General features: G+C 47.5%; 1 long non-coding RNA gene across 2 annotated transcripts; it reads right to left on the reverse strand.

Annotated features, from left to right (window-relative positions):
* Positions 1-34,860: 34,860 nt before the first annotated feature.
* On the reverse strand, positions 34,861-59,745 carry LOC141059807 (uncharacterized). Of its 2 annotated transcripts, XR_012222599.1 has the most exons (4): positions 59,527-59,745; positions 51,849-51,955; positions 36,067-36,155; positions 34,861-35,322 (listed from the first exon to the last, which is right to left on the reverse strand). It is a non-coding gene; the product is annotated as an uncharacterized lncRNA (long non-coding RNA). The 2 variants fall into 2 exon arrangements; XR_012222600.1 differs by lacking the exons at positions 51,849-51,955; positions 59,527-59,745 and adding an exon at positions 37,385-39,868 and having other exon boundaries at positions 34,862-35,322.
* Between the last annotated feature and the right edge of the window lie 12,344 nt (positions 59,746-72,089).

A 72,089-nucleotide genomic window follows, 5' to 3' on the forward strand; every position in this document is an offset into this window, starting at 1 on the left:
AGCCCACCATCTGTCTTATCACGAGACGTCAGGTCCGTCAGTTGCCCAGATGTACTTCTTCCTCTGGTCAGTTCTACCTCTGACCTGTCCATGTCAGGAGCCGTCACTGTTTCAGTGTCTGCTTGCCCCACAGTCGAAGCATCTCCACCGTCCGACCAAACGTCAAACAAAAGAAAGTCCCGGCCCCTCTCCCAGGCATAGACTAAGTCCCGTGGTATCCCACTACCTTGGCACTCACCACCTTTGGTCCCCTCAAACACTACTGTGTCTACTGCGTAGTTCACCGTGACCCCGTGTTTACAGCGAACCCTGACGTTTTTCTCGGCCAGAGAGAAAACGAGAGGCGTTCCTGTCAGAGTCACCTGACTCTCTGAGTCCAGCCGACCAAAGGCTCCTTCCCGGTGCAGCATCACTGTACACATCTGTGGCCTGTCATTACTACCCGGAAAGGATATTCCACATTCTGAAAAAGACCTGCACATACACTGCGGTACTCCAGACATATCTACTGAGTCACCCAGTGTTGTCACTTCTTCACACTTGGCCCCTTTCTGGACCACCACCCCACTTTGGGTTGCCACCCCAATTTGGGTCACCGCCCCCTTTTGGAACTCCACCCCTTTTTGGGTCACCACTCCAACTTGGGTCACCACCCCCTTTTGGGACTCCACCCCTTTTTGGGTTACCACTCCAATTTGGGTCACCGCCCCCTTTTGGGACTCCACCCCTTTTTGGGTCACCGCCCCCTTTTGGGTCACCGCCCCCTTTTGGGTCACCGCCTCCTTTTGGGTCACCGCCCCCTTTTGGGATTTCCCCATGTCCGTCCTGCAGAACCTCTTAGGCCACAGTTCACACAGTACAGTTTGTCTTTTAACGATACCACACAAGTCTTTGCTGGCACCACCACAGCTCCTGCTGTCACTGATCACCGGCACCTCCGGCTGCTGTTCACACACATACACAGCGGCTGGTGTCACTGCAGCTCCTGCTGCGCCATCTTCGTGGACCCGCCGATCCACCGGAAGCCGCTTGTCACCTTCGTAACCCCGCCGGGTTACTGGAAGCCGCTTGTCACCCTCAAAGATAAAAAAGCCACAAAAGTGCGCCCATAGGGCCTTACCAGTGCAGGTATAATGGGTTATGCAGCAATAATACAGAGTACTCAACCTTAATAGTTGTGTAAAGCCACAACTACTGTATCCGCTTAGTCACATGCCATAAAGCTGCAGCAGGATGGCGTAGACAGACAGCGTCTGCTACCAATGCTCCCAGGGCAGATCCCTTAAAGAAAACACCAGGTCCTTGTGCTGCGAGACCTTCGTGACCCCACTGAGCCACAGCAAGCACCTTCAGGTTTTGCAGAGAAAAAGAAAAAAAAAACACATGCACAGTCTCTCACATGTCCTGTTCGTGTGCCACTCAGGACGTACCGTCTCCACCTGAGACCGTCCAACACACAGGGCACACCGGGTGCTATTCAGGGAGCCGACCCTCCTCCCAGGGTCTCCCAACACACCAGCCTCACCAGGTCCAGGGGCTCAGCGGGTGCTCTTCAGGACATCCGTCTCCGCCTGAGACTGCCCAACACACGCCTCACCAGGTCCAAGGTCATATCACGTGTTCCAGGGATCCGATTCCTCTCCCAGAACCTCCCAACACTGACCCTCCAGGACCTTGCTCACTGACCCCTCCAGGAACACAGTCTTTACCACTGACCCAGGTCAGTGCAACACAGACTCCTGTCTGTTACCTGTGTCGGCCACACAGGTTCCTGGACGCCTCTTCTCCTCCAGAGGTATCCCACAAATTTTAATACAGTCACTTTCTCTGACCTCGGTCAGTATTACTCACGGTTGTCAGACCGTCTGCTCTCCTGGCTCAGAATCGCCAGCACTGCCACACGTGCTTCTGGGAGTCGCTGCCCGCAGTCTGTCACCGATTGTAGGGATGTGTCTCGCTCAGGTGCAGCGGGAGACAATCATGAGGCAGGTTCTTCCCAAAGTTCATGAGGTTTATTTGCTCCATAAACCATAAATCAGCGTATCACCAAAATAGCCTCTAGCTTAGGCACAAAAGAACATAAACGTCCGTGGCTTCAGACTCGGACCGAGAGTCTCAGCACATGCTGGGAGGTGTAGTCCTCCCCATATACAACTAATATACATAGGCCAGGGCAATGTCCAGAGCAGCGCTCTATCTGCAGCCGCAGACACAGGAAGGCTTCTCCTTCCTTAGCACACAGGCCCCTCTCTGTAGTGTCCCACCTGGACACAGGGAAGTCTGTCCACACTCTGACAGACTCCCTCCACACTCTCACATGTGCCAAACACCTCAATTACATAGCCCTGTAACCACACCCACAGGTGATCACATGGCTATGACATCACTAAAGGTTGTATAGACACACAGGCTTCCCTGACACAGTGTAACAGAAAGATCAGCAGTACCTCTGCTGATCAATACACCCTGGAGCCTGCATCCCAAGGCCACCCACCTTGAGACCCACAATGGTCATTTAGGACTCTGCTCCTGTTACCACACTGAATGTGCCTGTACACCCGTCCTGGGACACCCACACAGCGCCCCCTAGCCGACACAGTGGTAACTACACCACAATACATAATACATATATACTACATGCATGCAACATACATACAACATATATACTACATGCATGCAACATGCATACTATATATATATATATACTATATATACTACATGTAACATACATACTACATATATACTACATGCAACATGCATACTACATACATGCTACATACATGCTACATACATACTACATACATAATACATATATACTACATGCATGCAACATATATACAACATATATACTACATGCATGCAACATGCATACTACATATATACTATATATACTACATGTAACATACATACTACATATATACTACATGCTACATACATGCAACATACACACTACATGCTACATACATGCAACATACTACATACATACTACATACATGCTACATACATACATGCATACTACATATATACTACATGTAACATACATACTACATACATGCTACATACTACATGCATGCTACATACTACATACATACTACATACATAATACATATATATTACATGCATGCAACATACATACAACATATATACTACATGCATGCAACATGCATACTATATATACTACATGTAACATACATACTACATGCAACATGCATACTACATACATGCTACATACATACTACATACATAATACATATATACTACATGCATGCAACATACATACAACATATATACTACATGCATGTAACATGCATACTACATATATACTACATGTAACATACATACTACATATATACTACATACATGCTACATACATACTACATACATACACTACATGCATGCAACATACATACTACATATATACCACATGCATGCAACATGCATACTACATATATACTGCATATATACTACATGCATGCAACATACATATATACTACATACAATACATACATATAGACATACAGTACATATAACATAGAGTACATACTCACCGTCACTTGTCACTTTGATCCCCGAAGCCATTGTCGCCTGAGGAATAAATATCAAAATAAAAAAACACCAATATACTTACCCCGATCCGCAGAAGTCCACGAGGGTCCCACGTCCATCTTGCGTGGAGAACAGCAGCATCAGCTGATGCTACCGTTCTCTACCAGCTCCAGGAATACAATGACGGAAGGTAGGTATCCTTCCGCACTGTATTCCTCCACCACTTTAAAAAAAAAAAAGTCCCTAGTCTCACTTTATGCCATTGCTGCGTGGGAATCATGATGACGTCATTTCGGCAGCCAATCAGAGCCACAAAAGTGGCTCATTGCATTTTGGACTTCCGATTCCGGTATCCGATACGAAAAAAGTATCGGTACTCGGTATCGGAATTCCGATACGGCAAATATCGGCCGATACCCGATACTTGCGGTATCGGAAAGCTCAACACTACTTGGGACACAACAGCAACATGGATAGAGAGCCGGGATCCAGGAGGTCCCTGATCAGGCTACAGCTGTCTGTCATACAAGTAGAGTTGTTAGGAACATCTGACAGGAGGAACTTCAGAGAACCACGGTACTGGAGCTCTTCACACTAAAAGGCGCAATAGAAGAGTCATTCAGGAAAGGCACATGTTGGCGGAGTGTTGGAGAGGAGAGCCCTGACTTGCCCGGGAGGTTGATTGAGTCTCTACCCTGGAGGTCACGGCACGGAGGCCGGCACCAGTGGGTACCACGAACTGTGAGTAAAGCTTTGAAATTGCAAGCTCTGGTGTCCTCCATTCATTCGTCGCTAACACCTTCAGCACTGCTACATCTTGGCACCAGCATCTATACCCTTCTGCGCCTCTCCTCATCCATTGCACCTACACTGCCCTGGGGTTACAGCTTCACCTGTGGGGAGCTACACCATCTAAGCTGCAACACACCATCAGCCCCAGAGGATCTTCACGCAGCGTTGGCTAACACCTCAATTGCCAAACACCACAGGTGGCGTCACAAACTTTCCATATAAACTACATTACAAACATCATCCGCCATTGATACTGGGCGCCCGGGGCCACGGACCGGGTCACCGCTGCTGTGACACATTCCCCTGACACCGGCCCAGTACCGAGTACCCCACAGCCCTGGGTGAAGCGAGGGCGACTCAGTTTCATTATGAATAATCTGCCTGCAGGACTGGTATTGGGGATGCCCTGGTTGCAACGCCACAATCCTCTCATTGATTGGGTGAAGGGGGAGATCATCCGATGGGGATGTAGTGATAATGGTCTGTGTTGTAACCTGGTTCCTTTTGTCAATCCGATAAGATCTGTATCTGTGTCGTCTGTCGGTCTGGAGGGTATTCCGGAGTACCTGAGAGACTTTGAAGACGTGTTTTCCGAAAGCAAGGCTGAGGCGCTCCCACCACATAGACCATTTGATTGTGCTATCGATTTAGTACCTGGAGCTAAATTACCCAAGGCTCATTTGTTTAATTTGTCCGGGCCTGAGCGCCAGGCTGTGAAAGAGTACATCAAAGAAAGCCTTCACAAGGGGCATATTTGGCCCTCGGTCTCGCCCGTGGCAGCGGGTTTTTCTTTGTAAAGAAAAAAGATGGTGGGTTGCGACCGTGCCTCAACTTTCGGGAACTGAACAAAATTACTGTTAAGAACACATTCCCTCTCCCGTTGATTCCTGATCTATGCAACCAACTCACGGGGGCCAAATGGTTTTCTACGCTCGATCTACGAGGGGCTTATAACCTTATAAGGATCCGGGAGGGGGACGAATGGAAAACAGCGTTCCTGACAACTGAGGGGCTGTTTGAAAACCTGGTTATGCCCTTCAGCCTCACTAACCCTCCTGCTGTTTTTCAGAACTTCATTAATGTTGTTTTTTCTGACTTGATTGGGCGTTATGTAGTCATTTACCTGGATGACATCTTGATATACTCTGAGGACAGTCAGTCACACTTACACTATCTATGTACGGTTCTTATGAGACTCCGGGAGAACCATTTGTATGCTAAGCTGGAGAAGTGCTCATTTTTTACTGTCTTTTCTGGGTGTAATTGTATCCGGGGAGGGATTCCGCATGGTTCCAGGGAAGGTTCAAGCTATTACCGATTGGGTGCAGCCTCATGACCTGAAGGGGTTGCAGCGATTTCTGGGCTTCGCTAATTATTATAGGAAGTTCATTAAAGGGTTCTCGCAGGTGGTGAAACCCTTGATGGACCTCACTCTTAAAGGGGCAGATGTAAAAAATTGGTCCGTGGCCGCAAAAAATTCCTTCCTTTCATTAAAGAAGTGTTTTACCACAGCCCCTGTGTTGGTACAACCCGATTCGTCAAGACCTTTTATCGTCGAGGTCGACGCTTCGGAGGTGGGGGTGGGGGGCAATATTGTCACAGGGCCCCTCTACCCTGACTAATCTCAAACCCTGTGCCTTTTTCTCTAAGAAGTTCTCTTCGGCCGAGAGAAACTATGATGTCGGTAACAGGGAATTGTTAGCGGTTAAATTGGCCTTCGAAGAATGGAGGCATTTTTTGGAGGGGGCCGCTCATCCCATTACGGTCATCACTGATCATAAAAACCTGGCCTATATTGAGTCTGCTAAGAGATTGACCCCCAGACAGGCTCCGTGGGCACTTTTTTTTCTCGATTTCATTTTACCATCACGTTCCAACCAGGGTCTAAAAATGTAAAGGCGGATGCCTTATCCCAAAGTTTTGATTCTGTGTCCCCTCCAGAACCTCCTTCCTCCATTCTTCAATCGGGAGTGGTTGTAGCCGAAATCTCCTCTGAGTTACAGAGAGAGATTCTGGAACCACAAGCACAAGCTCCCAGGAATAAACCGCCAGGTAAATTGTTTGTACCCGAACAATTCCGTCTCACACTCCTTCAAGAATTTCATGATTCTGTGTTAAGTGCACAGTCACACCCTGGTATTGCAGCTACCCGGGGTGCAGTAGCTAGGGGTTTTTGGTGACCCTCTATGGGTACTGATATAAAAAGGTTTGTAAATACTTGTGGGGTGTGCGCGTGCTCTAAAAGCTCTCAGGTCCGGCCTGCTGGGGAATTGGTGCCTTTGCCAATTCCGGATAAACCATGGACACACCTGTCCATGGACTTTATCACTAATCTTCCATCTTCAAAGGGCAACTCAGCGGTATGGGTAGTGGTTGATAGATTTTTTAAGCAAGCCCACTTTGTGCCTTTACCTGCGTTACCATCTGCTGAAACCTTGGCCCGCTTATTTATACATTGTTCGGTTGCATGGAGTGCCTGTGAACGTGGTGTCGGACAGGGGTGTGCAATTTGTGGCCAGGTTTTGGAGAGCGTTTTGTATGAAGTTGGGGGTCACGTTGTCATTCTCCTCTGCCCATCACCCGGAATCCAACGGGCAGACTGAACGTACCAACCAGTCGTTGGAGCAGATTCTGAGATGCCTGGCCTCCTCCAGACAGGAAGACTGGTGTGAGGCATTACCAATGGCAGAATTTGCATTCAACTGTTGTATTAATCAGTCTACCAGAAAGTCTCCCTTTCAGGTCAATTATGGGTTTGTTCCGCAGTTTGGAGAATTTTCCCGTATGGATTCGGATTGCCCTGGTGCCGAGGGGATAGTACAACAGTTAAAAACCCTCTGGAGGGAGGTGCAGAGGAACATCTCCAAAGCTCAGAAGAAGTACAAACATTTTGCGGACAGGAGGAGGGGGTTGGGTCCTGCGTTAACAGTGGGGTAAAAAGTCTGGTTGTCCACCCGTAACATCAAACTTAAGATACCCTCTATGAAGTTGGGCCCCAAATTTATTGGCCCATATAAGATTGTAGAGGTGATCAACCCGGTGGCATACAGATTACAGTTGCCTACCTCCTTCAAAATATCTAACGTCTTTCACATGTCTCTATTAAAACCTAGGGGGACAGTTAGAGAAGATCCCTCATCCGTGGCTCCACCAGTATTGGTAGAGGGTCAACTGGAGTACGAGGTAGGGCGCATCATTGATTCACGGTGGCTGCGCCGGAGACTTCAGTACCTTATTCATTGGAAGGGATATTCCGTTGAGTATCGGTCATGGGTTTCGGCCAATTCGGTGCACGCTGATCGACTGGTGTGGGCTTTCATGCCAGATACCCTGAGAAACCTGGGGGTCCAGTGGCCCCCCATTAAGGGGGGGTACTGTCATGATTAGGACATGGTTAATGTCCTGCTTTCTCAGGGTTAATATTGCTGGCCTCCCTTTGGATCTGGGAGGGGTATTTACACTCACTTCAAACTAGGATTCCCTGTCAGCTATACTATTATTCTGGCTGTGTGTCTGACCCCTGGTGTGCTAGTATACTGCATTGCTTGTTTGATTCCCGTGTATGACCCAGTCTGTCCCCTCACTCTGTTCTCTGTCTCATGTTTTGGTACTATTGTCTTCTCCGGTTCTGACCTCCTGGCTTGGCTATCATTACTCCGTTACCGTTTGCCACTATTGTACCGTCTATTGCCCGTTCTGGTTTTCTGATCTATTGCTAAGTCCTGACTATTCGCTCTAACCCTTTAGTACTGTCGTGCTATGTTGTGCTTTGACACCGGCTTGATCTGGTTTACGTCCCTGTCTATGCCCCCTGGTAACTTGTCCCGTAGTTACCTTTCTAGGAGTTTTCCTCAGCTCCTAGCTCTGTGGAGCTTAGGCCACGCCCCCAGCAGTCACGTGCTTCAGGTCCTGTTAGTCTGAAGCATGCATCTTCACCGCTGCTGCCCCGCTCCACAGGTATCTTTGAGCACAGTTTTTGTACTCAGGATACGCGCACTGGCTCAGTGAGCAAGTGCAGTGCGGTGTTCCTGACATGGAGTTTTTCCAAGAGAGAGCGGTGGGACTGTGGACAGTTCGAGGGGTGGAGTCTCAAGGGGGCCCGAAAATTTTGCCAGTATGGGGCCCTGAAATTCCTAGTGGCAGCCCTGACTATATTACTGCTCCTATGTACAAGAATATAAGTACTCTAAGGCTATGTGCCCACGATGCGATTTTTAAGCGTTTTTGCCGCAATTTTCAGCGTGAAAACGCTGCGAAAACGTTTAAAAATCGTGTACAGAACGCACCCCATGCATTCCTATGGCATTCCGCACATGCTGTGCTAATGCTGCGCTTTTTTCCACGGCGGAAACGCATCGCGGAAAAAATCGCAGCATGGTCATTCTTTTGTGCGGAATCGCAAAGAATTGCCGCGATTCCGTACCCATAGGAATGCATGGGAACCGCTTACTTCCCACATGAGGCTATGCCCACCATGCGGGAAGTTAAGCGTCTCATGTGCGATGGGTACCCACGGTGTGGAGGAGAGGAGACTGTCCTCCAGGCCCTGGGTACCATACCCCTGTAAAAAAAAGAATAAAAAATAAAAAATCGGGGTATATTTACCTTTCGGCGTCCCGCGCTGCCTTCCCGGCCTAAGCGTTCCCAGTAATACCTTGCGGCAAGGTCCTGTGATGACGTAGTCTCGGGTGACTCTAGCGGTCTCGCTAGATCGCTATAGTAACGCAAGACCAACGTTATCACTGGTCTCGCAAGGCATTACTGGGAACGCTGTGGTCCGGGATGGCAGCGCGGGATGCCGGAAGGTAAATATACACCGATTTTTTATTTTTTTATCATTTTTAACATTCTATCTTTTACTATTGATGTCGCATAGGCAGCCTCAATAGTAAAAAGCTGCTCACACTTGTCAAACACTATGTTTGACGAGTGTGACCAACCTGTCAATCACTTTCCAAGCGATGCTTCAAATCTCTTGGAAAGTGCTTGAGAAAATGGCGGCAAAATCGCGAACAGAATTGCGGTAAAATCGCAGTGAAATCGCGTGGAAAAAACGCGCGATTTCTGGCAAGGAGTCCGGTTTTTAGTATGCGTTTTAACACGCAACGTGGACACATAGCCTTATACTTCCCCTTATGCACAAGAATATAACTACTATAATACTGCCCCTATGTGCAGGAATATAACTACTATAATACTGCTCATACGTACAAGAATATAACTACTATAATACTGCCCCTATGTAAAAGAATATAACTACTATAGTACAGCCCCTATGTACAAGAATATAACTACTATAATACTGCCCCTATGTACAAGAATATAACTACTATAATACAGCCCCTATATACAGTAAAAAACAAAAAGAATCGGACCAAGGAGCAATATAAAAAATGTATAAATTCTATTATTACAAATAAAGGATAAAATTGGTATGTAATACAGCAGTTGTAAATAAGGGAATTAGCGACACCTAGACACCACACAGAGACCAGGTCGGTATAAATGAATTAATGCAATACATATATATCATATATGACCATGACAATGATACAAAAATTAATAATGAGCCATATATGAAACACCCATACAAAAATAAAAATAACAGCCAGATAAAAAGTGCAATAAAATGTATATATATATATCTACACACATGCATATGAGTAATAAATGTGGTAAAAAAAACCTACATAAAATATACATATATATACATGTGAGTAAGCAAATGTCTCTCACATATAACAAATATAAAGTGCAGTAAGTGCAAAACAAGTGGACCAAATACCGGACCTACTTGAGAGTATATAAAGAGAAAAGTGCAAGCTAGCAGCAGGGTTTATAAATAAAATCTAGTGATTTAGTAATTCAAAAAATACTGGCGATAATAATAAATATGAAAAAAATGGTGCATATATCAAAAACCAACCTGGTTGATTTTTTTTTTAAATACAATACTCCCCTCTACTCCTTGTTCCCCCACTGCTCCGGTCTCTTCAGCAAGTGTTCGGAAGCGCCCGCACATCTCAGAGCAGCCGAGTGCCACATAGTGACATCATCACTCCAGCTGCGCTGGGATGTCAGACAGCCAGGAAGGACGAAGGGGAGGAAGGGGAGGAAGCGTCGGCTCCGCATGCCAATACAATTAAAAGTAGAGTAGCTCCAAGTGGGTCCATCAGACCATGGTGCCAGGGGGTGACCGCGCACCCTCTGCCCTCCCGGTAGCTACGCTACTGCCTCAGTGTCTATGATCACTACACAGGAGAGTGAGCATCCCAGGTAGGTGAAGTTGTCATCTGCTTTGAGGTTGTGCTCATTCACTGCAATGCGTGGCTACTGGTATGCTTTTCCTGCGACAGGTGTTGACCCATAACTTTGATCTTACTAGTATTGATAACAAGTAAGAACAAAGATGTCGCAAGCTTGTGAAAAATAGTCCATTTCATGCTGCATCTGCTGCTCTGTGCTGATGTTGAGCGCGCCGTCTTCAGTAAACAGTAAGTCATGGATAACAGTCTCCTGCACCTTTGTAACAGTCTTCATGGATTCTGTCTTCGCAGTTTCTAAAGTCATCTCTCAACTTAGTAGAAAATAGAGTACTGAACAGGGTCGGACCAAGTACACAGCCTTGTTTAACACCTTTTGTAACTGAGAAGGCCTCTAATTTGTCTCCATCAATCAGGACCTTCACCATCATACTAGCATTGCAAAATCTGTAGCATCGCTTGGAGAACTGATTGACAGGTTGGTCACACTCGTCAAACAGTGTTTGACAAGTGTGACCAACTTTTTACTACTGAGGCTGACTATGCAGCATCAGTAGTAAAAGATAAAATGTAAAAAATAATTAAAAAAAACATTTCATCACGTCGCGCGAATGACCACGAGACTTCGCGATCCCGTGAGAACGGATGCCATCGCGGGCATTTTCGCAAAGGATTACTGGGACCGGGAGCGTGGAGAGAGGCGGGAATGCTGCGCGGGATGTCGGAAGGTAAGAATAACACCATTTTTTATTTTAAATTCTATTTTTTACAGGGATATGGTACCCAAAGCCCGGAGGAGAGTCTCCTCTTCTCTGGACCGTGGTTACCATCCGCAATTGTTCTGCTTACTTTTCGCATGGTGTGCACAGCCACATGCGGAAAGTAAGTGGAACAATGCATTCCTATGGGTGCGGGATCGCCGCAATTTCGCAAAATTAATGAGCATGCTGCGTTTTTTACCCAGAAGCGATTCCGCCACGGTAAAAACCGCAGCATTAGCACAGCATTGCGGAATCCCATAGGAATGCATGGGATGCTTATTTTTCGCATTTTCGTGGCAAAATTGCGTGGTTAAAACTGCCGCGGAAACGCAAAAAAAACGCCACGTGTGAACTCAGTCTTAGAGTGTTACCAGGAGACCTGCGCGATGTATGCAAACTTTAGAAGCTAATAGCTGCGACAGGACAGGCTGCTGGGGGGAGGGAGAGGAAACATGCAGGGACACCGGCGTTACACATATCATCATGAAGCTGCTAGGCGATAGTGATGAACTTGCTGGTGAAGCCAAACTTTGCTATGATTTTCCACAGGCCGTCTCTGCTGTTTTGAAAGCCTTGGTCAAGTAGATAAAGGTCACGGAGGTTGCTGCATTAGGCTACTTTCACACATCAGGTTTTCGGCATCAGGCGCGTTCCGGCGTCGTGCCGGAGCACCGGATCCGGCAAATGTTTAGTAAAACCGGATGTGACGGATCCGGTTTTCTGCCGGATCCGTCTTGGGCTTGAGAGCCAAAACCGGATCCGTCTCATCCGGTTCATCCGGTTTTCGATCCGTTTTTCGACGGATTACGCCGGATCCGGTTTTAAAAATCGCCCCTTGTGGCCTTCCGAAAGGGATTGGCTACTGAAAAACTATATATAGCGTGTTCCTACAGCCCTTCTTTGACAGGTTGTAGAGGAGAAAGTGCAGGTTAGAGAGAAGAGCAAGTTACTGGCGAAGATGGATGTTGTGATTGGAAATATTTTGAAGAATTTGGCGGATTTTACAGCGGAGGCGAATTGTTTGAGGGTGATTGTTCTGGAGAAGGAGAGAGCGAGACAGCAGCGCATCAGGCATCGTAGACGACGTTTGTGGATCCACCCCATCACAGCCAAGAGAATGACGCGTGGGGTCTATTCTACACTCTGCATGGATCTTAGACGAAACCCGGATAAATTTTTTGGATATGTTCGGATGAAAATGGAGAATTTTGATTACTTGGTGGAGCGCATTGCACACCTCATAAGAAAAGCGGACACCTATTGCCGCTTCTCTGTTTCACCCGCAGAGCGTCTGATGGTGACTTTAAGGTAAGCCACATTTATTGGATGTGCTCGCATCAGAGCACACTTTCACTGCAATCTTGTTGGTGGTAGTTTGTATCTCCAAGTGTTATAGCTCAGTTTTGGTATGTAATGCTGTGATTTTAAACTAATTGATTGTTTTTTAATTCCCCACAGATTTCTTGCAACTGGAGAATCCCTTTCGTCACTGCATTTCCAGTACAGACTCGGGATTTCCACCATATCTGGAATAGTGAAGTACACATGCCGTGCACTGTGGGACTCCTTAGCAGAAGAGTTTTTACCAGAGCCCACAACAGAGAGGTGGATTGAAATTTCAGAAAAGTTTCAACAGATATGTCAGTTTCCGAACTGCTTGGGCGCTGTGGACGGGAAACATATCCGCATTGTAAAGCCAGCCGGATCGGGATCGGAATATTTCAATTACAAGAAATATTTTTCAATTGTCCTCATGGCCATCGCTGACGCGGAATACAAATTTATTGCTGTTGATATTGGGGCCTATGGCCGCTCCAATGACTCTCAAGTTTTCAAACTGTCTGCCATGGGGCGTAAACTGTATGGAAACACCTTCCAGTTCCCACCCCCTAGACCGCTGCCGCAAACATCTGGTCCATCTATGCCATTTGTCCGTGTAGGGGATGAAGCCTTCCAGCTGTCAGAACACCTTTTGAAACCGTACGGTAGCAGAGGATTGTCAAGAACAAAACGCATTTTTAATTACCGCCTCACAAGAGCAAGAAGAATGGTTGAATGTACCTTTGGTATTCTGACAGCCAAATGGCGGGTCCTATTGACTGCGATCAACCTCAAGACAGAAACTGTGGACGAGGTGATCAAAGCTTGCGTGGTACTCCACAATTTTGTTATCTGCAAGGAACCCATTTCCATTGAGGACACCTCTGTAGAAACCACCTTGCAAGATTACCATGACATTACCACTAGAAGTTCTGTGACGGTTTCAGTAATGAGGGACAATTTTGCACTATACTTTATGTCACCTCAAGGCAGAGTACACTGGCAGGATGACAGAGTGTGAAAGATTTGTGCCCTTAACCAAACTTGTGTACCTTCTGTACCAACAGTATATACCTTTGCCAACCAAAGTTGGCTATCTTGTCGTGGTCTTAATATTTTTACCTTTAGGACACAGGTGTGTACCTGGTTGTGTTTTATGCAAAGTATTTCACCTTTTAACAAAAGTTGTGTACATTGTTAGGAAATCACCAACAATAAACACAACTTTTTAGGTGAAATACTTTGCTTCAAACACAACCAGGAACACAACTGTGGCAAAAAGCTAAAATTTACCCACAGTTATATACCTGGTTTTGAATACCTTTTTACCTTTGAAATACCCTGTATTTAACCTTTTTTTAAACATAGTTCGCCGCAGAAAGAAATGACAGACAACCATTGTAAAACGATAATTTAACTTTTATTTAAATATTTTTTTTTTGTAAAATGTTTTTAAAGTGTAAAAAACTTTTTTAATAAATGTTTTAAACCAAATGACCATTTTTATTAAAAAACACATTATAAATCTGTGTAGTGTGGGGTGGAAATACTGCTGGAGGGGCTGCGGGACACTTCGACACTGGGAGTGTGGAGAAAGGACTGGGAGTGTGGAGAAAGGACTGGGATCGTGGTGGGGAAGGAACAGTTAGAGGTGAAGGTGTGGAAAAAGCTACAGAATGGATGGACATGTGGGAGGCAGAAGAGGTGGTGGGCGGTGGAGTGGAGGGTTGGGCAGGGACTGTAGGAGCAGATGATGTTGATGGCAAGTTGTATGGGGAAGGAGTTTGGTACAGGGAAGGAGTTTGGTACGGGGCAGGTTGCTGGAAATGGGGAGATGTCTGGTACTGGGGAGGTTGCTGGTACTGGGGAGGTTGCTGGTACTTGGGAGGTTGCTGGTACTGGGGAGGTGGCTGGTATGTAATAGGAGGGGGAGGATGGAAAGTGGCTGGAGGGGGTGCAGGTGGAGGAACTACTGGGGTGGGAAGAGGAGGTTGGGAGGTAACGTGCTGGAGAGCACCGTGGCATGAATGCATTACATGCATCTGCTGGGTAGGAGAGAGCGTTTCCATGGGCTCCACAACAGACCTGAAAAAGGTGTGGTTTGGCGAAGATCTTGCTTCTGAATGCATGGTTTGCAGAAGTGTCTTCACCTCCAGAATGCTGGAGTTGATCTGCTGAAAGCCTGCGGAGATTTGCTCTGACAAGACTTTGAGACAGTTCTGGAAAGATGCATTCAGATGCAAGAACTCTGGCGCATAACTCTTTTCCTGACCCCTCTACCGCTGCCGCCCAGTACCCGCAGGTGTACTAGAGGTGGCAGGGGCAGAAGGGTGGGGTAAAGGGAAAGCGATCTCCTCACCAGCAGCTTCATGTAATGTAGGCGGCCACGATGCTCCTGTGCTGGTGGATGGGACAGATGGGTCGAATGTGTGGGAAGGCTGGGAAGGTGCAGATGTACCGGGGCGGTCGAAGTGTCCCTCGGTGCCGGTCTCCTCAGGGATCGCCTCAGAAGGGTCCAATCGTGCAGGCTCCCGAGTGCTGCTCACCGTGCTGTGGAATAAAGAGAAAAAAAAGCAATTAAAATAGTGACATAGCATGGCCCTGGCTGAAAAAAAATTGTTACATCTAAACATTTTTTTTTCACATGTGGTGTGTAATATTTACCTTCTGGTGACCATTGTATCCCGGAGGAACGACAGGGCTCGTGCGTACTTGTACTTGCTCCTGCGTCCTCCAGATCCACTCGGGGCCCGCATCTCTTTATTGAACTCCTTCTTGAAACGATCCCTTATAGACCGCCACCGCTTCACAATTCTGTCCCCTGAAACGAGAAAGGAGTGGTTAGTATACAACATCAGTGTTTCCCAAACTCCAGTCCTCATGGTCCCCAGGGGTCATGTTTTCAGGATTTCCATAGTAAATAGAAATCCTGAACACATGATCCGTGGGGACCACGAGGACTGGAGTTCGGGAAACACTGGTTTACATCAAGCAACCGGTACTGTATATACTTACGCTCTTTAATCTGGGCCCGAGCATCGAGGTCCTCCCAGCAGGCCACAAGGAGCGAACAGATTTCCTCCCAGAGTCGTCGGGTAACGATCAGGTCAGCATGGCGGCGGTCAGCCATATTCCATAGCGGCTCCCTTTCTCTGACGAGATCGATGAGGTGGTCAACATCTATTCCTCCATCCTCATCGTCAGAGTCAGGAAAACGCTGTGAAGGCTGTCAAAGTAAAATAGAAAAATAGCAAAATTAGTCACCACACTTTAAGGGTATGTGCACACTTTGCGGTTTCTGCTGCGTTTCCGCAGCGTTTTTGGCTCTGCCGAAACGCAGCAGATTCTGCTGCGTTGTACAGTACCTTTATTTCCTATGGAAATAAAAAAAGCTGTGCACATGCTGCGTTTTTTTCCGCGCGGTTTTGCTGCGGTTTTCAAAACGCAGCATGTCAATTGTTTGGTGCAGAAACGCTGCAGTTTTACACCTCATCCATTATGAGGTGTAAACCGCAGGGCAAAACCGCAGAAAAAACGCAGATAAACCGCAGAAAAACCGCAGCACTTTGTCCTGCGGATTTCCTGCAGTTTTCTCTACAAAATCCGCAGAGACAAAAAACTATGTGTGCACATACCCTAAGACATGAAATAAAAAGTGTTCCAAAATTTAACTTAAATATTATACTTACACGCTGGTGACCGCCGCGTTGCTGTCGCCGACGACCCTGGGAGGCACTGCGAGGACCTCTTGGCCGAGCACCAGATTGGGAAGACTAGAGAAGAAAACAAAAAATGTTATGTCTTTGGATGTAGGCATTTGTTTGCTGTGTGTGGTCTGCAGAACATTGTTTTCTATGTGTTGTGTGTAGTGTGATGTTGTGTTTCTGCGTTTGATGCAAAAAACTTACCAATTGTGAGCCCACTCCAGGTGTCTGTCCACCCCTTCCTTCTTCTTCTGGGAGCTCCTCTTCATCTTGTGATTCCTGTTTTGAAATAAAAGGCAATGAATAGACATATATTACAGAGATGATGGATTTTGGAAATAAAAACTTACCGTCAAACACTGACGATGCGAGGGAGGGCTCCCAGAAGAAGATGTGCTGTCCTCTTGCTGGCCAGTCTCCATGTCTGTGGGTGGTGCTGTTGCTGCTGCCAGTGCTGCCAGTGCTGCCTCTGCTGCTGCTGCATCTCTTGGGCGGCTGTTGAATAAAGAGAAACAAAGGGCCAATGAATATCTTGATATTCCATGGCCCTAGTTTTGAGGAATGGGGGATTTGATAATTACCGTCTCTCATCTGCTGCTGGACTCCCCTCCCGTTGTTCAGCATGCTGCTCCATTTGGGGTGGTGGTGGTGCGGATGGTGCTGCAGTGGTCTCCTGCCTTCTCCTGCGCCTGGTTGCTGTCTTGGGTGGCATGTTGGGTGTGGCTGAGGGTCCCACTGTCATGCTTTTATATATGTGTCTTGTGGGCAGAGCTACTGAGCATGCTCAGCCCCAAAAAACCGGATCCGGCGCATTGCGGCGCTCATAGGCTTTCATTGTGTGAAGAAGCCGGACGCGCCGGATCCGGCGTGTCCGGCTTTTTCGCCGGAGACAAAAAACGTTACAGTAGCCGTTTTTTCCAGACACCGGATTGCGACACATTGCCGGATCCGGTGAAAACCGGATGAAACGCATGGCCATCCGGCGCGATCCGGCGCAAATGCAAGTCAATGGGGGGGAAACCGGATCCGGCATTGCATTTCGCCGGATCCGTTTTTTGTCAAAAGTGCCGGATCGCGCCTGACGGCGAAAGCCTGATGTGTGAAAGAGGCCTTACTCCTGGCTAGGAGCGTACATAGAAATCATGGGGCCCAATAGCAAAAAAAAAAAAAGTATATACAGTATATAATAAAATGGCTTGTATTAAGTGAGGCCACACCTATCTAGTCGGCTTGTGACATCATGTATGCAAATCACATAGTTGAAGTCACGTGCCCGCCCACTCCCAGAGGATCCCCCCAGCACGTGGTGCGTATAATGCGAGGATTCACAAGTCTGCACTCACATAGATCAACTGCAGACTTCTAGCTTAAGACCAGACGACCCTTTTAATTTCAGAGTGCTGTACATGTGAACAGGATTTGCAGACATATATAAAATACAGCAGTAGCTGGATGTATCGTTCCTCATTATCCCCACAGCTCGTACAGTAAATAGCTGGATGCAGATTTTACACATTATTGTCTCCTTAATAGTTAGGTACCCATTAGCGTTCTCCTGCCTTGTGAACGGCTGGATGCGCTTTTTGCACATTATCCCACATTATCCCCCTCCCACTATTTACAGAGGTGTGTGTGTGTAGGGGGGATAAATATCTGGATGCACAGTTTTCATATTACAAGGGGTAGGGGATAAATATCTGGATGCACAGTTTGTACATTACAGACATTACAGGGGGGAGGGGATAAATATCTGGATGCACAGTTTGTACATTACAGGGGGGAGGGGGATAAATATTTGGATGTACAGTTTGTACATTACAGGGGGGAGGGGGATAAATATTTGGATGTACAGTTTGCACATTACAGGGGGAGGGGGATAAATATCTGGATATACAGTTTGCCCGTTACAAGGTGGGAGGGAGGGTAATATGCACAACTTGCATCCCGAATATTTATCCCCTCCCCCTGTAATGTGCAAACTGTACATCCAGATATTAATCCCCCTCCCCCCTGTAATGTGCAAACTGTGCGTCCAGATATTTATCCCCCCCCTGTAATATGCAATCTGTGCATACAGAATATTTTTCCCCTCCCCCTGATATATGCAAATTGTGTATTCGGAATATTTATGCCCATCCTCTTTAATATGCAAATTGTGTATCCAGAATATTTATTCCCCCTCCCAAGTAGCTGGATCAGCATTTTTTTGGAAACCAAAAAAGTAAGGAGGTTGCAAGGGGACACATTGAAAAAAATCAAGTTTATTTTAGTACCAGTACCGGGCCCGGCTCACCGACTTGCATCTTCACAGGCAGTGCGCCTCGTTTATCACATGTGCAAACTGTAACTAATGGCTTCTGGCATCCGAGCCCTGTGTACAGCTCCCCACTGGCTGGAAAAATAGTCAGCCAGGAGGCGTGGTATGCTTATGCAAATCCAGCCAGAGAGTGGAGCCGGCGGAAGAGCAGCAGGGGTTCAGAGGACTAGGAGGAGCAAGGAGGTGGCTCTGACATTTAGGCTATGTGCACATGTGCGGAATTGCCGCTGAAATCTCTGCGGCAGTTCCGCAACTCCCTGCCGCGGGAAATCCACATGCGGAATTCCCGCTAAAAACTAGCGTTTTGCAAGCATAATTAGCTTACAGAATGCTAGCGTTTTCCAAGCGATCTGTAGCATCGCTTGGAAAACTGATTGACAGGTTGGTCACACTTGTCAAGCATAGTGTTTGACAAGTGTGAGCAACTTTTTACTATTTAGGCTGTGTAGGCGGCATCAGTAGTAAGAAGATCTAATATTAAAAATAATTAAAAAAATAAATAAAAAATCATGATATTCTCACCTTCCGGCGTCCCCTGCAGCGTTCCCAGGCCTCAGCGATGCTCCCGGCAAGTCCCGTTCCCAGCGATCCCTTGCGACAACTGCAGATGACGTAGCATCTGGCGAGACCGCTACATCATCACAGGTCATTGTCGCAATGCATCACTGGGAGCGGGAGTTGCCGTGAGTATCGCTGAGGCCTGGGGACGCTGCGGGGGCCACCGGATGATGAGAATATCACAATTTTTTATTATAATTCTTTTTTTAACAGGGATATGGTACCCAGGGTCTGGAGGAGAGTCCAGACCCTGGGTACCATCCGCACATTTTCCGCTTACTTTGCGCATGGTGGGCTTAGCCACATGCGGAAAGTAAGCGGAACAATGCAATCCTATGTGTGTTGAATCCCCGCGATTCCGCAAAAAAGAACGAGCATGCTGCGTATTTTTCCGCAATGCGATTCCGCCGTGGGAAAATACGCAGCATTAGCACAGCATGTGCGGAATGCCATTGACTACAATGGGTTGCGGATTTTTTGCATTTACGCTAAAAATCTGCAACGTGTGCACACAGCCTTAATCAAAAGCACACACATCACGCAGCCGCCAGACCACACCGGACCCCCTCACCCATTGGGCTTCATGGTAGCCGTGTGGCCTGCTGTTCCTGGCACTTTTCCTGGAGCTGACACGCCGTAAAAGACCATATCTGCCGTTCCACGTTCAGCATGGAAGCCGCACTGGCTTTCGGGTAGTAGACCTTGTTGAAGGTGCAGGGGAAGTAATTGAGCAAGAGGCGAGCAAGAATCTTCCCAGCAGTGGACAGAAGGGAGATGACTCGATGGCTGTCACAAGGTTGGCCGTTGCCTTTTCTCATGTAGATGTGGATCATGTTGGCATCCTTCAGCTGTTAAGGAACCTGTTCTGTTTTCCACATGGATTGGAATAGTTTCGTCATCAATTGCATCAAGACCGGGCAGCCTTCTTTGGATACCTAGTCATGTAAAGCATTGTTTCCATGAGCTTTGCCACAGAAGAGTTGTTTTTCTGACTTCATCTTCACTGGGAAGAACATTGAGGTCCTTGATGATTTCTACCTGGGCCTGTCTAGCAGCGGCATTTTCATTGATAGTGGAAGGGTGATTAAGGACACTGTTGAAAAGCTCAGCCCACCTCTCCAGAATCTGTTTCTTTTCTGTCAGCAGCTTATTTCCATCCGCGTTGAGGAGAAATAATGAGTTGGATGATTGAGGTCCATGTACAGCCTTTAGCACATCATAGAAGAACTTCAGGCTGTGGCTATCTGCACCTGGATTTTTTTCAGCCCTCTTGCTAAGCCGGTTGTCCTGCATCTCGAGTAGCTTTATCTATACCTTTCTTTTTGTGTTGATAAAGGCATCCTTCTTGGTTAGCGACATAGGATCATTAAGATGCGTTTTTGTACTGCTGATATGTCTTTTAGAAGTGCTTTTATTTTTTCATCGAACCAATCTTGGTAACTTCGGCTGCTGGTCCAATATGCTCCAGGGCAGTACTGTAAATAGCATCTTCAAGACTCGTCCACTGTTCTTAAATGCTGGTCTTGTCTGCCTGCGGTGTGTCTGACAGTAAGCCTTCATGGTCATTGGCAAATTCCCTTGCAACTTTTCTGCACTGCAGCTTGGAGACATTCAGCCTCTTTGTAGTCTTCTGCCCTTGGGGTCGCCTTGATGGCAGAATGCGAAGCCAGCACTTAAACACAGTGAGATGGTGGTCGGTCCAACAATCGCACCACACATGGGACTTGTTACTCTAAAGTCCATCCTATCCTGGACGTAATGAATGAGATGACAGTGCCTCGAGTGTGGCTGTATCCACAATGTCTTCTAGTGAGTAGGTAGACTGAACAGAGTGTTGGTGATAAGGTCATGTGCGGCACACGTCTTGAGTAGCATACATTAGTAGCTATTGCTGTTACACTTGCCAATACCGAGTCTCCCAACGACTCCTTCCCAGATTTGATAGTCTGTTCCCATTCTAGCATTAAATTCTCTCAGTATATTGAGCTTGTCTGACTATGGGATTACTGAGATAAGTGTCTCATGTTCATCATAGAACTTATCGGGCCCTTTTACATTTAGCGATGCACCAGCGATCCGACCAGCGATCCGACCCGGTCAGGATCGCTGGTGCATCGCTAAATGATCGCTAGTGAGCTTTCATACAGAAAGATCTCACAGCGATGCAGCAGCGACGCAGCGCACGATACTCACCTTTAACACACAGCGATCCTGAAGTCCTCCCGCCCGCATCCAGCGTCGCTCGTCGTCACAGCAGGAAGTCTCAGCAGGAAGCGCCCGACGAGAAATGGAGCCGGACATTCTCGCGCGATCAGCGATGGACAGCGGGGGAGGCGGTCGCTGGTAAGTATCACACATAGCGATATCGCTAGCAATATCGCTATAACGTCACAAAACCAGTGACGTTTTAGTGATATTGCTAGCGATATCGCTTAGTGTAAAACCCCCTTTATTGTCATTTGGATTGATCATGGTGGGAGCATAGGCACTTATCAGCATGGCAAGCTTCTGGTTTCTAAGTGGTGGGAGCTGAAGTGTCATCAGTCAGTTGTTGATTCCCATCCGGAAGCTGGGCAAGTTTATGAACAAGGTGAGATTTGATAGCAAATCCTAAACCTGCTCCTTGTGGTTCAGTACTGCCTCGACCACTCCAGAAAAATGTGTATGGTGTTCTCCCCAGTCTTTCTGGCTTCATATTGTCTAGCAGATTTATCACATTCCATATGCCAAGGTTGAATACCATCATTTTCTTCTTTGTGTGTCAACCTCTATGAGGGATACGCACCAGCTGCAGTAGGCTGGCCAGGTCAAGGTGAAGGGTGAAGCACACTATGTTTCAGGCACCTTTTCTAGCCCCACCCTCAACGGAGTGATCCTAAAGTAGACTGCTCAGGTTCCCAGGAGGCTGCCGAAGTCCACTGCTGCTTTGGTCCAGTGAGGAGAGAGCCTATGCCCTGGGCTGTTTGTGTGCTGGTTCTGGACTACAGCATCCAGTGATTCCACACCTGCTGCTTTTCCACTCCCCCATCGCGACAGGACTTTGAAGCACATTGATTAAAGTCATAACTTGTGCTTGACTTGGATTAAAGTTCAGAAGAGTTGCGCAGATCGTCAGCATCACTCTCTCGTCCGTGCCTGCCAAATGTCAGTGGTAAGAGCTAGTCTAGAAGACTGGAGATAGGTCAAGATGCAATGGATGGCCAGCAGTGTCCTATGTATGCCTTTCTGCGCCCACTCTCAGCCCTCCATAACGCTTTGCTGGGAATCGCTTTTCTGTCCGTTGAATCTTAGATGGTTTCTTCCACACAGTCCACTAAGTCCAGCCTATGTTCCTATGTATGTTCCTATGTACAAGACTATAACTACTATAATCCTGCCTCCTATGTACAAGAATATAACTACTATAATACTGCCCTCTATGTACAAGAAAATAACTACTATAATACTGCCCCTATGTACAAGAATATAACTACTATAATACTGCCCCTATGTACAAGAATATAACTACTATAATGCTGCTCCTATGTACAAGAAAATAACTACTCTAATACTACCCCTATGTGCAAGAATATAACTACTATAACACTGCTCATATGTACAAGAATATAACTACTATAATACTGCCCCCTATGTACAAGAATATAGCTACTATAATACTGCCCCCTATGTACAAGAATATAACTACTATAATACTGTTCCTATGTACAAGAATATAACTACTATAATACTGCCGCCTATGTAAAGGAATATAAAACTATAATACTGCCATTGATATACTTCCTTCTGAACCACGCATTTGCTTTGGGAACCTTGAAACCTCTTGTATGCATTGTGCTATAGGTGATTTACAATATGTACTGCCAAATTGGAGGTGATCTTGTGTGGCAGCAGTGACAGGGTTAGTTCTCTCTCGCCCTCTGGAAAGTACATTACAGATACGCCGGTCGTCATTAGGATTTGCCATTTTGGACACTGTCGTCTGAAAGCCGCTGAGAACAGTGACATGCGACTCGGTGGGATTGCTCCCCGCTGAGACCTCTCTACCCAGTGCTGCTTTCGGCACAAAGGTCTTTAAATTCTCATTTCCATCACTCCCCCAAGGAACGGTGGACAGAGCAGACAGCACTCCCACCAACGTACCCAGGATTATGTATTTTATTGCAATATCTATCAGTAACCCTTCTGTTCCTCTACGGATGGCGAGATGCGATGCCCTTTGGCTTCAGATGCACAATCACGGCGGACATCAATGGAGAGCTGTTCTGAAGCTCACAGCTGGAGCCATATTCATGTTAGATTTTATGGCCTGGCCCAGCGATTACAATGTTGGAATAATAGTATCTAAATGTGGTCATTGGGACGGAGTAGATGGGTGACAAAGTCCCCTCCTACTTTCGGGTCACAGTGTTGCGGTCATCGCCAATTTTGTAACATTGTAACAAAGTCTACTTTTTACATATGGCCGTTCGCCATACTTACCTGACCGCCATGAGAGAAGACGGCACACAGCGCTGTGCCCACCCTTCCCCCACATCATGATGGACCTGTCACCGAGACTTTGAAGAGCTGTCATTGTGTTACATTTATGTCTGATCCCAAACTGTAATTTTCCCTCAGATGCCTCTTTACAAGAGCAGTGGAGACAGCAACTAAAATATCTCTGCTGTTCTTTTACTGTACATTAAAATGTTGGAGAATTATGGTGACTTGCAGCAGCGCAACCGTCTACTGTACCACCACAGACAAACTAAGACCCCACGACTGGCCTTGTGTGTCATGTGACTATTACGGGATTTGTACAGAATCATCAGCGAAATTGCATCAAATCCATCAAGTCTGAGCGAGTCCAACAGCAGCACTTACACTCATGACCAAAATTTCACTGTTGCAGAAAACTAAGCATTTCTCCCATAAAATTATTGCAGTTAGACATGTTTTGTTATATACAGGTTTATTTTCTTTGTGTGTATTAGAAGAATACATAAAAAAGAAGAGGAATAAAGGCAAATTGGACATAATTTCACACAAAACCCCCAAAATGGGCCGGACAAAATTGTTGGCACCTTTCCAAAAACGTCTTAAACTTACCTGTGGCAAGTAACAGATGTGGGTAATATGAAGAAGAGAAGTTCACTCAATCTTTGTTTAGTGTGTCTGTGTGCCACGCTAAGCATGGAGAACAGAACGAGAAGAGAACTGTCTGAGGACTTGAGAACCAAAAGTGTTGAAAAATATCAACAATCTCAAGGTTACAAATCCATCTCCAGAGATATTGATGTTCCTTTGTTAATGGTGCGAACATAATCAAGAACTTTACAAGCCATGGCACCGAAGCTAATCTCACTGGATGTGGATGGCAGAGATAAATTGATGAAAGGTTGCAACGCAGGATAGTCCAGATGGTGGATAAGTAGCCCCAGTCAAGTCCTAAAAAAAACTCAAGCTGTCCTGCAGGCTCAGGGTGCATCAGTGTCAGCGTGAACTATCCGTCGACATTTGCATGACATGAAACACTACAGCAGGAGACCAAGTAGGATCCCATAGCTGACACAGAGACCTAAAAAAAGCTAGACTGCTGTTTGCCAAAATGTACGTAGTGTGCCTAAATCTTTCTGGGAAATTGTCTTGTGGACAGATGAGACCAAGATAGAGCTTTTTGGTAAAGTACATCATTTTACTGTTTACCAAACACAGAATGAGTCCTACAAAGAAAAGAGCACAGTACCTACAGTCAAATATGGTAGAAGTTCAAAGACGTTTTGAGTTTGTTTTACTGCCTCTGTCACTGGGTGCCTTGACTGTGTACAAGGCATTATGAAATCTGAAGATTACCAAAGGATATTGGGTTACAATGTAGTGTCCAGTGTCAGAAAGCTGGGTTTACATCCTAGGTCTTGAGTTTTCCAGCAGGACAATGACATCAAATCTACTTCAAGAAATGCCCAAAAATGGAAGGAAACAAAGCGCTGGAGAGTCCTGAAGTGGCCAGCAAGGAGTCCAGATCTAAATCCCATTGAACTGCTGTGGAGAGATCTTAAAATTGCTGTTGGGAGAAGGCACCTTCACATATGAGCGATCTGGAGCAGTTTACAAAAGAAGAGTGGTCCAAAATTCCAGATGGGAGGTGTAAGAAACTTGTTGATAATTATAGGAAGCGATTGATTGCAGTTATTTATTACAAATTGTGTGCAACTACTTATTAAGTTGCGGGTGCCAACAGATTCTTCAGACAATTTTTTGGTTATGTGTGAAATTATGTCCAAGTTACCTTTTTTTCTGTTATTTTGTGTTGTTCCAATACACAAAAGGAAATAAACATGGGTATAACAAAACGTGTAATTGGAATAATTTTCTGGGAGAAATACTTGATTTTCTGGAGCAATTTCAATACTTCCAGCCATGACTGTATATATACAGGGCCATGTAGCCATCAACATAGTAATACCATACAGTGCTGTTAGCCAGATATTAGCCACAGAGCAGTAGCTATATAATGCTGTTACCCACATAGTAGTGTCCAAACAATGCTGTTACCCACATAGTAGTGCCCATATAATGCTGTTGCTCACATAGTAGTGTCCATGTAATGCTGTTACCCACATAGTAGTGCCCATAAAATGCTGTTACCCATGTAGTAGTGCTTATACAACGCTGTTACCCACATAATAGTGCCCATACAATGTTGTTACCCACATAGTAGTGTCCAAACAATGCTGTTACCCACATAGTAGTGCCCATATAATGCTGTTGCTCACATAGTAGTGTCCATGTAATGCTGTTACCCACATAGTAGTGCCCATAAAATGCTGTTACCCATGTAGTAGTGCTTATACAACGCTGTTACCCACATAATAGTGCCCATACAATGTTGTTACCCACATAGTAGTGCCCATACAATACTGTTACCCACATAGTAGTGCCCATACAATGCTGTTATCCACATAGTAGTGCCCATACAATGCTGTTATCCACATAGTAGTGCCCATACAATACTGTTACCCACATAGTAGTGCCCATAAAATGCTGTTATCCACATAGTAGTGCCCATAAAATGCTGTTACCCACATAGTAGTGTCCATACAATACTGTTATCCACATAGTAGTGCCCACACAATACTGTTACCCACATAGTAGTGCCCACACAATACTGTTACCCACATAGTAGTGTCCATACAATACTGTTACCCACATAGTAGTGCCCACACAATACTGTTACCCACATAGTAGTGCCCATACAATGCTGTTACCCACATAGTAGGGCCCATACAATACTGTTACCCACGTAGTAGTGCCCGTACAATGCTGGTATCCACAGGATAGTGCCTCCATTGTAGTTCCTGGTAAAACTTTTTTTCATACATAACAGGACACAATTTCTCTCCTGTATGTAATTCTGTGTGTACCTAATTCCTTATGTAGAAGATTGCGGGTGAATTGGGCTGTAATTCAGAGATTAGGTCAGAATGTCGCCGGGGCTGTCGATGGGCAGCTGGTTATGGCAATGAATGGCCTATCTATCGTGTTAAACAGCGGACGTGTCTCTTCCAGAATCTAACGACCGCACTGACTGGCGAGTCCGCTGACGCTGCACGGATCGGGATCATCAACAATCCCGAGTCAGGGAACCTGCCACAGCCATGAGCTTCCAGCCAATTAACTAATATATGTGAGAGGAAAGCCGAGCAGACAGCACTAATTACCCTGCAGGATCCCCATCATCTGCAGGGCCGCCAGCAGCGCACAAATCAGCTGCAACAACACAGGGAGACGCATTGTGTCCGCCAAAGATGTCCCAACATGTCCTCCGAACACCGGGCCGCAGGGTCACATTTACTCATCTTGGCAAGCAAAAAAAAAATCTAAATTTTTGTGGTCATAAGACAGACAACACTGAGGGGGTTGCAAACCCCTCCATAAACACCTCCCATCACCATCCTCACTGAGATACATCTTGTATGTACTCCAGAGATGTAGGCACAAGTCTGCTAAAAATGATGGGAAACTGTCAGCCAGCTTGTTGGCAGGCATGAAGACTCTGAACAGGCAATGTATGCTGAGAGATTTCAGCTCTGAAGCATGAATAATTGCGAGTGCAGCTCTGGGGCTCTATGTAAAACAGTAGTGATGCGTCATAACATCTTACACTGAGCATATTCTTCTAAGGGTATGTGCACACGCTGCGGATTGGGGTGCGGATTTGGCCGCGCGGATTTTGTAAAATCCGCAGGTAAATCTGCAGGTCAAAAGACCTCCGGATTGCTCTGCGGTTTTGTCCTGCGGTTTTTCATCTCCACAATGGAGGAGATGGCAAACTGCAGCGGAATCCGCAGAAAGAATTGACATGTCAATTCTTTCTGCGGTTTAGAAACTGCAGGAAAACCGCGCAGAAAAATCTGCACCGTCTGCAGTGCGGTTTTTAATATCCATAGGATATTATGGTACTGTACACCACAGCAAAAACTGCTGCGGATACGCAGCGTCCAAATCCGCTGCGGAACCGCAGCAGAATCCGCAGCGCGTGCACACACCCTGAATGTAAATCAGGAAGCAGAGAATGCTGGGAGATTTCAGCTTTGAAGTTTCTGGAATTGAAAGTGCAGCTCTTGGAGCATTACATTGATCCCTAGCAATATGTGAACGCTTCTTATAATGCAAATGGCCTTGAAATCACCAGTGCAAGCCCTGTGCAGACACTGGACAGCTCTGAAGCATGCAGAATGAATTGTGAGTGTAGCTCTGAGGGAATTATGTTGAAAATTATTGATATGATGCCTGGGGGGGGTTCAAAATAATTTCTGCGACATAGGAAGACCCCTGTAGCATAAATGATATATGGTATGGCCCCTGGTACAAATTTTCACTGGGGTCCAGGAGCCTCTTGTGCACATACTGTATATATACTGTATGCTCGAGTCTTTTCTGCAGAGCTTTGTTTTGAGCCCCAGGATTAGAGTCTGGAAACAATGCTGGTTACATATTTCTCTAACCGCCGTAGAACCCACAGACTGACTGCGCTGCGTCATGCAAAATTCATGTCTGCGCTTTACAGGGTTTTATTGTGCTGCTAAATACCAAACCACGGAGCTCTGCACAGAGGAGGGACCACTGTGCAAAGCGATGACACCCCACACAGCCATCAGGATCTGTGGCATCATCAGGGTCTGTGGGGGAGGGGGACACTTTATTCAAGCTTACCGCCATATCTGTGACCGTAAAGTCTGGCAATGTCAGCCTCCATATCCCAGAATATGAGAAGTATTCACAACCCACACACTCATTAAATAACGTCCTTTGCATTTTGAGTGCATCAACCTAAAAAAAGCAAAAAACAAATCCCTACAAAGTTTTTTTTTTAATGTTTCTCACCTGTTCTGGCTGCAGCATTGGGCTCTGCATCTTCCTTCCCCGGCAGCATGCTCCCTCTGCTGCGGTGCATGTTGTCTTATCATCATATCCTGGCAGGCTGCTCTGATGTAATTTGTTAAGGTCTTATAGACCGGTTCAGGTGGCAGTGCACTGCCTGAGTATTCAGGTAGCGTGGCGTCCATACTGGCTAACACATTCTAGAATTCTGTGTACCGCTAGACTAACTTAGCTAATTGTTGAGCTCTGGTACATTTCCTCTAAAGTGTGACCAGACAAACTCATTTATGCTAGACCACACCCTTAATTCTGCTGTTCCAAGATAGCTGTTTGCATACTTGGCTTTACATGTTCCAAGTTGCCTCATGGCACTCTCAGCTCTATTGTTCCATGTCTATACACAAGGTGTTCAGCAGTGCCACCTTCAAAGTTCAATCTGTTGTACTGCGTATCCAGCTCCACTGACCCACCTGTCATCCGGCAAATTCAAACCTGCTGCCCCGCCTGTCATCTAGCAGTTCATATCTGTTTCCCTGCTTGTCATTGAGAAAATCCAGCTACACTGTTCCACTCGTTATCTAGCCGATCTAGCTCCATTGTTCCTCCTGTCGTTATGCGTATCCAGCTCCTCTGCTATGCCTGTCATCCGGGATCTCCAGCTCCGCTGACCCGCTCGTCATCCAGCAAATCCAAAACCCTCTGCCCCACTTGTCATCAGGCCAATCCAATTTCGCTGCCCTGCCTGTGACCGGCAGATGCAGCTCCACCTGTCAACCTATATATCAAGCTCCACTCTTCCAACTGTTGTCTAGCAGATCTAGCTCCATTGTTCCACCTGTCATCCAGGAGAGCCAGCTCCACTGTTCTACCAGTTGTCCAGCCGATCAAGCTGGTATGCCACATGTCGTCCAGCAAATCCAGCTCTACTGTTCCACGCCATCCAGCAAAGCAAGCTCCACTGTTCTATGTTCCACCTGTCATCCATCTGATCTAGTACATTTTTCCACCTGTCGCCCAGCAGATCCAGCTCTACTGTTTTACATGTTGATCAGCAGATCCAGCTCCATTGTTATACACCATTCCACTTAGTGTCTAGCTTATCCAACTCGGCTTTTATTGCACAAATGTTTCCCATCTGTGCTGCTCATGGAGGCCTATGGCTTAGAGCAGTGGTCTCCAACCTTTCTGACCTTGAGAGCCACATTCAGCTTAGAGACAAGGTCACGAGCCACATTCAGCATTGAGAGAGGGTCGCCAGCCACATCCAGCTCCCACCCCCTTCAAAGTAGTGTCAACCAAAGCCCCCATTACAGGTCTAACGATAACCAATGCTTTTCCACAGAAATCACTCCAAAGCAGTACACTGAGATCCAGGGGTTCCCACAATACTCTCATTCAGTATTCTCCCATCGAGGACTCCCAACACACTGTCACATCCAGCTTTGAGCACCTCCTCTAACAGGTAGTACCATCCTCCAGCGTACCATACCTAAAACATCTCTAAACCCCTAAGACCAGTAAATGTGCATCTACATCTGCTCTTCTGTGCAGGGCTACTCACAAAATTCACCATTGTGAGATTTGCTCTTCATGCCTTTTTGCTAAACCTGGACTTAATGCACCAAGCTGGCAGACAGTCGCGAGCCACAATTCCTGGGACTGCGAGCCACATGTGGCTCCCGAGCTACAGGTTGGGGACCCGTGGCTTAGAGAATCCACCTCATTAGATGAGTCATGAAGAGTTGTAAACTTATGCAACAAATCAAGAGAGAAATAGCAAGAACATATTGGTATTGGAAGCAAAATGTTTGTCCAAGTCTAGAAAAGTGTAATTTATAGATAGTGTGGAAAACTCTATACAAACCCTCTAAATTCCACACAAAAACAGCAATGCATAAAAATTCATGCTCTTGATAGTGCGATTTAAAAAACCATCTCTATGAGCTGTTCCCCGGGAATTATGATGGACCCTCAATGTATTACTGTGGCATCAGTGATACGCGATATTAAATCACTGACCATCCGTGAGAGAGAATTTATAATTGGCTGCACTAATGCCCCATGTGACCCCAGCCTAGACACCTTGATAGTAATTTCCAGCTGGCAGGGGTTAATCTCCGGCGCTTATTGTTTCTCTACCGTCCCGGCACGCACGGCACATGCTAATTGTATGAATAATGAGAGGAGCTTGCACGGAAAGATCTGAGACCTTTAAGCTTTTCTTCCGCTAAAAGCCCAGAATGTAAAAAAGTATTTTCTACTGGCAGTCGTGTAGCAGAGTGGGAGCGCAGAGAAGGCAAAATGCGTCGGATTTGTTTTATTTTTATCTGGCGGTTTTATTCTTTGTCACGTCTCCATCTGAATGTCGTCTGACGACCTAAACGCTCTAATCACCTCCTTCATGTAAGGGGAATGATTGAAAAGTTTGGAGACATCATATAGAAAGCGACAGGAAAGTGTGACACCGAGATATTATAGTGCACCAGGGAGTGCGCTCCCCCATCTCTGCCCCCTGATGCTGTGTGCAGTCGCTGTGCCAAAATCTGTATTGTCCAGTTTAATGTAAAAACATTGGTGAGGTGGAAACCAACGCGGCAACAAGGGGCTCAGGATTGACAGCACCCAAATGAGAGAAGTAAAATCGTGGGGCTGATGTGGAAGCTAATCAAGAGGCAGCAGCATAGAGATGGGAGGTCTTCTGTTTTGGTGATCCTTGGGGGCCTTCCCTTCTTGGTGCACACCCCTGCCTAGATCTGAGCTGCTTGTTCCTGTGTGTAGATTATTAACAGAGTATTTACAGTAAAACCTACAGCATCAGAAGAGGTCCAATACAGACAATGGACACTGAGAAAGGAGGGAAAGAGCGGAACACAGATGGGCGCTGTAACCAAGTCAAATTTAGTTAGGGCCAGAAATAATTGGACAGTAACTGAATCTCTGTGATTTCAGCTCTGCAGGCCACTATTTTTTATTTAGAATGAAACACCTGAGATATAATTGAAGTGGAGACTTTCAGGTTTAATGAAAGAGTTTGACTAAAAATATCCTGTGAAGCCTTGCTGCATTTGGTTGAATATGAGCAGAGTATCGCCCTGTACACACAGGATTCATCCGGCTGCTTCTGTCTTCAGTCACATCATCAATAAACACTAGTGACCCAGTGCTATTGGAAGCCATACATGCCAGCGCCATCACACTGCCTCCACCATTCTTATGGAACTAATTTATGGACTTCCATGCACTGCTTGACAAAATACAGGATTCCAATTATGATGGAAGATCAATCATTTATTTCCAACGCGTTTCGAAGTAAGAACTACTTCTTCCTCAGGGGATGACAAACATAAGCAGATAGCGTTATCTCAAGACTATATACATATCCAAATATGGAGTGTATATAGTCTTGAGACAACGCTATCTGCTTATGTTTGTCATCCCCTGAGGAAGAAGTAGTTCTTACTTCGAAACGCGTTGGGAATAAATGATTAATCTTCCACCATAATTGGAATCCTGTATTTTGTCAAGCAGCGCATGGAAGTCCATAAATTAGTTCCATAAGAATTTTTATATCAGCGGTCACTTGTTTGACTTTTGGACGTGCAGCAGCTGACTACTAATTGTACATGCCTGATCTGTCCTGCAATAGGTGAGTGAATTTCTTTTATATTTTTAATATCAACCCAGATAAGACCCTATTTGCACTTTTTTTGTTCCTATAGTGTACTATACTGCCTCCACCATGTGTTACAGAGGATGTGCTGTGCTTTGGATCATGAGCCGTTCCAAGCCTTCTCTATTCTTTCTTCTTCCCATCATTCTGGTGCAGGTTGATCTTAGTTTCATCTGTCCACAGAATGCTTTTCCAGAAACGGGAGGCTTGTTTAGATGTTTTTGGCAAAGTCTAATCTGTTTTTTCTATTTTTAAGGCTGATTAATGGTTTGCACCTTGTGGTGAACCCCCTGTATTTGCTCTCATGAAGTCTTCTCTTTATTGTAGACTTAGATGCTGAAATGCCTACTTACTGGAGAGTGTTCTTCACTTGGGTAGTTGCTGTGAAGGGGTTTTTCTTCATCATGGAAAGGATTCTGTGATCATTCACCACTGTAGTCTTCCATCGACGTTCAGACCTTTTTGAGTTCCAAAGCTCACCAGTGCGCTCTTTTTTTGTAGAATGTACCAACCTGATTTGTCAACTCCTAACATTTCTTATATCGCTATAAAGGGTTCCTTCCTAATTTTTTTTTTTCAGCATGATGATGGTCTGTTTCTCATTCACTGAGAGCTCCTTTGACTGCATGTTGTGGTTTCACAGCGGCAGCTTCCAAATACAAATGATGCACCTGGAATCAGCTCCAGACCTTTTACCTGCTAAATTAATTATGGACTAATGAGGGAAAAGCCCATGCAGCCCATAAAAGTTATTTTGATATAATTGCCCAATTAAGGCTAGCGTCACACTAGCTTTCAGCAGGGCTGCAGATGGCAGCCTACTTCATTCTTTCTGCCTCCATTACGCCCCGCCCACTGCCGCACCTCTTCCTACAGCTCCGCCTACGTCTGCATGCGTCCTGCATACCCTATCTTTAACATTGGGTACACAAGCCATGCGGATGAATGCTGAGGCAATTACATTCGTTGTTTTGACTGCCGACTGCAACAAAATGCAAATTGTTTAGTTCGGCGCGGCATCACAACGACGCTTTTGGATGTGTCAGCATACATCCGTATGGCCTGCTTACCCAATGTTAAACATAGGGTACACAGGATGCATGCAGACGTAGGCAGAGCTGAAGGAAGAGGTGCGGCAGTGGCTTAACGGAGGAAGGAAGTAGGCTGCCATATGCAGTGCTACACAACGCTATTGTGAAGCCAGCCTTAGTTTGGTTCCCTTTAAAAAGAGGCAGTTACATACTAAAGAGCTGTAATTCTTAAATACTTACTTCAGTTAGGATGTGAATACCCACAAATTAAAGCTGAGATTTAGCAATTTAAGCCCATATTGTTTATATAACTGTATCTTGAATATGTTTTGGTAAACAGATAAAATGCCAAAACTTGTGTCACTGTCCACAACTTTCTGAACTTAACTGTATGTGTGATATGATCTGCTGAGCAGGTATAACTCAGCCTATCAACTGTGATACTGTCTATTGAGCTGTGTAGCTAATCACATCATGTGTTATATTGTGTGCTATCATGTATGATACTGTCCAGGGCTGCCACCAGGAATTTCAGCGCCCCATACTGGTAAAATATTTGTGCCTTCTTGAGAATACACCCAGGCTCCACCTCCACCCTTCCATTGTCCCACTGCCCACTCTTGGAAAATCTCAACTTTTGCCTCACGTCCTCACTAATCACACAGTAACGCTTCCCATTGAACACCATAACACATTCATAGCCATCAGCTTTTGTTTTTGCCAAAACATTTTTTAAGCCACCACCACCACATTATTATTGTCACGTTGGCGGCGGTAGCCGCCGCCGCCCCAGCAGCGGCGGGGCCTGCCGCCGCCTATACTTACCGGCGCTCGCCTCCCCGCTCGGTGCCCGCCTCCTCCTCCTTCCCTGTCCGGCGCGTGCCTGCTTCCTGCGGGCGCCTTAGGCCACGGGCGCGCACTCTCCAGGTCTCTTAACCCTGGAGCGCCCACCCACAAGCCTAGGCGCCCAATCAGCCGTCAGCACAGGGTATATCAGGCGTCTCCAACGTGGTGGAGACGCCTGATTATCGTGTGGACTTCCCGTACGGTATCCTGGCCTGGGTGTTTAGGGGTTTCTCCCCTTCTCACTCCCTACACTCCTCTGCCCAGTCCTGTACTCCGTGCCTCCCTCCTGTACTCCGTGCCTCCGTCCTGTGCTCCAGTGCCCAGTCCTACACTCCTCTGCCCAGTCCTGTACTCCGTGCCTCCCTCCTGTACTCCGTGCCTCCGTCCTGTGCTCCAGTGCCCAGTCCTACACTCCACTGCCCAGTCCTGTGCTTCGTGTCTCCGTCCTGCACTCCATGTCTCCGTCCTGTACTCCAGTGCCCAGTCCTATACTCCAGTTCTCAGTCCGGCACCCTCCTCTCAGTCCTTCGAGCCGCCCCTCTTGGTTCTAGCAGTCGCGGCTTCTGTCTTCCTAGGGTCTGCCCCTAACGGCCCCTGTATGGGGGTCGGCACCACCTGGCACGCTCACCCCTGGGAGCGCCAGTGCCGCGATCCAGAGGGTCCACTCTCGGACGTGACCGATTTGTTATCACAGCACACGTCACAATTATTATCATCATTTATTTATATAGCACCATTGGTTCCATGGTGCTGCACATGAGAAGGGGTTACATATAAATTACAGATATCACTTACAGTAAACAAACTTACAATGACAGACTGATACAGAAGGGAAAGAGGACCCTGCCCTTGTGGACTTACATTCTACAGGATGATGGCGAAAGAGACAGTAGGTTGGGGGGTTGCAGCAGCTTTTGTGATGGTGAGGCGGAAGCTCTGGTAGTGGTGAGGAGGCAGCGGGGTCATTGTAGGCTGTAAGCTTTCCTGAAGAGGTGGGTTTTCAGGTTCCATCTGAAAGATCCGTATGTGGTTGATAGTCGGGCGTGTTGCAGTAAAGAATTCCAGAGGATGGGGGATATTCGGGAGACATCTTGGAGGCGGTTGGGTGAGGAGCGAATAAGTGTGGAGGAGAGAAGGAGGTCTTGGGAGGACTGGAGATTACGTGAGGGAAGATATCGGGAGATTAGTTCAGAGATATATGGAGGAAACAGGTTATAGATGGCCTTGTAGGTCATCAAGGTAGACTCTTTCGGCAGGGCCCTACTCTACTCTAACCTATTAAACGTTTCTTAAAATATCCAATACTCTTTTCAGGTATATTTATATTCATTGTTTAAGGAAATTAGTCACATATATTTTTTAAATAACCAATAATACTACATGCAAGAGAGAAATACGACCACACCATGACCAGACCACATATTACCACCACATAGTGACCCAATAATACCACATGCAAGGGACAAATACCGGCAAACCATGAATGGACAGCATATTACCACCACATAGTGACTGAATACTACAATACTGATCATTAACAAAAAAAAACCCTCAATATTAATATTACTATAAGTGACATTATACACAGGTGTTCCATACATAGTACACAGTGTGTAGTGTCAGTGTACAGGCAATAGTGACTCACCAGAGACATTATACACAGGAACTCTGTATATAGTGTCAGTGTATAGGCAATACAGGGATCATCAGTTACATACACAGGAGCTCTGCATATAGTGCAGAGGTAATACAGGGATCACCAGTGACATTATACACAGGAGCTCTGCATATAGTGTACAAGTGATACAGGGATCACCAGTGAGATTTTACACAGGAGCTCTGTATATAGTGTACAGTGTATAGTGTCAGTGAACAGGTAACACACACTGACTCACCAGGGATGTCTCTAGTTGAAGATATTCATCTTTGCATTTTTCTTCATCCAGCGCAGACCGCCATCATTTCTTCCAGCCAGGACTCGTCTCTGAAGAAAATAACACAGTTATCTAGAGCACATTCCCCAATTTTTCCCCAACTTCTACACTGCCCCACATGAAGAAAAAAAGAGACAGTGTCATCCTGTCCAGTAATAGGACCCCCTCCCCTCCCCCACAGTAATAATATCCCTTAATTAGACCCTACAGTAATAATGTTATACATCCTTGCCCACTTGTGGGGAATGGGCCCCCATCCTCCCCGGGCTCTATATGCCAGTAAGGGCAGTAATGCTCTGATTGTGGCCCTAATAGTGTCATATATGATGCTATCTGCTGAGCTGTGTATCTAATCCTTTTATGTATGATACAGTCTACTGAGCTGTGTATTTAAGCCCATCATATGTGATACTGTTTGCGGAGATCTTGTGTGATACTCTGCTAAGTCAGTGTATCTAATTCCATTGTGTGTGATAATGATTGCAAAGCCAGTATATCTCAGCCTGTGGATACAGCTTGTCTTCTCTTATCAGGGGTTCTTCCCATATTTGCTCTTTCCCGGTGGCTCGTGAATAATTCTGGCTGTCGTGGGGTTTGATGCAGCGACCTATGACCCCGTTAATGACATTAGATGCTTCTATTATCTGGCCATGTATATTTATAGCGCTTTGTCGCTGCCAGCAGTGTGGGCTGTGCTGCGGACGGCCTGTCTGTCTCTCTTTCATGCTCTGTCTTTGTCCCTGTGAATCTTTGCTTTAGTTCTCTTTGTTGTCTATAAATATGTGTGTCCTCCCCCTGTGCCCTCCTCTCCTGTGCCCCCGCCACAGTCGCTCTGGACGCCCTCGCCATTGACATCCATGTAATGCTCTTTCCACTGCTTGTTCAGGGTCTGCTGCCTGAGTCACTTTGCAGATACTACAAAATATTTCAAGTTCCTGCATGTGAGACCTCCAGTACTCTAATCACATCCAAAGCTGCATCCACAGGAACGCTCCTACCGTCAGACAGCCACCCGTCCGCCCAAACGTCTGCTCCTTCTACTGTTAGATGACAGCCTCCCCTCCTCCCTACAGACCAGGGTTCCCCAACTCCAGTCCTCAAGGCCCACCAAGAGATCATGTTTTCAGGATTTCCTTTGTATTGCTCAGATGATAATTGCTTCACCTGTGCAATACAAAGGAAATCCTGAAAACATGATCTGTTGGTGGGCCTTGAGGACTGGAGTTGGTGAACCCTGCTACAGACGACGGGTGCTCCTTCCAACAGCCGCTTCTCCTACCGTCAGACGACAGCCTCTCCTCCTCCCGACAGCAGCCCCCTTCTCCCGACAGATGAAGGGTGCTCCTCCCGACAAATGACAGCCGACCCTCCTACCATCAGATTAGAGCCACCCTCCCTTCCAACAGGCGCACTTCCTACTGTCCGACGACAGCCGCCCCTCCTCCTAACAGTCACTCCTACTACCGTCAGACGACAGCCGTCACTCTTCCTAACAGCTGCTCCTCCTACCATCGGACAATGGCCGCCCCTCCTCCCAATAACTTCTCCTCCTATCGTCTTATGACAGCCTCCCCTCCTCCCGACAGCCTCCCTCTAGTCCTGACCGATGAGTGCTCCTCCCGAAAAAAAACAGCCAATCCTCCTTCTGTCAGACGACAGCCTTCCCCTTCTCCCGACCAATGGGTGCTCCTCCCAAAAAACATAGCTGATCCTCCTACCGTCAGATGATAGCCACTCCTTCTGTAAGGGTATGCCCGGGTCAATCTATCCCCTTCATCCCTTGTTGATAAAAAAGGTACACTTTAGTTATAATGTGGATGACTCTGTAGAATGTTTATATATTTTGATACTGGTTTTATGTGATGACTCATGTTCAGTATGCATATGTGTATTATGATAAGAATAGGGAAAGTATTGGGAAGAGGAATTATTATATTAGCATAGGGTTCACAGATTAGGACATGATTGGGTATAGTGCAGTAGAGGGCATGTAAGGGGATGAGATAGAATTACCTCCTTGCTTCCCTTCTTCTCATTGTCTTTTATCTGTTGTATCTGTACACATTCTGATGTTGATAATGTCTATGATAGATGCTTGCGGTACTGCTACATAGAAATATGTATTACCGCTTACATTTTTGGTACTGCCACATTTATATATGTGTTACCATCCTTTGGAAAACTGTATTAAGTTGTGTTTCTCAGTGTTATACTGTAAATAATGCAATGTGACTGATGTTCATTTACAGTGTCGGGTAAGTAATGTGAATCCTTTTGGGGACATTAGAGGAGGGCACTTTAGTATTATAGTTTCTATACATAGGGTATGTGTAGTTCTGTTTTGGGCCACTAGATGGGGGCATACTAGTGGGCACTGTAGGTATAGGGTATAGGATGTTTATAGAGGGTTAAGTGTAGGAGGGGCTGCCGAGAAGTAAGACAGAAGTATCTAGGAAGTTAGGTCAGACAGGGCCAGGGTGCCCAAGTGTCCACATAGGCTATAGGCCTGAACAGCTCGGCAGCCACGTACCGTTAAAGCGCTGCAGCCCACCTTATCCACGGCCACTGTGCATCATTGCAGTGGGCCAGAACAGGGAAGGAAAGATGTGGCGACTCATCGCCTGGGCGGATGCCTTTAGGGTAGGAGTCGGTTGGAGTGAGGAGTTGAAGGAAGTTCGAGCTTCGACAAGCATGGTACAGATGGGCCGGATGCTTTACCAGAGGCAACCAAACCTGGTGACTGATGATTTTGAGTCTGGGGCGAAACAGGCAGAAGGAATTGTCATCATGGCGAGATCAGGCCAGGAAGGAACTAGGGAGCAGTCTAGGATGGTCCGGGCATGTACTGCACAGAAGCGACAGCCAAGCAGGGAAAGTTGAGGAAACAAGTGAATATCATGATGTGCCAACTGTGGATGTAACATGTGAAGTAATAAGTAAAGAGAATGTTCAAGTTAACCTGGACTGTGTCTTCATTACTGGGGGTTGCCTGAAGGAGGGACCGTCGTCGCCTGGGAAGTGCCTAGGGAAGGCTGGATTTGGAGATGCAGGTATGTTGAAAAGAAGAATACAGTTTTCTTTATGGGAAGGACTGGACATAGATGTTACAGTATCTCAGGTCACGACTACAGTCCTGTCCCTCCCTTACAGGCACACTACTAGTACAGTAAGTAAAATAAGTTTTGCAAAGAAACTGTTAAGGCATTAGGGATTTTCCCAGTTGGGAGGAGTAGAAATAGATATAATAGGGACACATCCTGGTTTTAGGGAGTCAGACAGGGATAGAATTGGAGATAAGACAAGTGACAGAGGAAAGTTAGATTAGGCCGGTGGGCCGAGTAGTACGTAAAAGCACAGGAGTTTTGGGGAGCAACAAGTGGATGGCCCTACTACTTTCAGAGATCTTTCCTGGGATATCTGGGGCCAATGGCCCCAACTAGGTATGGAAGCAGGTACCTTTTTATCTCCCAGAAAGAGGAGGTGGATGAGAATCTAGGACAGAGAAGTGGGCCAGGAAGAGCTCAGGCTCAAGGAGAGCTCAGGCTGAAAAGTGGACACATGCGGTACTGTAACTGCCATGGAACCTTTGAATTTGTTGAGTAAAGTTAATATGTTAAAAATGGACATGGAGTCTGTCGCCCAATGTGTGGTGGCACCTGAATCCGGGATAGTGGAACCAGTTGAGACATCCAACGCAAAAGTGAGTGCTATACATTTCACCCAAACAACATGATAGACATGACACTTTTTACTTGTGGGGTGCCAGTGTGTGGGAGAACAGCAGCCCTTGCCCATGACTACCGCCCTGAGCCCCTCACGCTTCCATCAGACGACATCCACCCCTCCTCCCTACAGCCATCCCCTTCTCTCAACAAATGACAGCTGCTCCTGCCAATAAACAGCTGCCCTTCCTACTGTTAGACGCCAGCTGCCCCTTCTCCCAACAGCTGCTCCTTATCCCAACAGCCGCTCCTCCTACCATCAGATGACAGCCGTCCCCCCTCCCGACAGCCACTCCTCCTGTCAGATAATAGCTGCCGCTTCTCCCCAGCCTCTCCTCCTACCGTCAGATGACAGCCGCCCCTTCTTCCAGCAGCCCTCCTTCTACTGTCAGATGACAGCCGCCCCTCCTCCCGACAGCTGCTCCTCTTACTGTCAGATGACAGTCACCCCTCCTCCCAACAGCCCTCCTCCTACCGTCAGACGCCCCTCCTCCCAACAGCCGCTCCTCCTACTGTCAGACGGCATCTGTTCCTTCTGCTGTCACTACAAAATATGGATGGGCAGCAAAGACTGGTCCTAATTATGTGTTAGACTTAAGTGGGTTTTACACATAGCGATATCGCTAGCGATATCGCTATAACGTCACCGATTTTGTGACATTATAGCGATATCGCTAGCGATATCGCTATGTGTGATACTTACCTCCGACCGGCTCCCCCGCTGTCCATCGCTGATCGCGCGAGAATGTCCGGCTCCATTTCTCGTCGGGCGCTTCCTGCTGGGCTTCCTGCTGGCGCCGACGAGCGACGCGTGGAGGCGGGCGGGAGGACGTCAGGATCGCTGTGTGTGAAAGGTGAGTATCGTGCGCTGCGTCGCTGCTGCAGCGCTGTGAGGTCTGCCTGTGTGACAGCTCACTAGCGATCATTTAGCGATGCACCAGCAATCCTGACCGGGTCGGATCGCTGGTCGGATCGCTGGTGCATCGCTAAATGTAAAGGGGCCTTTAAATACAGCAGCTCAGCAGACAGTATCACACATGATAAGATTTGATTCATGACCCAGTAGACATACAATATATCACACAGGATAGGATTAGATACACAGCTCAGCAGAGAGTATCACACAGGATAAGAAAACAGTATCACACTATAGGATTAGATACGGTGGACTGTTTTGCTTCTGTGTATTTCTGTACTGTGAGTTTCCATTGTTTCCCCCGATCATGTATCTAAGCTGTGATACGCTGCTGTGCTGCGTCAGCCTCTGGCACTTCTCGGCGTCTACCTTCCTCTCTCTTCTCTCACTGTCTCAGCTGAATATTGATCTCGCTGACTTGTATACCTTTGTTACTATGGAAATAAAACCTGATGTTTCTCCTGGGATCTTCTTCGTCCTCTTCATCATCCAGGCGGCGGGGAAATCACACAAAACCCATCATCCGGAGAACAAACCGAGGTGCCAGGTGCCCAGGAGATCACTCCTCGCCTGCAGAGCTCACAATCATATCACCTGCAACCAGGTCTGGACTGGCCGTTGGCAAATGTCAGATGGGCAGTCCAGCCATGAGCCGCATCAATTGCAGCTCTTAATGGTATAGACGTCCTCAGGACGCCAATACTGTTATTAGCTGTGGCAGAGTATGAAGCCTCTACTCCGTCAAATACTCCGGCAGGCCACAGGACACTTTCAGCACGCGGACTGCTGGAGGCTGGTGCGACACAGGTGACGGCAGCTGTGGTGGACGCGGAGGCTGGATCAGATGAGTATAAAGGGTTTTTTTGTGAGCTGTGGCGCCCATAATATTGTGAGCAGCTGTCACGATCCCACCTGGTACCACCAATATGTCATGGACCAGGGGATGTGACCTTTGGCCGCACACGGCTATCACAGGCACAGGGGGCTTATTTTAATTATCCCACCGCTGGCACCATGTGATAAAAGACAGCAAGCTAGCGGGGTTTATTTTAGGTATCCCACCACTGCCACAATATGTTACAAGCTGTCGGGATTTATGTATATCCCACTTTCCAGTTCCACTTTGGAACTTGCAGCTCTCCGGCGCCTCCCTTACCCTCAGGTCAGTCAGGGAACTACACCTGGGATAATTGGTCACTGGATGGGCCGCTCACTGTGGACTGGCTGTTAGGAGTGCTGCAGAGAGGGAATTATAAATGCTCTGGCCGCAGCCACACAAAAGCTTATAAAACCCCTTCCGTCGCTGCCAGCTTCACCCACCCAACCGGGACCACATTTCACTGCCACCAGCTAACGATTCCCTTAATCAATAATTTAATTAAGAGGGTCTGTAGCAAACCCCAAATTAGTAGTGTAATTACTTCAGGCACATGTACATTCGTCACAGAGCAAGGAGGCGGAACTAATAAATGTTATAGTTTATTCCCAAAAGATGGGCAGTGTTTACAGATGATAAAAAGGCTATACGAAATGAGACAATTAAAATATGTACAATACGACTGCAAATAAAAGGGATTTAAAAGCAGAGAGATACACTTACATATTGCTTAGATCATTTCAGGCAGAACCATGCGGGGGTGGAGCAAGACATCATAGTTCATGAATGAAGTCTTGTGGCACAGCTCGCAAGCAGCAACTGACCGGGGGGGGCTCAGTTGCAGACTTATAAATCTGGGCTTGTGACATCACCAAAGGGGCTGGCTGTTGACGGTCCTCCCCTCTTTCAAAGTACAGATTTGGGTTCTGAAAACTTATAATCATCATATCTGGGCTTGAGAACCTAGCAGAATATTGGCAGAACCATCAGTCATCTTAATTAGCTTTGTAATGACATCAAACACTAGCTGCTTATTCACCTCTGTTCAGGAAAACTCAGTTTCTCTGGTTCTATTGATGCTAGAATTTAGCAAGAACCACTGTAGTGAAGCCCGATCGACGCACGTCCCAATATGTAATTTTCATATTTCTGTCACGGACGGGGTCCGAGGTACGGCTTCTTTAATATTTCCCACACTTATATACACTCACATGTTGAGGACAAAGGGAAATCCTTTCCTGGCTAATTAATATTCCTTGCAGTGAGGAGGGGGGGAGACAGGAAAGAGCTGGTGTCGTGTTACAGCTGTGAATGCAGATGCAAGCAGAGGCTGCAATGTGTGACAAGCTAAGGAAAGGAAGGGGGGGGGATCAAGCCCCCCACACTGCCATAGCATAGTTCAGAGTGTAAATAGAAGATTCTGCAATTTGATAAATCCAGGGAGTCTTACATCATATTTTACATTACCATTACAGCAGCCATCATACAGTATTGGGGCTGCAAAGGGGACCATCATACTGTATGGGAGCTGTAAAGGGGTTAATCATACTATATGTGGGCTGTAGGGCACCATTATACTTTATTGTGGCTGTGAGGGGGACCATCATACTGTAATGAGGCTGTGAGGGGGGACCTTCATACTATATGGGAGGCTGTGGGAGACCATCATACTGTATTGGGGCTGTGAGGGGGACCTTCATACTATATGGGGGCTGTGGGAGACCATCATACTGTATTGAGGCTGTGAGGGAGACCTTCATACTATATGGGGGCTATGAGTGACCATCATACTATATTGGGGCTTTTAGAGGAACCCTCATACTATATGGGGGCTGTGGGTGACCATCATACTATGTGAGGGCTGTGTAGATCATCATACTGTGTGGCATCCTGAGGTGGGACCATCATCCTGCGTGGAGGAACCATCATACTGTATGGAGGGTTGTGGATCCTATCTTGCTATGTGGGGAAATCACCAAACTTTGGAGGGCTGTGGAGGCCATCATGCTGTATGGGGGACATTAGTGACTATCAATGTGTGTTACTGTATTGGGGTTGTGGAAACCATCTTACTGGGCGGTGGGGGACAATTATACTACAGTATATTGGGGCTCCATCATACTTTGTGGGGCGGGAATCATACTGTGTGGGGGTCTGTGGAGTAACCTTTATACCATGTGTAGTACTGTGTGAGAACCATCATACTGTGTGGAGCCTGTGGATACCATTCTACAGTGGAGGGACCATCACTGTGCAGGGCACAGTGGTAGCAATCATGCTGTGTAGGTGAAATAATGTGGGAACATCATTCTGTATGTGGGCGTTTGGGACCTCATTCTCTTTGGAGGCCATGGAATAATAATAAAATTAATTTTATTTTTATAGCGCCAACATTTGCCGCAGCGCTTTACATTTCAGTGGGGAATTCTACAGACAATAGATACATTACTGAGTAACACATAATTTAACAGATACCAGGAGGACTGTGGTCCCTACTCGCAAGCTTACATACTATGAGGAAATAGGGGAGACACGAATGGTAAAATGTGCTTGTATTGTACGGTCCAGCCATCACTATAATATATAGAGTATTCACATCATGTGGAATGAATTGGTGACCAGACAGTGTGTGTACAGTACAGATACAGAGGGCTATTAATAACATGGAGGCTGTGTAAACAGATGCTACGAGGGTCATGATTTTGTAGAAAATTTTAATGGTTTATCCAGTAGGGGCGGTGTATATAGAGAAGAGGAGGGGGCTTAGGACTGAACCTTGAGGAACACCGATAGTAAGTGGGAGAGGAAGAAGACCCAGCAAAAGGTACAGTGAAGGAGCGGTCAGAGAGGTAGGAGGAGAACCATGAAAGAACGGTGTCCTTGAGGCCGATGGAGCAGAGCATAGTGAGGAGGAGCTGGTGATGCACTGTGTCCAATGCCCTGAGGAAGTGGCTGATTTGCCACGAAACGCGTCGGTACAATAAAACTTCCAAGAATATTTCTGTCCTTGTGTGGTCAGCGCAGATACATTGAAATACCCAGTCTTTTTCCTCCTCCTTTGTGACATATTTCAATATTATATTATTATTATATCTTATATAGCGGTGTTATTGGGAATATAGGTGATAGTAAATCCTGATTTCCTGCAGGCAAGGGTAGTTTTTTAGTAGAGACCCCAATCTGGGGAAGGGGATGGAGCCCGCTTGGGCCTGTGAACTTGCAAATGCCAAAGTATCTGTGAGACCATTACAGAATGGTAGCGGAACACCGGTCATACAGGGTTACTCTCCCTCTCTGCAGGACAAAGAGATCACCAGCTTTATAAATGACTTTCTTTCAGTTCCTCATCATTTATGAGCCCTCTGCTTGCTGTCAGTGGATAAGCCTGTCCTGCTCTCTCAGCTAATGGTTTGTTACACCGTATACCTGGCAGTGACCTGAGTGCCAATTTTGTCATCTACAGTGTCTAAATATGTGATTGCACAAGTCTCGGCGCCCTTATTTCACATCCCATTTAAAAGTTATGGGGAGAGATAAAGTGAAGACTAAGTGACTGTGGGGGAGTCACAAATGTCGCCGTAGATTGCACTAAGTGCTGACATTTTCCTTCCTGCAAATCGAATCGTGGCTTTGCTTTTGGAGTTCAAGTAAGATTAGGATTTACACTGCAGTCACATCCAAAGCTGCACCCACCTTGTACATGGCACAGACACTACTATTCTCACCATTCAATACAGCTGAGCATGCTCTGTGCAGATATTGAACCATCGGGGGTGACACTGAGACGTGAGCTCAGAGGAACAGGAAATAGGTCAAATTCTAGATACAGCTTTGGGTGAGACTTAAAGGGAATCTGTCACCCCTTTTTTCGAATATGAGCTGCAGGCACCGACATCAGGGGCTTATCTACAGCATTCTGTAATGCTGTAGATAAGCCCCCGATGTAACCTGAAAGATAAGAAAAAAGAGGGGGGGGGGTCTGGTGCCTCCCATCTTCATACGATGCCGTCCTCTTCTTTCCTTCCTGTCGTGGCTCCTGCGCAGGCGCACTGCTCTGCCCTGTTGAGGGCAGAGCAGAGTTCTGCAGTGAGCAGATGATGGGAGAGGTCCGGCGCCTGCGTACTGCAGTATTCTGCTCTGCCCTCAACAGGGCTGAGCAGTGCGCCTGCGCCAGAGCCACGGCAGGCAGCAAAGAAGAGGACGTCACCGTTAGAAGAAGGGAGGCGCCAGACCGCAAAACCCATCGGACCAAGACCAGGCCACCTCCCGGTGAGTATAATCTAACGTGTTTTTCTTATCTTTCAGGTTACATTGGGGGCTTATCTACAGCATTACAGAATGCTGTAGATAAGCCCCTGATGTCGGTGCCGGCAGTTCATATTCGAAAAAAGGGGTGACAGATTCCTTTTAAGTACAACTTAGGCCACGTTTATACCTTCAGTATTTGGCCAGTATTTTACATCAGTATTTATAAGACTAAACCAGGAGTGGGTGATAATACAGAAGTGGTGACGGTTTCTATTCTACTTTTCCTCTCCTTGTTTTGGCTTACAAATACTGGTGTAAAATACTGAACAAATACTGATGTAAAATACTGGCCAAACATTGATAGTGTGAACATAACCTTACAATTTAACTCAATAGGGTTAAAGGGATTTTACAGTTTTATGCTAATAAAAAGCTTGTGTTCTGTTTTTACACCATTTTCAGCATCTCTGCTTGCTGTCATTCGATGCACACATTCTTATTAGACAGACAAGCTGAAAACTCATTCACAAATCTTTGCAGCTCAGGGTTTATTACACTTCTTTCCAGTCCAGACAATCCTGACACATTAAACTGAAAAAAAAAATTGAACTGGAGTATAAGTTGGTATGCATGCAAAATAGGAGCATGTTCATACTGGCCAAAAAGCAGACAAAACCCATAAGTAAATAAGTAAAAGGAATCATATTGCGTACTTAGTAAACACCGTTACTGATTAACCCCTTAACCACTGATACGCCTTTTAACGGCAGCAGTTAAGGGTACATATTCCTCAGCCCCACCTTTTAACAGCGCTGAGAAATTAGGTTATAGCAACCCCCAGCGTAGAAAAATCTCCGGGGTCTCAGCTTCCCCCCCCCCCCCCGGTTTTTACCGACCCTAGTGATTCGATCGCCGTTATTCATAGAATAACGGCAACCGCAAAAAGAAGTCTGATTTCCTATTTATTTCTCTGTCCTCTGATATGATCTAGCACATCGGAGGAGAGAGAAATGGGGTCCCCCGAGGCCCCCCAGTCCCTCCAGCAGTGTCACCCGGCCTTTGGCATCTTCTTCCGGGAAGAAAACAGTAAGTGTATGCGCAATGCGCCCGCCGAGATCTGCCGGCCAGCACCCGGCAACAATAGGAGATTTTTCCTGTTAGTTCATTTTGATCATTGTGATCAAAATAAAAAAAAAATAGTAAATCAAACCCCCATTTATCAACCCATTAGTTACGTAAAATTAATAAAATAAAAAAAGTATTTATTTCAATTTTTCCATTAGGGATAGGGTTGGGGCTCGGGTTAGGGTTATGGTTGGGCTTATAGCTAGAGTTAGGGTTGGGATTAGGGTTGGGGTTGGGGCTAAGGTTAGAGCTATTGTTAGGTTTGGGCTAGGGTTAGGGTCGGGGCTAGTGTTAGGGTCGGGACTAGGGTTGCGTCTAGGATTGTGTTGGGGTCAGGATTATGTTGGGGTTCGGGTTGTGGTGTTGGGGTTAGGGTGGTGTTGGGGTTATGGTTAGGATTGGGATTAGGGTTAGGGGTGTGTTGGGATTAGGCCACCATTGATTCCAGCAAATTTTGTGTTAAAAACATCAAACGGTGCTCCCTCCCTTCTTTGCCCTGCCATGCTCCCAAACAATGGCTTTCCCACACATACGGGGTATTGGCGTACTCAGCAGAAACTGCACAACAAATTTTGTGGTCCATTTTCTCCTGATACCCTTGTGAAAATTAAAAGGTTGGTTCCAAAGTAAATTTTTTGTGAAAAAAGTAAAATGTTCATTTTTTCCTTCCACATTGCTTTAGTTCTCATAAAGCACATGAAGGGTTCATAAACTTCTTGAATGTGATTTTGAGCACCTTGAGGGGTGCAGTTTTTGAATAGTGTCACTTTTGGGTATTTTCTATCATATAGACCCCTCAAAGTGACTTCAAATGTGATGTGGTCCCTAAAAAAATGGTTTTGTAAATTTTGTTGAAAAAAAGACAAATCGCTGGTCAACTTTTAACCCTTATTACGTCCTAACAAAAAAAATATGTTTCCAAAATTGTGCTGATGTAAAGTAGACATGTGGGAAATGTTATTTAGTAACTATTTTGTGTGACACCACTCTCTGATTTAAGGGCACAAAAACTAAATTTTGAAAAATTGCAAAATTTTCACAATTTTTGCCAAATTTTCGTTTCCCCCCATAAATAAACGCAAGTTATATTAAAGAAATGTTACCACTAACATTAAGTACAATATGTCACAAAAAACAATCTCAGAATCAGGGGGATCCGTTGAAGCATTCCAGAGCTATAACTTCATAAATTGACAGTGGTCAGAATTGTAAAAATTAGCTTGGTCATTAAGTACCAAATTGTCTTTGTTACTAAGGGATTAAAAAAGGGTAAAAGCCATCCTACCAACGTCAAGGTGTACCCAAATTCGGGATGGTCCTAACCTCTAACATTAAAACCTTACCAAGCCTTATAGTGACATTTACGTACATTTAACAAGCTCCCCACTAGCTGTGTGTCCATGTTTGGGACCTGGTTCTGATGCATGGTAAGGTTTTAATATTAGAGGTTAGGACCATCCCAGTTGTGGTTCACCTTGATGTTGGAGGGTTGGTTTTAATGCTTTTTTTTTTTATATCAAAAACAGTGTTTACCAAGAACCTTACCTTATTTATGTGCACTATTGCTTTTACTTAGCTGCTTACAGCATGGTATATGTTCATTTTGTTTCTGTCTTGGGTAATCCTGATACATTGTAACCAACTATCAACACAGGGGAGAGATCAGTAACACTAATGTGTGTTTCGCTCACAAAGGATTGTCTGGGCTGGATACAACTGTAACAAACCCTTAGCTGCGAGAAGTATCAGATCATGATGGGTTTGCCCAAAACAGCAATGAGGCCACATTCACTGAATGCAAGCAGATATATTGAAAATGAAGAGTAAATGCAACACAAAGTCTGTTAGAAAGCTGATGAGTTTTCAGGACTCAGTATTTTTAGGTGTCCTGTCATATCGATTAATAACAGGGGACCTGATGCCAGTTTTGTTGGGGACTCGTTAATGTCTGTCTTATTCCCAGCTTGTCCCTATGAGATAATTCTACCCCTGGGGGGATGGGGGTCAGTATTGCAGTCATATTGCCTCCAGACTGAATCCTGGTGTCAAATCCCAATGTGCCACCATTTGTAAAAGCAGACAAGGGGCTGCAATGAAATCTGCCGCAGAGCTTAATATTTCCAAAATACAGGCACTAAGGTAGCACACAGTTCTCTGGAGACCCCCGAACAGTCCCAGTCACTGTCAGCGTCCTTGGAAATAAATACAGATATTTTCTGTCAGATAAATGGCGACTGAAAGCGAATTGTGCAGCGTAATCTGTGTATAATTGTATCATCCCCGGGGTACTTATATTCCTGGAGATATTACTCTGGACCGGCGCTGGCGGGATAACTGGATATACGGAGGAGGGGACGCTGCCCGCAATCTAATTACCCCACGGAATTTGAAACAGTCAGCAAGGCGATGGGGGGGGATGGAGACATGATTACCCAGAATCCTCCTGGGAGGCTCCAGTATGGCCGCAGGTCCCACCCAGCTTTCCTACAGTCGGGATAAGATTTCCAGCTTTCCCGGTAGCGGATGGTAACACGGGTTGTCATGCTGCGTCCGTTCACATCAGCCAATTATCCTGCAAAGTATTATAATAATTACTCATAAAAAAGTTATAATAATCTGTCTCTCCGGGGGGACGCCAGTCTGGCGGTGGGGGGGGGGAGGGGGGACGGATTTACTCTCGTATTTTCCTGGAGTAATTATGTGCCGCGTACGCAGAACATTGTTGGAGATGAAAATAGCAATTTGCGACGTCTTTTAAAGCTGAACGCGGCCGATCTGTAACCAGCGGCTCCAGAGACATGTAATCGTCCAATGGGAGGTATTCTAATTAGCATGCAGAACAAAGACCCTGCCAGTTAATTACTGACTAGCGCAAATTTAATTTCATTATGCCGGAGCAGATCAAGTCGTAACGGAGTGGGCGATTTATCAGCGACGATTCAGATTGTGGGCCGGGAAACAACGCTGGATGTTCACCTGGGAAAGAACATCAGGTAACGGTGCCGAAATCTGCAGAGTATGGGGGGGGGGGGAATCAAATCTTCTACTCTGGTCACATCCAAAGCTGCATCCACAATCCTGCTTCTATCCTGTTACCAGACGAGAATGACCCAATCAGAACAGAGCTCCTAAGTCACATGTGTAGCAGAGGGGTGGCGCTCCTGGCAGAATGTGGAATGCAGCATTGGATGTGAACAGAGAAAAAACAGAAATAATTCAAATTGTACAGAAATATCGATGAAGGATCACACCCGGGTCAGAGCTCCAGAGTTCTGCTCTGTTACTTTTCATTTAGAAGTTACTTTGTTACCTTTTTTAACCCTATGCTGGCTGTTAATTATTATACATGATCAAACCCAACTTCTCCTACCTGTCTCAGCCGCAGCTTTGAAGGCGACGTCGATCGCTGCCTCATTAGGGAGAGCTTGAAGATGACAGAAAAGCTGCAGGCCTCCGCCACTGCCGCGTGCAGCCAAAATTGTTCAAGGTCCATTGATACTTTCAATTTATTTAATGTGGAAGCGGCACATTCGTTTCTATTTAGAAATATGTTTCCTGCCTCCTCATTTGCATAACGGGCCAACGGCATTGAGAAACTGTGGATGTGGCGGCTGATTGCAACGCAACCTATATTGGAATGAAATATATATATATATATATTCATATAGAAAATAAAAAATATCAATGAAAAAACCCTAAAAACAGAAAAGATCTAATGAGAAGTAACAAATGAGAAAAACACAAAATAAAAAGTAAGAATTTAAAAAATAACAAAAGTGTAAGGCAATAAACAATAAAACTATGATATTATAGAAGCAAAAGTAACCAATAAGAAAAAGAATGAAAGCCAAAAAACTAAAGCAAACAATAATAAAATGTAATATCAGTAATAATAATAATACAACCAATATTATAAAAAAAAAGTTTTTAAAAAGAGTAAAAAATAAACTGAAAACATGATACACAAAAAAGGCTAAAGGAAAAAAAAATAAACATTCCAAAAAGTAAACGTGCATATCCCTGGAAGTTGCAGAAAACGCATTCAATTTTGCAAATTTGCAAATGACACAGCATTCTGCCAATGCAAGTTGTGCACCACGTTGGCTTCAGTCATTTTTTGCCATGTGCCCCAAGGGGGACCTTTTTTCTTTTTTAATTTAGAGTGGGTGCAGATAAGAAGATTTCCAAATTGTGCCAAATTTTGCAAAAGGGTGCAAAGGGTTGGTTCTTTTGCTGATAGTAATGGGGTATTATAAGGAGTCCAGAGCCGGGATAAGCTGGAGAACAGTGTCTACATTGTAGCACGTTGCATTGGTTTTGGGATGTTTGATGCTAAAATGTCGCCATGTTGGTCCATGTTTATTCTCGCTGAGGTCGGCACCTGCGCCCCCTGTAAATTGTGCATGTGCAGCTGTAAACCCTGTGCCTTGTTGTGTTTGGCTGGCAGCCGCTCAAAGTGCGAACATACATATATATCCAGAGAGTTATTTATTTCCCACGTTCTCGCCACACACCATTACCCTCGTAGGATTTAATGCCACCATACACCTGGCAGGAGGTGTTAGTGCAACAGGAAAAAAAATCCTAAAGATTGATATCTCCCCATTACAACCGCATGGAGCATTAATCCTTTCAGAGCCGAAAGTGACGGCGAAGTCTAGGGGTGGGGGCGATTCTGAGACGTCATGGACAGATTTAATTGCTGCAGGCCCCAGGAAAGGGTTAAGGTTATAATATAGGCAGGTGGGGAGGGAGGGAGCGACTGTAGCGCAGGATGTAGGGAGATGAGCGGCAGTGGCTGGATATTAAAGGTGCTGTCCCTAGTTGTCTCGGTTTTATTAAATGCCCTCCTCACCTAATGTTTTCTGATAAAATGGACGTAATCCTCCGCGTCGTCGCAGACGTCTTATGGAAATTTCACCACACGCTTCATATCAGCTCTGCAGGCAGCGGCACATATACCTACCAAAATATAAGACAGACTTAAAGGGACGACAAATCTGTAGCTTATAAAAGTGCCGGAGCATAATAAGAGGAGAATACATTGTAATTTGAGAAGTGTAATAATAGATTTTAGTCTCCTGTCCTACAGTCTCCTCTCCCCAGTAATGGCTGATAACAGGGAGTAATAGATTGTACTCACCTGTCCTACAGTCTCCTCTCCCCAGTAATGGCTGATAACAGGGAGTAATAGATTGTAGTCACCTGTCCTACAGTCTCCTCTCCCCAGTAATGGCTGATAACAGGGAGTAATAGATTGTACTCACCTGTCCTACAGTCTCCTCTCCCCAGTAATGGCTGATAACAGGGAGTAATAGATTGTAGGTCTTTTTTATTATTATAAAATCCTTCACGACGTTACAAAATAGAACACAACAGAACAAACATAGAACAAAAACTCCAATCAGAAACAATATGACAAAATCAGACACAAACACAAAGAAATAAACCAGAAATGGAAACAATAAGGGAAATTCTCGACCTACAAAACGGGAAAAGAAAAATTAAATTAAAGAAACAAGAAATTAAAAACTAAAAAAAAAAAAAAACACGAAAAAGGAACAAAATTACAATAATTACACCAGCACCCCCTTAAAATAATAAATAAATAAAATCATGTAAAACCCCCGACCCAGCTCCATTCACACTATTATATACACCCCATGAACTACATTTACACCGTCCTATATACAATACTATATACACTATATACAATATAAACATATGACACCAGTCCGAATATTGTACAAGACACACCTAATACCCTCTGGTCCCACTGCCTTACCTCACAGCCTCCCCCTTACACCGCCACATTCACACTTACGACAAACCTAATTACAAACATAGTATAGAAAATTAACAATATTTATATATTTTTCCTTTTATTTATTTTTTTTTATTTTTTTCCTTTTTTTTTTTTTTTTTTTTTTTAACACTATATATAAAACACACATCTACTCTATCTATCCCACCACCCCTGATCCAGCTCTGGCCACAAAGTTCAGGATTTCTCCGAGCTAGGATCAGGCCCCAAAGTTTTTCCCCAGGCGGGGCCTGGACCAGGCCAGATCAGTCTCTTATCACCGCTGTTGAAAACCCCCCATCCCCCCACCCAACCTAACTAAGACCCTCTATTATACACAATATATACAATACATACTTTACGCTATATACAATATATACATAAACCAACATTACAGAACATAACCTACGTACTCACCACTTAAGGCTCAGGTTCGATGCTTGCAAACCTTCTATTCAGGAGACTGAAATTCAAAACAAAACTCTAGAGTGAAAAGGCATCAGCCCACCACCAGGATATAGGAGTACTAACGGACTAAGGCACCCCGAAGGAGAAACCCCTCCAGAGATGGGCCGCCCTCCGGGCACCCAGTCTTTCATACTCCAGAGAATGGACCTTCACCAGGGCACCTAGGATGCTGCTATAAACTTCGTCTACACGGAGGATTTTACTCTGCGTCGAAACTAAAACTCGTGCGTTCCACGTGAAGTACCTGACCACTGCGCTGACTATAAATAAAGTGACTCTGTCCCTTCTCCCGAGGTCTCCGAACGCTCCATAGGCCCACTCGGGATAGGACAGAGTAGCCAGCCGCGGCCAACCAATGGAAGCTCCCACCCTGTTGTACACCTCTGTATTAAAGGGACAATGAAGCAGGAAGTGCTCCATGCTTTCCAGCATGTTAGCACAAGCCTCACGGGGGCAATTCCTGTCCTCGGAGCTCCTGTACTTCAGATTGTCCCTCACATACAACTTACCTTGGAAGCAGCGCCAAGTCAAGTCCCAGTACTTCTTGGGGATCCTATTAGAATTTAACAAACTCAACCCAACCTCTAGATCCCGACTTGGGCAGTCCTTGAGGACCAATGGACTCTGAAAATGCGAAAGCAAGACCCGCATGTCGAGGAGTTTCCTCGGTAGGGACCTCACCTCCCACATTCCCAGACCCCACCGGCGCATCATCTTCAGAACCGGGGTAACATAAGCCGGGAGATGCCCATGCGGTGTGCGAAGATCCTTCAATCTTCCCCCTGTCTCCCATTCCTGGAAGAAAGGCTGAAACCATCCCTTGCAGGAGAATACCCACGGAGGAGCCCTCTCTTTCCAGAGGTTTGCCACGTTGACCTTCAAAAAGGTGTTCACTAGGAACACCACGGGGTTCACCATATTCAACCCCCCTAGTCTCCTCGTGCGGTAAGTGACCTCCCGCTTGACTAGGTTCAGTCTATTCCCCCATAACATCTGAAAGAACAGACTGTAGACCCGAGTCCAGAGAGGCTCTGGCAAGACACAGACGCTGCCCAGGTAGATTAGTAAGGGGAGCAGGAAAGCTTTGCACAGGCCAACCCTTTCCCTCAGGGTCAAAGACCAACCCTTCCATTGGTCCACTTTTTGAGCGACACCTTTGATTCTGCCTTCCCAGTTTTTCGTGGGGTAATCACCCTGACCAAATTCGATGCCTAGGACTTTGGCGTGTTCTTGGGGTTCGGGGAGGGTGTCCGGAAGATCAAACCCGGGATCCCCGCCTCCCAGCCAGAGACTCTCACACTTGCCCTGGTTGACCTTGGACCCGGAAGCCTCCGAGTAGCTCTCCACTTCTGACATCACCACCATCGCCTCCTCTCGCGAAGAAACAAAAACGGTGACATCGTCCGCGTAGGCCACTACCCTCAGGATAGCCTCCGGCGCCACCCCGCCCATCCCCACCCCCGCCAACGGTCCACACTCGATCCTTCTGAGGAAGGGATCGATCGCAAACGCGTACAGCAATGGGCTAAGAGGGCAGCCCTGACGGACACCAGATCCTACCCCGAAAGGTTGTCCAATCCACCCATTTACCAGAGGGAAAGTCTCAGCCCCAGCGTATAAGGTCTTAAGCCAGTCCACAAACCCCCCAGGCAGACCGTACCTCAAAAGAGTGGACCAGAGGTACTCGTGGTCAACCCGGTCAAAAGCCTTTGCCTGATCCAGGGTCAGCAGGAACCCCTTCCAAAGGCCCGCCCTGCCTTGCTCCACGGCCTCTCGGACACCCAGAACAGCACTGAAAGTGCTACGGCCAGGAACGCAACAGTTCTGAGCCTCTGAAAGCAGCCGCGGCGCAAACTTCACCAGCCTGTTGAAAAGTATCTTAGCCAAAACCTTCCTGTCCACATTGAGAAGTGCTATGGGACGCCAATTCTCAATGCGTGACGGATCCTTACCCTTTGAAAAAATGATCAAAGCTGACCTCCTTAATGATCTCGGCAGGGTGCCCGAGGAGAGACACTCATTAAACACCTGAGTCAAGAGGGGAACCAAGGAGTCCCTAAAGGTCCTAAAGAACTCGGATGTTAAGCCATCCGGACCTGGTGATTTTTTGGGCCTGAGCCCATCGATCGCCAGTCTCACTTCCTCTTCTTTGATCGCTTCTGCCAAAACGTCCAGCGAGAGGTCAGCCCCTGGCTCCGGAACAGCTTCAGCCAGGAAAGCCGACATCCTGTCACGATCCAGTTCCCTCCTTCCCAAGAGGTGTGAGTAGTATGAACTGACGACCTCCAAGATCCCTGATCTGGACCTCTTCAAGGATCCCGTACTGTCCATCAGCCCCGTCACTATCTTACTATTCACTGACATCTTGCAGCTTCTGTAAGGGTCGGGCGAGTAGTACTTCCCGTAGTCCCTCTCAAAAACCAAAGATGCGTGCCTATCGTACTGACACCTCTTCAGCAAGGACTTCACACCGGAGATCTCCTCGCGGCTACCTCCAGTCGAGACAAGATGCTCGAGTCTCCTCCTCAGGCTCTGATACAGGCGATCCCTGTTCAGGCTTCTGAGGTTCGAGAGTTGCCGGAAGAATTTCGCCACCCGATGTTTGAACATCTCCCACCACTCTGACTTAGTGTTACTTAGGCCCAGCAGCGGTACCTGGCTCTGAAGAAAATCCTCAAAAGACCGTCTTACAGCTTCTTCCTCAAGGAGTGATGAATTCAGCTTCCAATAACCTCTTCCCATCCTAGGAGTCTCTGTAACGTTCAGAGAAAACATAATCAAACAGTGGTCGGAGAACTCCACCTCCACAACCGACAACGGCGAGGAGACGGCTTCCTCCTTCAAATAAAACCTATCTATCCTAGACCTGCACTGACTACCTCTAAAAAAGGTGAATCCCGTGCTGCCTGTGTTGTGCCGGATGTGGACATCCACTAGGCGTGCCTCACTTACTATCCTGTTTAGCGCGACGCAATCATAAGTCAGCCGGTCCCCAGAACCTCCTCTATCACAGGGTCTCGTGACGTTGTTGAAATCCCCTCCAAAGACCACCTGCCGACTTGAAAATAAGAAAGGTTTGATCTTCAAGAAGAGACATTTGCGGTCCCACTTGGATTGGGGACCGTAGATGTTAATGAGCCGAAGCTCCTGTCCCCCCATGGAGACATCTAGGATCAAGCATCTCCCCATTTCTAATTCAATTAATCGTCTGCATTCAACCGCTGCGGTCTTAAAAAGGACCGCCACCCCGCTATACGGCTCGGCCGCAAGAGACCAGTAGGAGGGCCCATGCCTCCACTCCCTCCTTGCTTTATGCATGGTTGATAGGTCAGCCAACCTGGTCTCCTGCAAAAACAAAATGTCGGCATCAAGTTGGCCGAGAAAATGAAAGGCCGTGTACCTTGCCGCTTCTGACTTTATGCTGGCAACATTAATGGTTGCCAGCGTCAACGGTGTGGGTGCCGCCATCATGATTGATTGGATTAGATAGCCTTTTTCTTCCCACCCCCAACAGCTTCACCCTCTTCCTCAGACAATGATGAGCTTTTAGTGCGCTTAAGACACACAGACTCATCCATTCTCTCCTTACATACACTCTGGCCCTTGTCTGGTGGTCCCGAGGTAGTCCCCCCCCCAGAGGGCCCTTTAATTGCTCCCTGAGAAGAAGACTCAGCGACCCCCTGAGCCCCAACATCCCCGTCCGCTACCTCCGGCTCCGGGCCCCTGTCCTCCCCCTCTGCAGGGGAGTCCTGGAGGGCCCCGAACCGGTTGGAGAGATCCACCAGAGGGGGGGCGGCTGGACCTTCCAATGGCACCTGGATCAGGGCCAGAGAATCAGAGGGGTCGCACTCCAGAGCGGAGGCTCGAGACCCGGACCCACTCCTGCCCTTGGTTGTTTTCCGGTTACTCTTTTTCCTTTGTTGTGACCATTCCCCCTCTCCCTCATCCAGACTGTCACCGGATGAGGGTTCCTGGGAGGACATGGCGTCTGCCTGCTCCTCCCTTTCAAGTCTCCTGACTTCCTCACTCAATTCGCTGTCTTTAGGATCCTCAGCTGCAAGTGAAGTACCTGGGTCAGGGTTTAGGGTCATTACTCCCTGCCCCCTGTTCCCATGGCGTTGCTCCTGCCGCCTGATGTTGGATGGCGGCAGCTTGCTCCTCACCGGTTCCCTGCCTCCTCCGCCCCTACTGGTCCCTTCACCGGCAAGATTAGTCCCGGCTTTCGCCTGTCCCGCACTCGCCGCTTTCAGGACTGCATTGGCAAAGGAACGCGGACAGCGACTGAATGGATGACCGAGGTCACCACACAAGTTACACCTAATCCTGCCACAGGTAGCAGCGAGATGGCCAAGGTCCCCACACAGTGCGCACTTCTGGGTGGTACACTGCGCACTGAAGTGTGTGGGGCTGCCGCACCTGTGACAGACCTTAGGCTGCCCCTGGTAGAAAATCAGGATCCTGTCCCTCCCCAAAAATGTAGAGGAAGGTATATGGGTAACAGTGTTTCCTGAAACCTTCAATTTCACCATGAAGGTCCAGGCCCCTGACCAGATACCATGGTCGTCGCGGGTCTTCTCAGGAATGCCGACGATGTCGCCATATCGACCAATCCAGGTGGAGATGTCCATGCAGGAAAGTGACTCATTACTGGTCAAAACGGTCACCTTCCTGACCGAGTTCTGGCGGGATATTGCGACAGGGACGAAACCTTGCCATTCGGGGCGACCCCGAGCCAGCTCATGGCGAGACCAAAAAAGCTCAAGGCCCTCCGGTCTCACGAAGCTGACATCGAAGTAGGAGGTCCCATAGGGATGGATCAAGGCAAAGATGTCGTATGCCGCGAAGCCCATCCCCAGCAGGAGCTCAACAACCTTTGACCGATCAGGACAGGCATCCTTGCTTACCCACTGGAGACGGGCCACGTTCCTACGGTTACTCCTCTGCCCCGGTGTCGGCAGAGACCAGACAGTCTCTGCCCCTCTATCTCGGAAGGCGGAAAGACCGTGTCTCTCTATCCAGAAAGACAGATCAACCTCCCTCCCCTCTACATTGATGGAACTCTCCCCTTTCTTCAGGGCGTCCAGGAAGCGCTGCTGCAAGTCACCGTCCTCGGGGCCACCAGACAAGGGCGCACTACTACCCCCAGCAGTGACAGCCCCCGAATAGCTAGGGGCTGAAGCCCTCGCCACCGCTGGGGGGGCAGTGGGACCACTACCTACTTCCCCTCCACCAACACCAGTGCTGCTCTCCTCATTCACTCCACCAATACTCCCATCATTTGCGGCACCACAACTCCCATCATTCACTCCACCACTATTCCCACCATTCACTCCAGCAATACTCCCATCATTTGCGGCACCACAACTCCCATCATTCACTCCACCACCTGTCCCATCATTTACTCCACCAATACTCCCAACATTTGCGGCACCACAACTCCCATTATTCACTCCACTACTACTCCCATCATTCACCCCATTACCACTGTTCTCTGCACCTTCCACAGTCACATCCATTCCCTCCTCCCTTGTGTCTGCAGTCTCTGCACTCACACCTGCTGGGTCGGGGGAGCTGTGCAGCACCAAACCCGTTTTAATTGGCTCAGTGCTGACATTGTGCCGTTCTTTTGGAGCACTGTGCCCCTTATTGTCCTGGGCTGCCTGCCCTGTAGCCACAGACTTCGGGGTGCTGGTATCACATTTAGGGGCATGCTGTCCCCCCATCACGGCAGAGCGCACAGTGTTCCTTGCTGATGATGTTCCCTGCTTTTGCTGTGTATTTCTTTTTTCCCGTGGCTCTGTCTCAGCTGCGCGCCTCCTCTCCTCTGTTGAGGCGCACTGCGCCCCTGTCACAACAGTACGCCCCCCTTTCGCCGCACCATGCTCCTCGGCCCTGCCCCCCACAGCCCCGGCGTCGGCTCAGCTGCAGTGAGCAGGGATGGAGTCTGCCCACACCGTCCCCCTTTCGCAACGGCGTGGACATCCCCCCTGCTCTCCTCGGCCCCGGTGATAACCGGCTTAGCCGCAGCAGGCAGGGAGGGAAACTCCACGGGGTCCCCTATGTCCGGCGCCGTGAGTACCTCCACAGCCTCACCCCCTGCACTGTTCCCCGCACAGACGGCAGCATTGCCGGACGTCCTCCTCCTCTCCCCACCTTGCCTATGCCCCAGACCCACTGCAGAGCCCGTGCTTTTAGGTTTGGTGGGGTTTACACAGGAGGTGGTAGGTGTAACATCAGACATTGGTACATATTTGTAACTCACCACCTCCTGTGTCATCTTTTTTGTCTTCCTCCTCTTTTTGGTCTCTTCCGCTGGCTCGTCCTCCCCGAAGGAGAATCTGGTCAGGTCCACAGGAGACTCCAGCTCTCTGATCTCCCTCAACAGACCGCACTCCTCCTCTTCCTCCGCTGAAGTCCTGGAGCTCACAAGACAGGTGCTGCTCTCAGCAGGGTGTGACTGATTGTAGGGACCTGTCCTACAGTCTCCTCTCCCCAGTAATGGCTGATAACAGGGAGTAATAGATTGTACTCACCTGTCCTACAGTCACCTCCCCCCAGTAATGGCTGATAACAGGAAGTAATAGATTGTAGTCACCTGTCCTACAGTCTCCTCTCCCCAGTAATGGCTGATAACAGGGAGTAATAGATTGTAGGTCTTTTTTATTTTTATAAAATCCTTCACGACGTTACAAATAAAACACAACAGAACAAACATAGAACAAAAACTCCAATCAGAAACAATATGACAAAATCAGACACAAACACAAAGAAATAAACCAGAAATGGAAACAATAAGGGAAATTATCGACCTACAAAACGGGAAAAGAAAATTAAATTAAAGAAACAAGAAAACAAGAAATTAAAAACTAAAAAAAAAAAAAAAAAAAAAAAAAAAAAACCGAAAAAGGAACAAAATTACAATAATTACACCAGCACCCCCTTAAAATAATAAATAAATAAAATCATGTAAAACCCCCGACCCAGCTCCATTCACACTATTATATACAACCCTGAACTACATTTACACCGTCCTATATACAATACTATATACACTATATACAATATAAACATATGACACCAGTCCGAATATTGTACAAGACACACCTAATACCCTCTGGTCCCACTGCCTTACCTCACAGCCTCCCCCTTACACCGCCACATTCACACTTACGACAAACCTGATTACAAACATAGTATAGAAAATTAACAATATTTATATATTTTTTCCTTTTATTTATTTATTTTTTTTATTTTTTCCTTTTTTGGGGATTTTTTTTTTTTTTTTTTTAACACTATATATAAAACACACATCTACTCTATCTATCCCACCACCCCTGATCCAGCTCTGGCCACAAAGTTCAGGATTTCTCCGAGCTAGGATCAGGCCCCAAAGTTTTTCCCCAGGCGGGGCCTGGACCAGGCCAGATCAGTCTCTTATCACCGCTGTTGAAAACCCCCCATCCCCCCAATCCCCCCACCCAACCTAACTAAGACCCTCTATTATACACAATATATACAATACATACATTACGCTATATACAATATATACATAAACCAACGTTACAGAACATAACCTACGTACTCACCACTTAAGGCTCAAGTTCGATGCTTGCAAACCTTCTATTCAGGAGACTGAAATTCAAAACAAAACTCTTCAGTGAAAAGGCATCAGCCCACCACCAGGATATAGGAGTAATAACGGACTAAGGCACCCCGAAGGAGAAACCCCTCCAGAGATGGGCCGCCCTCCGGGCACCCAGTCTTTCATACTCCAGAGAACGGACCTTCACCAGGGCACCTAGGATGCTGCTATAAACTTCGTCTACACGGAGGATTTTACTCTGCGTCGAAACTAAAACTCGTGCGTTCCACGTGAAGTACCTGACCACTGCGCTGACTATAAATAAAGTGACTCTGTCCCTTCTCCCGAGGTCTCCGAACGCTCCATAGGCCCACTCGGCATAGGACAGAGTAGCCAGCCGCGGCCAACCAATGGAAGCTCCCACCCTGTTGTACACCTCTGTATTAAAGGGACAATGAAGCAGGAAGTGCTCCATGCTTTCCAGCATGTTAGCACAAGCCTCACGGGGGCAATTCCTGTCCTCGGAGCTCCTGTACTTCAGATTGTCCCTCACATACAACTTACCTTGGAAGCAGCGCCAAGTCAAGTCCCAGTACTTCTTGGGGATCCTATTAGAATTTAACAAACTCAACCCAACCTCTAGATCCCGACTTGGGCAGTCCTTGAGGACCAATGGACTCTGAAAATGCGAAAGCAAGACCCGCATGTCGAGGAGTTTCCTCGGGAGGGACCTCACCTCCCACATTCCCAGACCCCACCGGCGCATCATCTTCAGAACCGGGGTAACATAAGCCGGGAGATGCCCATGCGGTGTGCGAAGATCCTTCAATCTTCCCCCTGTCTCCCATTCCTGGAAGAAAGGCTGAAACCATCCCTTGCAGGAGAATACCCACGGAGGAGCCCTCTCTTTCCAGAGGTTTGCCACGTTGACCTTCAAAAAGGTGTTCACTAGGAACACCACGGGGTTCACCATATTCAACCCCCCTAGTCTCCTCGTGCGGTAAGTGACCTCCCTCTTGACTAGGTTCAGTCTATTCCCCCATAACATCTGAAAGAACAGACTGTAGACCCGAGTCCAGAGAGGCTCTGGCAAGACACAGACGCTGCCCAGGTAGATTAGTAAGGGGAGCAGGAAAGCTTTGCACAGGCCAACCCTTTCCCTCAGGGTCAAAGACCAACCCTTCCATTGGTCCACTTTTTGAGCGACACCTTTGATTCTGCCTTCCCAGTTTTTCGTGGGGTAATCACCCTGACCAAATTCGATGCCTAGGACTTTGGCGTGTTCTTGGGGTTCGGGGAGTGTGTCCGGAAGATCAAACCCGGGATCCCCGCCTCCCAGCCAGAGACTCTCACACTTGTCCTGGTTGACCTTGGACCCGGAAGCCTCCGAGTAGCTCTCCACTTCTGACATCACCACCATCGCCTCCTCTCGCGAAGAAACAAAAACGGTGACATCGTCCGCGTAGGCCACTACCCTCAGGATAGCCTCTGGCGCCACCCCGCCCATCCCCACCCCCGCCAACGGTCCACACTCGATCCTTCTGAGGAAGGGATCGATCGCAAACGCGTACAGCAATGGGCTAAGAGGGCAGCCCTGACGGACACCAGATCCTACCCCGAAAGGTTGTCCAATCCACCCATTTACCAGAGGGAAAGTCTCAGCCCCAGCGTATAAGGTCTTAAGCCAGTCCACAAACCCCCCAGGCAGACCGTACCTCAAAAGAGTGGACCAGAGGTACTCGTGGTCAACCCGGTCAAAAGCCTTTGCCTGATCCAGGGTCAGCAGGAACCCCTTCCAAAGGCCCGCCCTGCCTTGCTCCACGGCCTCTCGGACACCCAGAACAGCACTGAAAGTGCTACGGCCAGGAACGCAACAGTTCTGAGCCTCTGAAAGGAGCCGCGGCGCAAACTTCACCAGCCTGTTGAAAAGTATCTTAGCCAAAACCTTCCTGTCCACATTGAGAAGTGCTATGGGACGCCAATTCTCAATGCGTGACGGATCCTTACCCTTTGACAAAATGATCAAAGCTGACCTCCTTAATGATCTCGGCAGGGTGCCCGAGGAGAGACACTCATTAAACACCTGAGTCAAGAGGGGGACCAAGGAGTCCCTAAAGGTCCTAAAGAACTCGGATGTTAAGCCATCCGGACCTGGTGATTTTTTGGGCCTGAGCCCATCGATCGCCAGTCTCACTTCCTCTTCTTTGATCTCTTCTGCCAAAACGTCCAGCGAGAGGTCAGCCCCTGGCTCCGGAACAGCTTCAGCCAGGAAAGCCGACATCCTGTCACGATCCAGTTCCCTCCTTCCCAAAAGGTGTGAGTAGTATGAACTGACGACCTCCAAGATCCCTGATCTGGACCTCTTCAGGGATCCCGTACTGTCCATCAGCCCCGTCACTATCTTACTATTCACTGACATCTTGCAGCTTCTGTAAGGGTCGGGCGAGTAGTACTTCCCGTAGTCCCTCTCAAAAACCAAAGATGCGTGCCTATCGTACTGACACCTCTTCAGCAAGGACTTCACACCGGAGATCTCCTCGTGGCTACCTCCAGTCGAGACAAGATGCTCGAGTCTCCTCCTCAGGCTCTGATACAGGCGATCCCTGTTCAGGCTTCTGAGGTTCGAGAGTTGCCGGAAGAATTTCGCCACCCGATGTTTGAACATCTCCCACCACTCTGACTTAGTGTTACTTAGGCCCAGCAGCGGTACCTGGCTCTGAAGAAAATCCTCAAAAGACCGTCTTACAGCTTCTTCCTCAAGGAGTGATGAATTCAGCTTCCAATAACCTCTTCCCATCCTAGGAGTCTCTGTAACGTTCAGAGAAAACATAATCAAACAGTGGTCGGAGAACTCCACCTCCACAACCGACAACGGCGAGGAGACGGCTTCCTCCTTCAAATAAAACCTATCTATCCTAGACCTGCACTGACTACCTCTAAAAAAGGTGAATCCCGTGCTGCCTGTGTTGTGCCGGATGTGGACATCCACTAGGCGTGCCTCACTTACTATCCTGTTTAGCGCGACGCAATCATAAGTCAGCCGGTCCCCAGAACCTCCTCTATCACAGGGTCTCGTGACGTTGTTGAAATCCCCTCCAAAGACCACCTGCCGACTTGAAAATAAGAAAGGTTTGATCTTCAAGAAGAGACATTTGCGGTCCCACTTGGATTGGGGACCGTAGATGTTAATGAGCCGAAGCTCCTGTCCCCCCATGGAGACATCTAGGATCAAGCATCTCCCCATTTCTAATTCAATTAATCGTCTGCATTCAACCGCTGCGGTCTTAAAAAGGACCGCCACCCCGCTATACGGCTCGGCCGCAAGAGACCAGTAGGAGGGCCCATGCCTCCACTCCCTCCTTGCTTTATGCATGGTTGATAGGTCAGTCAACCTGGTCTCCTGCAAAAACAAAATGTCGGCATCAAGTTGGCCGAGAAAATGAAAGGCCGTGAACCTTGCCGCTTCTGACTTTATGCTGGCAACATTAATGGTTGCCAGCGTCAACGGTGTGGGTGCCGCCATCATGATTGATTGGATTAGATAGCCTTTTTCTTCCCACCCCCAACAGCTTCACCCTCTTCCTCAGACAATGATGAGCTTTTAGTGCGCTTAAGACACACAGACTCATCCATTCTCTCCTTACATACACTCTGGCCCTTGTCTGGTGGTCCCGAGGTAGTCCCTCCCCCAGAGGGCCCTTTAATTGCTCCCTGAGAAGAAGACTCAGCGACCCCCTGAGCCCCAACATCCCTGTCCGCAACCTCCGGCTCCGGGCTCCCGTCCTCCCCCTCTGCAGGGGAGTCCTGGAGGGCCCCGAACCGGTTGGAGAGATCCACCAGAGGGGGGGCGGCTGGACCTTCCAATGGCACCTGGATCAGGGCTAGAGAATCAGAGGGGTCGCACTCCAGAGCGGAGGCTCGAGACCCGGACCCACTCCTACCCTTGGTTGTTTTCCGGTTACCCTTTTTCCTTTGTTGTGACCATTCCCCCTCTCCCTCATCCAGACTGTCACCGGATGAGGGTTCCTGGGAGGACATGGCGTCCGCCTGCTCCTCCCTTTCAAGTCTCCTGACTTCCTCACTCAATTCACTGTCTTTAGGATCCTCAGCTGCAAGTGAAGTACCTGGGTCAGGGTTTAGGGTCATTACTCCCTGCCCCCTGTTCCCATGGCGTTGCTCCTGCCGCCTGATGTTGGATGGCGGCAGCTTGCTCCTCACCGGTTCCCTGCCTCCTCCGCCCCTACTGGTCCCTTCACCGGCAAGATTAGTCCCGGCTTTCGCCTGTCCCGCACTCGCCGCTTTCAGGACCGCATTGGCAAAGGAACGCGGACAGCGACTGAATGGATGACCGAGGTCACCACACAAGTTACACCTAATCCTGCCACAGGTAGCAGCGAGATGGCCAAGGTCCCCACACAGTGCGCATTTTTGGGTGGTACACTGCGCACTGAAGTGTGTGGGGCTGCCGCACCTGTGACAGACCTTAGGCTGCCCCTGGTAGAAAATCAGGATCCTGTCCCTCCCCAAAAATGTAGAGGAAGGTATATGGGTAACAGTGTTTCCTGAAACCTTCAATTTCACCATGAAGGTCCAGGCCCCTGACCAGATACCATGGTCGTCGCGGGTCTTCTCAGGAATGCCGACGATGTCGCCATATCGACCAATCCAGGTGGAGATGTCCATGCAGGAAAGCGACTCGTTACTGGTCAAAACGGTCACCTTCCTGACCGAGTTCTGGCGGGATATTGCGACAGGGACAAAACCTTGCCATTCGGGGCGACCACGAGCCAGCTCATGGCGAGACCAAAAAAGCTCAAGGCCCTCCGGTCTCACGAAGCTGACATCGAAGTAGGAGGTCCCATAGGGATGGATCAAGGCAAAGATGTCGTATGCCGCGAAGCCCATCCCCAGCAGGAGCTCAGCAACCTTTGACCGATCAGGACAGGCATCCTTGCTTACCCACTGGAGACGGGCCACGTTCCTACGGTTACTCCTCTGCCCCGGTGTCGGCAGAGACCAGACAGTCTCTGCCCCTCTATCTCGGAAGGCGGAAAGACCATGTCTCTCTATCCAGAAAGACAGATCAACCTCCCTCCCCTCTACATTGATGGAACTCTCCCCTTTCTTCAGGGCGTCCAGGAAGCGCTGCTGCAAGTCACCATCCTCGGGGCCACCAGACAAGGGCGCACTATTACCCCCAGCAGTGACAGCTCCCGAATAGCTAGGGGCTGAAGCCCTCGCCACCACTGGGGGGGCAGTGGGACCACTACCTACTTCCCCTCCACCAACACCAGTGCTGCTCTCCTCATTCACTCCACCAATACTCCCATCATTTGTGGCACCACAACTCCCATCATTCACTCCACCACTATTCCCACCATTCACTCCAGCAGTACTCCCATCATTCACTCCACCAATACTCCCAACGTTTGCGGCACCACAACTCCCATTATTCACTCCACTACTACTCCCATCATTCACCCCATTACCACTGTTCTCTGCACCTTCCACAGTCACCTCCATTCCCTCCTCCCTTGTGTCTGCAATCTCTGCACTCACACCTGCTGGGTCGGGGGAGCGGTGCAGCACCACACCCGTTTTAATTAGCTCAGTGCTGACATTGTGCAGTTCTTTTGGAGCACTGTGCCCCTTATTGTCCTGGGCTGCCTGCCCTGTAGCCACAGACTTCGGGGTGCTGGTATCATTTTTTGGGGCATGCTGTCCCCCCGTCACAGCAGAGCGCACAGTGTTCCTTGCTGATGATGTTCCCTGCTTTTGCTGTGTATTTTTTTTTTTTTCCCGTGGCTCTGTCTCAGCTGCGCGCCTCCTTTCCTCTGTTGAGGCGCACTGCGCCCCTCTCACAACAGTGCGCCCCCCTTTCGCCGCACCATGCTCCTCGGCCCTGCCCCCCACAGCCCCGGCGTCGGCCGGCTCAGCTGCAGTGAGCAGGGATGGAGTCTGCCCACACCGTCCCCCTTTCGCAACGGCGTGGACATCCCCCCCGCTCTCCTCGGCCCCGGTGATAACTGGCTTAGCCGCAGCAGGCAGGGAGGGAAACTCCACGGGGTCCCCTATGTCCGGCGCCGTGAGTACCTCCACAGCCTCACCCCCTGCACTGTTCCCCGCACAGACGGCAGCATTGCCGGACGTCCTCCTCCTCTCCCCACCTTGCCTATGCCCCGGACCCACTGCAGAGCCCGTGCTTTTAGGTTTGGTGGGGTTTACACAGGAGGTGGTAGGTGTAACATCAGACATTGGTACATATTTGTAACTCACCACCTCCTGTGTCATCTTTTTTTTCTTCCTCCTCTTTTTGGTCTCCTCCGCTGGCTCGTCCTCCCCGAAGGAGAATGTGGTCAGGTCCACAGGAGACTCCAGCTCTCTGATCTCCCTCAACAGACCGCACTCCTCCTCTTCCTCCGCTGACACTCCAGCATGGGTTGTCGGAGTCCTCTGCCGTGCCGGGAGGCCGCTTCCTTGCTGGCTCTGCGACTCTTTCTCCCGGCTTGTTCCAGCACGAGAGACTCCAGCCACGACTTCATCGTCCTCCTCCTCCTCCTCGCTTAGGACTCCGGCTGGCAGTTCTCCCGAGGTATTTAACCCCTTCATTTCAGAGAACCGCCGCTGGTTCTTAAACCTCTCCAGGAAGGGACCTGCGCTTTTCTCAATCCCCTCCCGGAGGAGCACTAACCGGACCACCTCATCTCTGAGGGCTTTAAACCTCTGGGAGGTCGCGGGTCTTTCCTTGTTAGAGGCACGGGTGTTCAGGATCCGTGCCTCCCGCAGCTGCTCCTTCAGCCCGGTCAGTGCTTTGCCGGCGTCCTCGTACTCTCGCAACATGGCGACCACTCGGGAGGAGAAGGAGCTCGTGGACTCGCTGGAGGTCATCTCGCCCCATGATGTTGCTGGGCTCTTCTTCCTGGGGCCTGGGGTGCCTCTGTCTCCCTCTCTGGGCGGACGATGAGCCGTCTCGGGGTTGGAGTAGGTGGGTACGGTCTTTCTCATCCGACCAGATCTCCTCACGCCCTCCTGGGCCGGTTGCTGCTGCTCTCTGTCCCCCGCCGGCACAGACCGGGGAACAGAAGCCTGGGAAGCCATGCCTGGCTCCCAGGAAGCCTGCCTCTCCCTGGGGAGAAGAGAGGCAGACTCTGGGCCTCCTCCTGGAAGTCCTGGAGCTCACAAGACAGGTGCTGCTCTCAGCAGGGTGTGACTGATTGTGGGCACCTGTCCTACAGTCTCCTCTCCCCAGTAATGGCTGATAACAGGGAGTAATAGTTTGTAGGTCTTTTTTATTATTATAAAATCCTTCACGACATTACAAAATAAAACACAACAGAACAAACATAAGAACAAAAACTCCAATCAGAAACAATGTGACAAAATCAGACACAAACACAAAGAAATAAACCAGAAAGGAAAACAATAAGGGAAATTCTCGACCTACAAAATGGGAAAGAAAATTAAATTAACCCCTTACCTACAATGGACGTAATATTCTGTCCATGTGACCCTGGACCTAATCACCATGGACGGAATATTACGTCCCAGAGATCAGCGGCGCCCATGTGGTGAGCGCCGCTGATTGCGGCCGGGTGTCAGCTGATTATCACAGCTGACACCCGGCACAATGTGTCAGGGGTGGTCACGGACCGCCCCCGACACGTTAACCCCTTGTACACCGCGATCAAACACGATCGCGGTGTACCGGGGGTTAAAGGGAAGCATCGGCAGGGAGGGGGCTCCCTCCTTGCTTCCCTGAGCCCCCCACAGCAGCGCAAGGTGCAGCGCTGCTGCGGGGGTCTCTTTCCCTACAGGCCTTCGGGGGCCTGTAGGGAGCTGACTTCCTCACTGCCTGCAAAGCGCAGGCATGAGGAAGTCTGCAGAACTGCCTGTGACAGATTGCTGATCTGTCACAGTGATCTGTGATGTGACAGATCAGCGATCTGTCACAGGACAGTTATGTCCCACATGGGACAAGGTAATAAAGTAAAAAAAAAAAATGTGTTAAAAATAATTTTTAAAAAATCGCTAAATAAATTAGTAAAAAAAAATAAATATTCCCCAATAAATCCATTTTTTCAAAATAAAAAAACCCAAAACAATAAAAGTACACATATTTGGTATCGCCGCGTCCGTTGCGACCCGCCCTATAAAACTGTCCCATTAGTTAACCCCTTTAGCGAACCACTTAAAAAATAAAAATAAAAAACGAAGCAAAAAATAATGATTTATTATCATACCACCGAACAAAAAGTGCAATAACGCGCGATCAAAAAGACGCATATAAATATCCATGGTACCGCTGAAAACGTCATCTTGTCCCGCAAAAAACGAGCCACCATACAGCATCATCCGCAAAAAAATAAAAAAGTTATAGCTCGCAGAATAAAGCGATACAAAAATAATTATTTTTTATATAAAATTGTTTTCATAATCGTATTGACCCGAAGAATAAAGCCGTTTTATCAATTTTACCGCACGCGGAACAGTGTAAACGCACCACCCAAAAGAAATTCATGAAACGCTGGTTTTTGTTCATTCTGCATCCCAAAACTCGGAATAAAAAGCGATCAAAAAATGTCACGTGCCCAAAAATGGTACCAATGAAAACGTCAACTCGTCCCGCAAAAAATAAGACCTCACATGACTCGGTGGGTCAAAATATGGAAAAATTATAGCTCACAATATGTGGTGATGCAAAAACTATTTTTACAATAAAAAGCGTCTTTTAGCGTCTGACAGCCGCCAAACATAAAAACCGCCATAAATAGTAAATCAAACCCCCTGTTATCGCCCCCTTAGTTAGGGAAAAATAATAAAACTAAAAGAAAAAGTATTTATTTCCATTTTCCCATTAGGGTTAGGGCTAGGGTTAGGACTAGGGCTCAGATTAGGGTTAGGGCTGTGTTGGGGTTAGGGTTGGAGTTATAATTGGGGGGTTTCCACTGTTTGGGCACATCAGGTGCTCTCCAAAGGCAACATGGCGTCTGATCTCAATTCCAGCCAATTCTGCGTTGAAAAAGTCAAATGGTGCTCCTTCCCTTCCAAGCTCTGCCATGCGCCCAAACAGTGTTTTACCCCCACATATGGGGTATCAGCCTACTCAGGACAAATTACAAAACAACTTTTGGGGTCCAATTTCTCCTGTTACCCTTAGGAAAATAAAAAATTGGGGGCAAAAATATCATTTTTGCAGAAAAAAAATGATTTTTTTCTTTTCACGCCCAGGCGTTATAAACTTCTGTGAAGCACTTGGGGGTTCAAAGTGCTCACCACACATCTAGATAAGTTCCGTGGGGGGTCTAGTTTCCAAAATGGGGTCACTTGTGGGGAGTTTCAATAGTTTAGGTACATCAGGGGCTCTCCAAACGCACATGACACCACAGACCAATCCATCAAAGTCTGCATTCCAAAACATCACTACTTCCCTTCCGAGCCCCGACGTGTGCCCATACAGTAGTTTTCTCCCACATATGAGGTATCAGCGTACTCAGGACAAATTGGACAACAACTTTTGGGGTCCAATTTCTCCTGTTACCCTTGGGAAAATAAAAAAAATGGGGACTAAAAGATGTTTGTTGAAAAAATACGATATTTTTATTTTCACGCCCGGTCGCTATAAACTTCTGTGAAGCACTGGGGGGTTCAAAGTGCTCACCACACATCTAGATAAGTTCCTTAGGGGGTCTAGTTTCCAAAATGGGGTCACTTGTGGGGGTTTCCACTGTTTAGGTACATCAGGGGCTCTCCAAAAGCAACATGACACCCGCAGACCATGCCATCAAAGTCTGCATTCCAAAACGTCACTACTTCCCTTCCGAGCCCCGACGTGTGCCCATACAGTAGTTTTCTCCCACATATGAGGTATCAGCGTACTCAGGACAAATTGGACAACAACTTTTGGGGTCCAATTTCTCCTGTTACCCTTGGGAAAATAAAAAAATTGGAGACTAATTGATCATGTTTGTGGAAAAAATACGATTTTTATATTTTCATGCCTGGGCATTATAAACTTCTGAGAAGCCCTTGGGGGTTCAAAGTGCTCACCACACATCTAGATAAGTTCCTCAGGGGGTCTAGTTTCCAAAATGGGGTCATTTGTGGGGGGTTTCTACTGTTTAGGTACATTAGGGGCTCTCCAAAGGCAACATGACATCCGCAGACCATTCCATCAAAGTCTGCATTCCAAAACGTCACTACTTCCCTTGAGAGCCCCGACTATCATGGTCACGTGTGTCAGGACGCAGATGATACCGCAAGGCGAACCCATAACACACGTGACCCTGGATACACCGCCTCCAGTGGGGCGCATTTAAATAATAAAACGTGCAGGTGGATACGCCGCCTCCACCTGGCATATTTAGGTATTACACGTTATACAATAATCAAATAATAAAGGGGGAACCTGGGTAACTTTAACAATGGTGGGCCCTGCGATAGGGAATGGGGACATGAAGACCCCCTAAGCTCCCCTGAGCCAGTGTCCCTGCACTCCTAACATTCCCTATACAGGCTCCGCACCTGTCGCCGCACGCGAACCTTAACCCCTTGCTCGCCCTGACCCTAAACCCTCACTAGGGAATGGGTCGGTGCGGAGACTAATCCCACCACTGCACTAATAACACACATGAGGAAAGAGACAATACAGGGGGAACACCACATAGCTTTGCTCTGTTGCGTGCGCTCCTAGCAACAGAGCCCACCACCTGCGTGCATCTTCTCCTCCACCTGGATCCATCACCTTAGTGCAGCCTTGGAGCAGAGTCCACCACCAGTTGCTGCTGCTTAGAAACAGAGTCCCCAAGATGAGTCCAGCTTCTGCCACGAAGGCAAGCATGCTTGAGTCGAGCTCAGCAGCCAAGTCCCACATGCTGAGTGCCACTCTCCATAGTCGCCACTCCACCAGTCCATGCAGACACTTCCCGCCGACACCATCACTGCGACCCCACCACGCCATGCCAGCCCTTCGTCCAGACACCATAGCTGAAACACATCCCCCCTGGCTAAGCAGCGCAGGACACCTCTCCAGCTCCATCCTTCCACCAGGCTCTCAAACTCAGAGTGAACACAATCTCACAATATCACAGGCAGTGATTGCACACCCCTAGCACACCTTTATAGGGTGTCACACCTGATACATAATTAAGTGCACAAAAACCTAAAGTGCAATACCACTAACCACCACTGGGGACAGTCAAGACACCTTGGAACTTTCCAAAGTAAAAAAAAGTTCACCCAGTGCA

This window comes from Dendrobates tinctorius, unplaced genomic scaffold (genome assembly GCF_039654945.1).
Source record: "Dendrobates tinctorius isolate UK_male_01 unplaced genomic scaffold, ASM3965494v1 ptg000231l, whole genome shotgun sequence".
Lineage (NCBI taxonomy): Eukaryota > Metazoa > Chordata > Amphibia > Anura > Dendrobatidae > Dendrobates > Dendrobates tinctorius.